The sequence below is a fragment of the Phodopus roborovskii genome, unplaced genomic scaffold, assembly GCF_943737965.1.
Source record: "Phodopus roborovskii unplaced genomic scaffold, PHOROB, whole genome shotgun sequence".
NCBI lineage: Eukaryota > Metazoa > Chordata > Mammalia > Rodentia > Cricetidae > Phodopus > Phodopus roborovskii.
The window spans coordinates 165,892-237,980 of NW_026126027.1; the positions used below are offsets into that span (position 1 = coordinate 165,892).

At 38.1% G+C, this 72,089-nt stretch overlaps 1 protein-coding gene and 1 long non-coding RNA gene across 2 annotated transcripts; both read left to right on the forward strand.

The window, feature by feature from the left end:
• Nucleotides 1–15,405: 15,405 nt before the first annotated feature.
• Nucleotides 15,406–19,090, forward strand: LOC127218309 (uncharacterized). The gene is made up of 3 exons (XR_007834179.1): nucleotides 15,406–15,528; nucleotides 15,660–16,299; nucleotides 18,976–19,090. It is a non-coding gene; the product is annotated as an uncharacterized LOC127218309 (long non-coding RNA).
• Klf8 (KLF transcription factor 8) lies at nucleotides 19,089–44,284 on the forward strand. Its single transcript, XM_051179348.1, has 6 exons — nucleotides 19,089–19,149; nucleotides 25,244–25,317; nucleotides 34,622–35,183; nucleotides 37,021–37,132; nucleotides 37,788–37,927; nucleotides 43,749–44,284. The coding sequence occupies exons 2-6, from the start codon at nucleotides 25,246–25,248 to the stop codon at nucleotides 43,928–43,930; spliced, it is 1,068 nt and encodes a 355-aa protein (XP_051035305.1). The 5' UTR covers nucleotides 19,089–19,149; nucleotides 25,244–25,245; the 3' UTR covers nucleotides 43,931–44,284.
• Nucleotides 44,285–72,089: the final 27,805 nt, after the last annotated feature.

A 72,089-nucleotide genomic window follows, 5' to 3' on the forward strand; every position in this document is an offset into this window, starting at 1 on the left:
AAGTAGACTTCAAAGCAAAAATTAATCAGAAGAGTTCAGGAAGAACACTATATACTCATCAAAGGATAAATCTAGCAAAAAAGGGCAATGCAATTCTTTACATCTGTACCACAACACAATGGCCCAAAATCTGTAAAAGAAACACTACTATAGCTTAAATCACATATTGACCCTCATACACTGGTAATGGGAGATAGCTTGCATAGGGCCTGCATGATCTGCACCAGGTCCTTTCTGTATATATTATGGTTTTCAGTTTAGTGTTTTCATGGGATTTCTAAGTGTGTAAACAAGTGGATCTCTGTTTTTTGTGTCTTCTCTTGGGCTCTTTTCTGTCTGTTGATTTGTTTTGTCCAATTCCAATGTGTTAAGATTTTGTTTTATTTTATTTTTGGCTGTGAGCCTAGCCTTTAATGGCTGAGCCATCTCGCTAGCCCTAGTTTTATAGTTTTATTTTTATTAGTATCTCTTAGAAGCCTGTTTGTTTTCTGACCAGAGACAAAAGGGAGTGGATCCATATCAGACAAGTGGTGGCAAGGAACTGGGAGGAGTGGTAGGGGTCAGAATCTGTGAGTAGGTTATATTATGTGAGGGTAAAAAAAATCTATTTTTAGTAAAAGGTTAAAAAAATGTAAGCAGGCCATGAGGAACAAGTCAGTAAACAGTGTTCATTCTGCTTCTCCTTTATTCTTGTGTCCAGGTTCTTGCCCTGTCTTCCTTTCCTGATGGAGTGTGACCTGAGAATTGTAAACCACAATAATACCCACCCCAAAAGATAATGTTGAGGGATTGCCATTTTAGATATTAAAATATATTACAGAGATATAATAAAAAAACACCATGGTACTGACAAAAAAAAACAGACATGTAGACCAATGGAACAAAATTGAAGATCCAAACACGAGTACACATAACTTCAGCCACTGAATATTTGACCAAATAAATAAATAACCTGGAAAAGAGAAAGCATCTTCAACAAATGGTTCTGGGAGAACTGTATGTCCACATGTATAAGAATAAAATTAGACCTGTATCTATCACTTTGCATAAAAACTAACACAAAATGAATCAAAGATCTAAGCTTAAAACCTGAAACACTCCAGAAGAAAGAACAGGCAGTCCTCTATGTGGTATGTATAGAGGAAGGACTAGCCTCCATAGCTTCGAATATTTGAATGTTTGGTCATCAAGAATGGCACTACTTATTGAGGTGGATGTGGCGTTAGAGGAAGTGTGTCAAGCAGGGTGGGCTTTGGGTTTTCAGAAGTCCAAGCCAGGCCCAGTGGCTCTCTTTCTTTCTGCTGCCTGCACGTCCAAATATAGAACTCTCAACTTCTCCAGCAGCATGAAGTCTGCCTGTGTGTCGCCATGTATCCCCCAAGACAATGGACTAAATCTCAGGAACTGTAAGCAATTCCCAATTAAATGCTTCCTTTTTATGAGTTGCTATAACCATGGTGTCTCTTCACAGCAATAGAACAGTGACTAAGACACTAGCTATTAAGGAAATGAAAATTAAAATAGCTCAGAGATTTCATCTTGTTCCAGTCACAATGGCAAAGATCAACAAAACAAGGCAGACAGTACATGCTGGAGGGAATGTGGAGAAAGGGGAAGCTTCCTTAACTGGTAGTAGGATTGCAGTCCATCTGTCTTCTCTGAAAAATCAGTGTATAGCATTCAAAAAACTAAACATAACAACTATATGACTACCATTACCCCTTGGCAATGCCCAAAGGATTTGACATCATACTCCACAGATACTTGTTCAACCATGTTCATTCCTGTAGCTAGGGAATGGAAACAACCTCAATGTCCTCTACTGAACAATGAAAAAAAGTGTTACATATTCACTATGGATTAGTATACAGCTATAAAGAAAGATAAAATCATGAACTTTGCAGGTAAATGAATGGAACTAGAAAAGATCATATTGAAGGAAGTAACCCAGGTACAGACAGATAACCATCTATCATATGAGGCTCCTCATTTCAAATTTTCAGATGTGTGTACATATGCTGGAATAATTGCAGAAATCAAGAAAGAGGTCTTGCTGGGGTAGGGGCATGGAGAAGCAATAGAGAGGGGAATTGTAAGGTACACGTGACCTAATGGTGAAAATGAAAAAAAAAGGAGGGGGATCTAATTAGGGAGAATAGAGAGAGATAAATACAGAAGGAAGGAGTAAGGTTAAAAAACAGAAAGGATATCTGAAAATGTCATACGGAACCATACTATTAACTACCTAAAAAATACACACACACGTAAATAAACCATACAATTGTAAATATATACTTTAAATGAAAGTTTCCTATCTGAGCTAACAATGTTCCCCCAACAGCTAAAAAAACATTTAACCAAAACCTCAACACCAGACCTTCTCTTGAGGGTCATACAAGTGACCCCAAAATATTACATGTTATTGCTATTTCCCTTCGTTGACCTTCAGAGGTAGAAGGTAAAAACACCATCCTCTTAAGACACAGAATCTACAAGACTCTAAACTGGAATAGAACCAAAAGCCTGCTCTCTGAGAACTAGTTTTTGTGGTACCAGAAAGTGCCATTCAGTATTCTAAAGGAGGGAAGCAACAGACAGTCCTACCTAGCTATAACACCTATGAACCACAATAAGGGTCATCGGGACAGAATAGCCCTAGGGGTGCAGTAGTGACATTCATACCAGTGGCAGAAAGTAACAAAAGGGAAATTGTATCTGATACTGGAAACTTAGCCAACTACCCAGGTCTAGTGATGGATCTTGGTGAAGAACCATCAACTGCCACTTTGCTAAAATAGTACAACCCCTAGCTTACCACATTCTAAGTATTTGTCCGTTTTTCCTGTCTTAGTTACTTTTCTATTGCTATGCTAATATACAATGACAAAGACAACTGGGAAGAAAGCATTTAGCAGGGCCTTACAGGTTCAGAGGGTGAGTCTATGAGACTTATGGCAGGGAGCATAGCAGCAGGCAGACAGGCATGGCATTGGAGCAGTACCTGAGATCATACACCTCACACAAGCATAAGGCAGAGAGAGCTAACTGGGAATGGCAAGGGCCTTTGAAACCTCAAAGCCCATCCCCAGTGACATACCTCCTCTCAACTACACTTTTATTCCTCCCCAAGTACCAGGAACTAAGCATTCAAATAGAAGATAAGGGACCATTTTCATTCAAAGTATCACATTCCAATCTCTGACCCCCCATAGGCTTGTGGCCAAATAGTGCAAAATGCCTTTAGAAGAACTTCCTTTACAGTTTAAAAATCCAAAGTCAAAAGTCTCTTAATTGTAACACCCTATGAAAAATTTTTAAAAAGCAGATACAACATACATTGGCACAGAATATGCACTACCATTTCAAAAGGGAGGAATGAAAATACAGTGAGGAAATACTGGACAAGAGCTTAATTAAAACCATAGCAGTACAAACTCCAAATCCTGTAACTCTTATGTCCGGTGTCAAAGGGCTTACTTAGATGGCTCTTCCCTTCTTGCTTTGCTGATGGCAACATACACTTCTCCTCTCTCGGGCTGCTTCCACTCTGCTTATGCAGCTCTCCTTTGCATATATCCCAGGTCTTTGGCATTTCCAACATCCTGGGTTCTCTAATGCAATCCAGGCTTCTCTTCTGTGATAGCCTACCTGGCCTCAGGGCTTTCCTTAATCTGGGAAGAAGATTCCAAAATATTTATATTCCTGTATCCTTCATGACTCTAAAGCCAGAGCCAGGTGGCTGATGCTGCCATGTTTTGCTGCATGCCTGAGATGGACTCCGGCCACCTCTTTGAACTCCATTTGCACAAGCTTTGATTTGTTGCTTTGTAGGAACAGATAATTCCTCAGACCTTTTGTTTTCCCAAATTGCAGGATTAGCTGGGTGGGGTCTCACCCTGAGGGCACCACTCCCTTTTTTTCCCATTTCTCTTATTTCAGCACAAACCTTGGCTTCAGCATTAAATTTCCTAGTGTCTTTTTTTTTCCTCCTCAAACTGTACATTTTTAAAATTTCTTTTTGGAAACGAAAGGATGTAAACTCTCAGCTACTCCTTCAGGGCTCATATATTTGAATGCTTACTCCCCAGTTGGTAGAACTGTTTGGGAAGAATAAGGAAGTGTGGCCTTGTAGAAGTTGGTGCGTCTGATGGGTGGGCTTTTGAGGTATCAAAAATTCATGCCATTCCCAGTTAGCTTTCTGCCTCGTGCTTGAGGATCAGATGTTAAGTCCTTGGCTACTGCTCCAGCACCATGCCTACTGCCATGATCCCAGCCATGATGGGATCTCTCTGAAACTGTGAGTCCCAACAAACTCTTCCTTCTAAGAGTTGCTCTGGTCATGGTGTCTGCACAGCAATAGAAAAATAAATTAAGACATACTCTCAGATAAGTGTAGTCTTCACCCCTCAATCAAGGAATCTTCTCTTTATAATAGAGGAAAACCATTTCAGAAAACTACAACCAGTCAAAATGCAGCCTCCTATTCCATGAGGTCCCTTGAGCTCTGAGGATGGATTTGATGAGCTATGTGTTCCAAAAAGGTGTGCCCACCCTCTCTCCCTTCCTTCCTCCTTCTCCCCCTCTCTGGGTCTCTGTATTTGTTCTCATTTGCTAAAAAGGACGCTTCTCTGATGGTGGCTGAGCCAGGCACTGATCTATGAGCATAGCAGAATATCATTAGGAGTGATTTTATTGATACTTTTTTTTAGAATAGTATTATTTGCTTTTTTACCTTAAATCTCTGGACTATCTAGTCTCTGGTTCTTGGTCACCCAAGCATTGTCAGGTGTGGGTTCCATATCGTGGAGTGGGCCTTAAGTCAAATCAGACATTCATTGGCTACAGACATTGATTGGCTACTCCCAAGCTACAAGCTATATGCCATCATTGCCCTAGGATAAACTGAAGGTCAAAGGAGTGGCTGGATTGGTGTTTATGCTTCTCTTTTGGTAGCCTGCAGAGTACCTTCCTAACCAAAGACACTTGAACACAGGGGTGGAAGGTGAAGACAGAGAGCTAGAATGTCCGTGTTCAATGACTTGTGTGGCTGTTGTCTTTAGCAGTGAGGCCGTGCAGTCAGTTTGTGGAGAGCAACTTTCTTTCAATTTAAACAAGTGCTTTTAATTTATTTGTTAACCCCTATATTTTAATTTTTAGGAATTATTATTATTTTAAGTGTGTGTGTGTGTTTGTGTGTGTGTATGTGTGTGTAGGTAGGTAGCTGTAGAGGCCAGAGGTGTCAGATCCCCCTGAGCTGGAGTTACAGTTACATAATGTGAATTCTGGAAGCCAAACTCAGGCACTGTGCAAGAACTCTATGTGCTCTTAAGCACAGAGTCATCTCTGTACTAGGTTACAGTTCAGATAGTTAGCCAAATAAGGAATCTGATTTTTGCTTTCCTTTTCAATGTACTGACTTGTATCTTTGGTGGAAATAATGTAAGTTAAATTCTATCTTTTTATTGTATGTATGCAATAAGCCGTATTGATTTTTTTTTTTTAATTCAGAAAAGCTCATGCTTTTCTGGCATGCTGAAATGGGAGTAGTAACCCTACATGGAATCACAGGGATTAGGTTTTAGGAAATCTATACATTCTGAATGTCCTGTAGTAAATTCCTTTTGGGTTGCCATGAGAAAGTACGTCTAGCTTTGTTTTTATTTTGTTCATTAATAGAGGAATCACCCTTATTCTGTTATTTCAGCACAGTACAAGCAATTACAGATATAGGCTTGCAGAAGCAATTGTCATTAGGAAACATTTATATAAAATTAAAAGTTTCTTATCTGTTATCAAGTGTCTATTTCTGAGGATCCTATGTTCATATTTCCTTAAATCTGAATATAATAAATTAAGACTGATAGGCAAGGTAGTCCATGCCTATAATGCCAACACTGGAGAGACTGAAGTAGAGTTGGAGACTAGCCTGGGGTACATAGTGATACCTATTTACAATAATCAAACAACACTTACAATCAGGACAATTGAAGGGGTAATTCTGATATGAGATCTGGGCCAGTTTACTTCTATTGGTCTCAGTTTTTACTCTATAGAGACTAACATGTTTACAGGGTTATTGCAGGGATTGTTTTGCTATATGTCAACCATTAAGAACACATAGCAAAGCACCCAATTCAAATTGGAACTACTACTACTACTACTACTACTACTACTACTACTACTACTACTATTATTATTATTATTATTATTATTATTATTATTATTATTACAGAGCTTTTTGACTGGTTTCTTCTGCAAGTTCTTTTTCTAGTTTTCATTTTGGGAAAGAAAAAAGTTTCTACAAACTACCTTATTCCTGTCAAAACATCATGCAGATATCATTGGGAAACTGTAGGTCAGAGAAGTTAAAGATGAATGTGGGACATGATGGCATATGCACTGGGAACAATAGTGAGTCTGAGATCAGACTGGGTCTCACAAAGAGACCCTTTCTCAAAACAAAATAGATGACCATGACATTTAAAAAAAATCAATGATTCAGTTATCCAGTCAGGGAAATTAACAAATATTTATTGAGCAATTACTTTCTTTCAAGAACTAAATTATATACTTGAGTAAATCTGACCTAGATTCTGCCTTCTTGCAATGAGGTCTAGTGGGAGAAACAGGCATCTAATAGATCATCACACAAATGCATAGTATACCTAATTAGAAATTGTGATTATTACTGCTAAGGAAAATTGATTTGCTAAACACATAAATGTGGAAGAACATTTTGCCAAAATTTGTGCACTTTGGCTTACAAATCAGTGTTTTTATCAGGTGGCAAATGCTGGTTGAAGAGATAAAACCATAGAAATAGAAAATCGTTTCTGAAGACCTTATAGCTCATTTTTAGTGGCATTAATTTTAATCTTGACATAGGCACTTTTGAGACAGTTCTGACTTGGAATTGGCAATTATAGCTGCAATTCAAGTGGGCAAATGTTGTTAGGAAAACCAATTAGGAGAGATTAAATTTTGTTTTACATCTATTTCTTATGTGTATGTGTACAGGGGAAAACACAAAACTTACCACAATCTGTGCTACCTACAATGTTAATTTATGTCCAACCAATATTTTCCAGTTATAAAATAATTCATGATCATTAAATAAAATATTTTAAACATGGCAAAGTTTTCAGATAATTCTATAGGCCATTCTTTTTTAATTATAAATGTATTTCTGTAACCAAAAATGTGTGTAGGCAAATTTAAATGACAATAACAGAATACTTTATGTAGCCATAGTGTATTGCAAAACCGAATTTGCTTTCCAATTTGTCTTTCCCTTCCTATTTTTTTTTCCCCAGTTCTGGGGGATTGAACCTAGAATTGACTTCTCAAAGTTAAGCAAGCCTATTCCCACAGAAGTATATCCCTGTTCTTATTTTTATTTTGAGATAAAAACTTGCTCTGTAGCCCATAGTGGACTCCAGTATGTGATTTTTCTGCTTCAGCCTCTCAAGTATCCATGATTATGGTCATGTGTCACTTTGCATAGCTAAAAACATAAATTCTGAATCCGTATATTATTATATCCTTTATGCTACTATAATAATATTACATAGTGGCTAATTTACAGTGAGAATTTATGTCTCATTGTTCTGAAACCTGGTATGTATAAGATCAAGGATCTTACAGATTAGTGTCTTATAAGGCCTTCCACAAGGTGTGAGTGTTGTCTTCACATGACAGAAGGAATGGAAGGGGGAAAGGGACAAAGTCTGTCCCTTAATCCTTTTATAAGAGTACTGATAGCTTTCTCAAGGGTTCTTCCTCTTATACCATCACCTTGGGAATCAAGGTTTCAATATGTGAGTTTTGGAGAGAGGACATATCAACTCTGACTAGCAGTATATTTGTTATGCGGGCATCCTGTAATTTAGCTTCCTAATATCTTATTGTTGAACACTCAGTCTCTCCTATTATATCTAAGTATGGAATGATCTTCCTTTGCATTTATTTCTGTTTTTCTGTTAATAGACTTACTCTTGCACTTAATCTTAGTTTCTGTGAGATGGCATCGCTGATTGAGGAATCTATAATTTGTTGTAACGAGCTGAGATAGCAGATAGCAAACAGTGTGGAAATGATGTTACAGAAGTGGATTGAGCCATTAGGAATGAGAAAGGAAAGAAGGTTAGGCATTTGAATGAACGTGAGTGGAAAAAAATAGTCTTTTTCTCCAGAGTTGAGTCTCAGGACCAATAAAGTATACTTGAGTTCAACACAAATGCAGGCTCTGAGTTCCTTATCCAAATGCTTGGGAACAGAAGTGTTTGAGATCCAAGTTCTCTCCTGAGAGTAATAGATCTTGAGTATGGATCTCATGCTTAAACATGAAATTTATTTTTATTTCAATATATGGAAATAGCTTGAAGGTAATTTTATATAATATTTAGTGAGAATGTATTTTTTGCATTTTTAGTTATTTAAGGTGTGAGTATGTACATGGATGTGTGAACACATGTGGAAGTGAGAGAGTACATTGCAAGAGTCAGTTTTGACTTTTCACCATGTATGTGAGTTCTGGGTATCAAACTCAGTCCATTGACTTTGCCAGCCAGCACCTCTCACCACTAGTGTAAATAAATGTATTTTAACTATAGTTCTATGAGGGCAAGTGAAGAACATTTCCACCTTTGCTGTCTAAGTACCCAAAAATGCTTAAAAATTTAGAGAATTTTAGATTTCTGGTTTAGAGATTCTCAATCTGCAAAATGTATTATTACTCACTCTGTACCAAGTACATGTATTGTTACCTTACCTTCTCAGTGTCATCTTTGGCAGCTTTTCCCTCATTCTCATCTTAACAAATAAGGAAACCAAGACCCAGGCAGTTTATGTCAGCTGTTTAATGTCACACAGCTATTAAGTTATCAATTAGTGGCAACATTAATGAAATAATGGCAGCATTAATATGCAGACATCTATCTCTAATTCTTCATTATTACATTATAACAACTTCCACTGGGTATTTGCCACTGTACAGGTGCTATACTTAGAGATGAAAACATGACAATAATTGAACTATGATGATCAAACTCCTGATATCAAGGAGCTAACAGTTAAATGGGTAAGATTGCAAATAAAAAGATAAATATAATAAAATGTGACAAGCCCAATGGGAGACGTATGTTACCATGCTGTAAAAGCCAAAAGAAAGTCTTTTAGTATAAAAGTGGGGTGGTTCAAGAAGTAGGGGAAGGTGGCTTTCTCTAGGTTCAGTGTTGAAATGCCATGCTCTATTATCAATTATGCCATGGTTACAGGAGAAACAGGCAAGTTTGATTTTTATTTGTAAGTTGGAGTATTAACACCCTCCTCTAAATCAAGGTCTCCAATAAATGAACTGTTGGATTGGGATAATTTGATTCATACTGGCTTGCTAAAGATCAATTATGTTTTGAGTTACTTTCATGATTTAGAATACATCTCTAGCACTATTTATTATTTTTTTAAATAAACTGACTTTAATAAAAATAAATTTCTACAAAAATAGCATGACTGAAAATGGAAAGCCAGTTTTATTTTCTGCAAATAGAAGGTAACCATAAAAATAAATACACAGTATGGGAAAATATTTATCTGTGTGCCACCCAAAATGATCCTTCATAGAACTATTGGCAAGGATGCCACATGTTGAAAACACTGAAATAACAGCTTTAGGCCTTTCCTACACCAACATTCTGTAACTGAGGTGATTTGTGTCTCCCACATTTTATGTTTAGTATATTTGTGCATATTTAATCCACTTGGCCACAATGTCCTGACCATTTCAATCATGTGTTTCTACCATGTAAATAGGTGTACCCCTTGGTATGCTAATTAGACTCTCATCCCTGATCAAACCATTTATCTCATCTTATGAAGTGAATTGCTAATCTGCCTGCCATACTCATTTAAATTCATTGCTGTACTGACTTGAGAGAGTAATGCCCTATCATTGTCAGACTGCTTTAACTATATTTGTGGTATTGAGGGATAAGAAGTACTACAATATAAGACTAGTTGGTGAGATGAAGAATGAAGGAAATCTAGTAGGTGTGTTAAGAAAGATTTTAAGAAAAACCATGGGCAGAACCACATTGAGAATTTTTTGTTTTACCTTCTGAGTGAAATGATGACCTGTTCTGGCCCCTAGGGTAAGCATCCCTTTCTCACTTGTTTGGGGGACCATAGGAACTAGACCATACCCTTCTTTAGGGACATGATAACTGCTTATTGTGCCTTTGGGGACCTAGCACTCCTGGATTAGCTTAGTGATAAAGAAGTTTCTTAAACATTTCCTTAGATACTCTCGTATGTTTATTTGTGTAATATGAAAGCAAGAATTCAAGTTTTATACTGACTCAGGAATATATATATATTATATTCATTCTAGGGACGAAGTTATTACACCTTTCCTTCAGGTGAGGCTGAGGCTCCCAGTTTTTCTGGTTTGACTTGGTTGCTGACTATGAAGTCTCTTCCTTCCTCCAATTTATGGGTGTGGTAACTTCTGTAGTACAAGTGGTGTGAAAATCCATGGGAGGCCAACTTCTTGTCCTAACACAACATCAATACCACCACTATGACCACCACCACCACTACCACAATTAATCAGACTTTTTATTCATAAAGTTAGTGGCCTAAGGCACAACTAAATTTATAGGAGTTTGTGAACCCGTTAGAGCTTGCCTGGGATGATATTATGCCAGGAGGATTTCAAATTCTGGCCATATGCTCCTGGCCTACTGGACAGTCCTAAAGTGAATTTAATTGTGCCTCTGGATGTCTTAGAGCAAGCAGTTTGGCTGTTATTTTTGTAAATTGGTAAGGATAGGATAGGGTAGGAATAAGGATAGGAAATAGAAAGAATATGGGTCATTGCTTCAAAGTCTTTGGCCAGAAAGTAGACTCAAAGTTCAGAGGTTCCATTGTTAAAAGTAACACTAGTTAAACTTTGAGAGCTTCCTTTGTGCCAAGCACTGTGCTTTGCAGGCGGTAATCTCATTGGGGATGAGGTAGGTTTTTCAGAGACTGATTGCTGATAGAATGAACTCTGGAAACTTTACCAAAAAAAAAAAAAAAAAGTTTGAGTCCTTCCCTTCTGGGAAAGGCGGCCCAAAGCTTCAGTTCGCTAGTCACTGCAAAGCCTGCTGTGTGTCTTACTTCATCTTTGTGACAGTTCTGTGAAGTCAGTGCTTACCATATCTCTGTAAAAGAAATCACTGTAAGAAACTGGTGTTTTAGAGATGTGAAAGGCTTTGCTCAACATTGCACAGCTTACAAACCAAGTCTTTTTCCAGGTCTTCTGTTCTCAGCTAAATAGACATCCTTCTTTCATCTGTCCTCATCCTTTGCTGCCAGTAACTTTCCTGATGTCCCTGAGCCATGGGAGGAACTCACCACTGCTTCATCACTAGCAGGGAGGCAAAAGGTCTCCTAGCTGAGCTTGCAGGGAGACTATCCCCTCTGGGGAACTGCAGAGCCAAAAAAAGTGGGTGAGGAGGGCAATTTTGTTCCTACTATGTCTGAGCTATTTACTGGTTTGGGCGATATTCTTGTTGTCCCAGAAACAACAGTATCATAATAGAGCAGAGTTTTCTGATCAAATGCTACTTCCTCCTTTTCTCCCAGGCGTCTGGCCCCCTTAAACCCCTCCTTTATCTTGTCTCCACCCTTCCTCATCATCCTTTTCTGCCCTTTTTTTTTCAGCCCCACCTTCTCCTTAGCCCTGGCTCTTCAAGCATTTAAAATTGTTGTTGTTGTTCTGCTGGGAGCAGGGAGGGTGGAGGCCTCTTCCTGAGGCTTTTCCTGCTCTTCTCCCTCCCTCTAGCCCTCATTCCAGGCTCCACCCTGGTAGTTTGTTGGCTGGCATTCTGGAGGAAGAAGAGAAGCAGGAGAATGAAGAGGAAGATGGACAGCAAAGAGTAGCATTTTGTGAGCCCTGGATGTCTGCAGGCTTCCCCGCCATCTTTTATAGTTCAGTCTGTAATTTAATTTCTCACCTTTCCTCCTTGGTTCCTTTTTTTTTTTTTGAGGGCTTCTTTGTCTAGCATTGTAGACCAGGCTGGCCTCAAACTTACAGAGATCTGCCTGCCTCTGCCTTCCAAGTACTGGGATTAAAGGTGGCACCCCTCTTGGTTCCTTAAGCACATAGAGGAGAGTTTAGGGTGCTGTTGCAAGCACTTAGTCTCCCTTATGCTTTGGGTGAAATGGAACAATGGAGCAAGTGGAAGATATTGTAGGTTGCTATTTTTTTTTTTTTTTTTTTTTTATCGCTTAGGCCACCTAAGAAAAGGGGAGCCTGTGATACTTCCTAGAAGGAAGAAACATTGCATCTTATTCTTCATGTCTGCTCCCTTTATTTCCATCTGACCTAAGTGTCATAGGCCATGCTGATTATTGGTGTGGCCAGTGACAAACAACAAGGGTGGGCGTAGCTCAGTGGGAAAGTGCGAGCCAAACATACACAGTGAGGGCACTGGGTTCAATCCACAGTATGGAAAAATAAAGAACAGAGACAAAGAATATCAGGGAAAACTCCATCTTTACCACCAACAGTGGACCTAGGGTACTTAGTTCCTTGTGAGTCAGTCACCTTGGAGTTCTCATTCAAGCATGACAGATATCATATCTAAAAACTTCAAAGGAAAATGTGACCCAAAAGATTGGGTATGATGATGAAGTCAAGGGCTCCTATACTGAAGTCCCTAGGAGAAAGAAAGAGGGTGGCTTTATTTTATTTCTCCCTCTAATGTTAAACGTGCTTATTATGGCATAGGTGCTCAGTATGTTTCAATGACCAAATGGATGGGAGAATGGATGGGGGAAACCTCAAGTTTAGGGCTTACTAGTTTGCTTGATTTTTGTTTTTGTTTTTTTTCAAAATCTGAATTTGTCAAACTGATACAATGTTTTCTATACAAATACAGTCAAGGCAGACAAAAATAAGGTATAAAGTAAATTCAATAACCAGAAACATTTTTTTTTAGCACGAGAAAAGATTATTTGACTGTCTTCAAATGGACACAACTTTTTAAGGAGCCTGTAGAGATTGAACAAAAAATTCACGATGACCAAAGGGTATACCTAGTATAGATAAAGAATTATAGTGGCTATTGACCTCAGAATTTATTGCCCATCTTCATTTTTCACTTCACAAAAGTGTATTAGTCTTTGAATTTAAACTGTCATTATTGAAGATAGCCTTGAACTAGTGAAAAATTATTTTTTAGTAATGCTCCCCAGATTTTATATATTAATAACTTAAGGATTCAAGGAATAAAATGACCCTTAAAAAAGAATATGTAGAGTTGTACATTGTATGGCTCTCACTTAGTAAGGGGTGGGTGTAGGCAGCAGTTCCACTGATGTAGAGACATAGTGAGGCATTTATAAAAGTCCCTCCTACAGGGACATTCTTTCATGTAGTAAGTGCTTATACATGCTGTTTAATCTGTGTTCCTTGTTTTCTACATGTGAAAGTGATAGTGATAATACCTACCTATACTACTGTCATAATGATTCAGTGAAGCTCAGAACAGACCTCAGCATATAGTTACTTCTCGATAACTATTTTTGGCAATAATGCCAAGCATCTACATTACAAACATAATTAACACCTGATGCCTAGCCTCCACGTCATTATAAAGTAGTAACAGGGATAAGCAGTTATATAACAACACACAGATACCTAGACATGCAGCAGGAAATGGTCAGTACTTCCTGAGTGAATTAAATAAGGAGAGGAGATAACCTTTAGATTGTCTTTTTTAAAAAGGTGGACAGAGAGTTTAAAGGACACTTCAGACAGAGAAGGTAGGGTGTCTCATGGCCCCGAGACTGGAAAAAGCCTGGGATTATCAAGGGTTCTGATCAAGGGTAAAATCTAGTAGAACAGCAAAAACCCTGCTGATTGAGCTATAGGCAGGCTCCAGATCATTAGGCAAGTGGAGGGATTCCAAGGTGTTACCTTGAATGTTTAGGTGGTGAGTGAACTATTGATGGAAGAACAGATTGTTTGGAGATGGGAAGAAAATGAGATGTCTAAAACACATATGAACAGAAATAGCAGTTAAGCAAATGGACATACTTGCTGGGCACATACTGAGCTGTTACCCTCAGTTTCCTTATTCTTCTTAAGAAGCTGGGTGTGATGCTACATGCCTGTAAACTCAGAACTAAGGATGTTGAGGCAGAAGACTGGTGAGTTTGAGGACAGCCTAGGCTATAACATTAGCCTGAGGTCCATTGTAAGGCTTCCTGTCTCAAACAAACAAATAACAAAAATGAGCTGGGAATACAGCTGAGTGGTAGAGTGTTTGCTTTTGAATACACTAGGTCCTGACTTCAATCTCCAGTACTCCCCGATGGGGCATAAAATTATAGTGCTACCTACTTTCCAGGTTTGTTACCAGGAATAAAGGTAAGTGGATGACTATAATGGTACCTGGTCCGGTGAGCTGCACATATGAGGTACTGAATACATGGAACCTATTATTATTTCTCTTGCTTGGCTTCTCCTTCCCTTACTCTCCTTGTTTCTTCTCTCTTTTGCCTCCCCTTTGAAGGAACTGTGGCAGGGAAGAGGCACTGGAAGGAGGCTGTGGTTGTCTGTGACTTCCTGGGTTTCCATTAAAATGAGCCAGAGAAGGATTTTAAGGCAAGGGCAAGGAAATGTGGGAAATATGGCTTCTAGTCTATGGATTCAGTTCATGAGGGATGTTAGCCAACGCTTGGCTGAGAGGCAGTCTCAGGGGGTTGAGAACTCTATTCTTAGAGAGCTGGTAGCTGGGAGACTCAGAAACCCTTTCTGAACTCTCCCAGCAAGGGCCACAGGGTGTTAGTAATTCATCTTCAACTCATTTCTCTCACCTTCTCCTTTACTCTCACCTTCTCTTATCTATTGCTAGAAAATGCACCCAGCTCCAATCTCCTTCCCTCTTAAGCATCATCCCTAAAAAGACACTGTGACCCCTCTGTCCTTGCTAGTGTCACACGTTGCCATGGAGAACTGGGAGGGTAAAATCCGCTTACAGTTAGCATCTTTCTGGTACTCCCCATTCCGAATCCCTTTCTTCCCAGACATCCCTTACTCAATCACCACACCCTTCTCACCCTCCCCTAGAGAGCTTAGATCCTGATGGATAGGTGACCATGTTGTGAGCCCGGAAACCCCTGTCAAGGACTGCGGATGTACTGAAACTGATTTTAGTTGTACCTGCTGCTGCAGGAGGCCAACAGAGACAGTGACACGGGCGAGGCCAGCTCCTAGCTCCTAGGTCTCGCCCCACCCCCTCCCCTGTCCCTCCGCCTTCTCTGCCCCACCCATCTCCACCCCCTCCTACTCCACTCCCCTCTAGCGGCCACTTGTCCCTTTTAAGGAACTCCACCCTAGGTGGAGTCCTCATGGTAGTCACACCTCTCTTCTGGGCCTAGTCTGCCAGAGAAAGAGCTAAGCACTCCACCTACTCAGGTTGCCCAGCGAGCGCGCCAGGCTCTGACCCTACGGGCGTGGTTTACCAGTGGGGCGGCCAGGTACCACCGGGAAGTCTCTCTGGCGTGGCCCAGCGGGAGTGCCTGCCACTCGCGTGGGAGCCCCTGCCCTGGGCCGGTGTTTTCCTAGTGTTTCGACCAATCGTCGGCGTCTTTTCCTCCTTTCTTTTTAGGAAGGCGCCGGGTGTGTAGCGCTAACCGCTGTGTGGAGGGGATCCTCTGGCGCTGTCTCCTTGTGGGTCTTCACTGACTCCTCCGTCTCAACTTTGCGTTCAAGTCGTGATCTGAGGTTTGGGTGCTTTGCCGGGACCCCGCCCCGTCTCTCTCGGGGAGGGAGTGAGGAGTTCTGAGGTGGGTGGAGAATGGGCTTGGCCGGAACTGAATCGGTTGAGGTAAAAGGGGAACGCAGGAGCTTTAGCGCTGGCCACTTCGCCCGGGAGAACCCGGAGAAGCCGCTGTATTTTTAGCACAGGGAAGGCTGCAGTGGGAGGATTCTTTTTAGGAAGTCTGCTCCGCCGCCCCGATTCGGGGCTTGGATGCTTGAAAGCTTTGTTTCCCTTGTTCTGAGGGTGGCCCAGTTGGGTCTGAATCGACTCCCTCCCTTTTTCGTTTCCCCCATCCTTTTCCAGTCAGGAGAAAACAGAGAGGTGGGGACCAAGGAAGAGGAGGCTAAAGCGTGTTGCCAGGCGCGCTGTCAGACATGGGCGGGTGCGAGGGGAACAGCTGTCTTGAGATCAGCTCAGTAGTATAAGTCTCAGGGAGGACTGCATGAGCTCCGGACACTTCAGGAGTCCTCAGCTAGAGACACAGGCGGTAAGTGACTCGGAAAAGAACCCACTCTCCTGTCCTCATAACTCCCCCCCTTCCCAGCGCGCCGCCGTAGCTGCCGCCGCCGCCGCCGCCGCCGCCGCCAACCGCACACACCCACTTGGCTTCGGGTTTTAGCAGTGAAGTGGGATGGGGGGCGTGTGAGCGGAAGGGGTAAGAACATTATGCGGAATCAAATTAAACTCAAGGGAATATGACTCCCTTAAGGATTGTGAAGAGAGACTTAGAGGAGGGGGTACTTCAGGGGCCTTGTGGAAGAATTGAAAGGGGTCAAGAATGGATAGGTTTGTCTAGTTCAGTGTGTCCTGTCTCCGTACTCAGAATGCTCCTTAAGTGGGTTGTTTTAACCCTATACATCCAAAGTCTCAGCAAGAGCAAAGAGGATTTGGAAGACCAGTGATCCCACTTACGTCACCCCCTCCCTTCCCCCCAAGCAGTAGCAGGTACCTAGAGATGCTTCTCAAAAGAGGGAGGAGGGGCAGTGAAGAGTTAATTTGGGAGCCTGGCCTCTTCGTACTGATGGCAAGACCCCTTCCAGGAACCTCTGAAGAGGAGCTGGTTAGGGCGTGCCAGCTCTTTAAGGAGGGACTGAGCTTGGTTTCTGGGGGAAGCCAAAGCATAGCCTGATCTAGGCTCCTTAAGATGTGGCCAAGAGCTTAGTTCGTGTAGGTGGATGATCAGCCGGAACTGTTGTGATTACTGGAGTGAAAGGACTTGCTTAGCCACAAGGTGAAGCTTTTTGTACTTTTTCGACCCTAAGAATTTTAAAGAATACAAATTACATCCTAACAGGTGGCCAGGGGAACAATACCATATTTTCTCTAATATTACTGTAATTGCGGCGCGGGAGTGGTGGGGGGGTGATAAAGTACTTGTATGCCACTTAGTATGTAATAGTAACGAAGAAAAGAGAATAGTATCTAAATTTGGATTTTAAGATGAAGATAGTTGGTTTGGGATCATAAAAAGATCTACTTTGAAACCCTCCTATCACCACTAACAGGTTGTATGAGGATGACTCTTGCTTCTCTCCTCTGTAGGAGATATTTATGACATGCTGCCACTACTTGCTGTGTTTTTCACTTTCTTTTCCTACTCTTTGTGGTTTTCTCTCTGGAGCACTGCTGGTCACATTAGTACTTTGGTGTCCTTAAAACACATTTCAGACGAAGGGAATGAAGACTTGTGCAGTTTAACTAGTTCGCACAAAGACAGGCTGGAATATATGTCTTACTTGTTTGAGATTTAACATTGTTCCTACTAGATTTTATCAGCTGCAAGAGAAAAGGCCACTAATCTGCCTATCTTCTGATTCTTTGGTCAGTTTAACCAAGATGATGTAACCAGCAAGACCTTTGGACAGAAAACCAGTGACTCACATATGACTTCATCCTCTTCTTCAAAGTTTGGGGGGTAACCATTAGGAGAGAGACATTAATCCTTGGAAACTGCTGATGAGACAGGCTAGGCACAGTGTATCTTCACATTAGCTTAGAGGGCAGCTAGGCAAAATCACAGGACGGGTAGAAATACCACTTCAAAAGTGTGACAAATGTAACTATGCAGTCTGTTCTCAAGACCAAATTGCATAAAGGCCTGCTCTACTTTCGAAGCGTTAGAATGCTGGAGAATCCTCTTGCATTCAGAGCTCACGGGAAAGAAAATTCGTGGGAAAAACATGATCACTACAACCACCCTTGATTTTCCTGGTCAATGCATTTCAGAGATGTGGCTCTTAATGGTTCGGCTGGATTTTTGTTTTGTTTTGTTTTGTTTGTTTGTTTCTTTTTAATTGCCAAGATACCAAAACTAGATATTATTAGTCATTACAGAATATTTTGTTTTTCATGTGAAGAGGTAGAGATCAACTACTCATGTTTTTGTACTCTGGCAGGGACTTATTAATGTTTGAGACATTGAGGTGCTTTATTTCTTTTCTTATTTATAATTTCCTTATATTTATTTATGTGCTTTTGTATGTATCTTGTTGAGGAAATTGCTGCCTTTATGAAGAGACCAGAATTACTAATGATTGTGAGCTGCCCAACATGGGTGCTAGGAATGAAACCTGGGTCCTCTGGAAGCACTCTTCACATGGAGCCATCATTCCAGCCCGGGACATTTATGTTTACCTTTGCTTTGAGTCAGTTGTCGTTTATGAACTCAATCTGTTGAATGAAGGAAGAACAGTTTGGAGATACATAATTCATCTAGCAAATTAACATACTAGATGTTAAGCACTGGGGGAATATGGTATTTTGTTTGTTTATTTCTTAGTATTATTGGGCATGGAAACCAGTATCTGGTATATCTGGCATTCCATTGGAATTTCTAAAAAGGTAACAGGGTTTTACTATGTAGCTAGACTGGCCTGGCTCTTAATCCTCCTGCCTCAGCCTCCTGAGTGCTGGAATTCTAGGCATGAATCATTGTAACCACTGAGAAGATTTTAAAGCTCATTTTGTTTTAGAACTCTGCTGTATTTTGGTTATTTGTATTCATAAGTAAGCCCACAGTCCCTTTGAGATCGTGAGCTACTTGATGACACTCAATAGTCTTCATAGTACTTTGCTAATTATCTTTCCCTTGTGAATACTTTACTTGGAACATATTTTGGAGGTTGTGATCTAAGGTCTTACTCTTTTTTTTTTTTTTTTTTAGTTTTTTGAGACAGGGTTTCTCTGTGTAACACTCCTGGCTGTCCTGGAACTTGCTCTGTAGATCGATCAGGCCGGCTTCACAGAGATCGTCTGCTTCTGCCGAGAGCTGGGATTGACGGCGTTCACCACCACCACCTCGGGGCCTAAGGTCTTATTCTAAACTGCCATATTTTTTGTAAGTGAAGAGAAAACTGATGGTGTGATTGACCTAAATGATCATCCAGTGTGGTTACAATTTAACTACTAAGTAGAGTATGAATTGATGAGTCTTATCTCTTTGTTCAAAGACAAACTGAGTCCGTGTTTGGTTTTCTTTCTGACTTACTAACTGATGTTATTTATTTAGATTTTATAAGTAGAAGTCGGATTTATGTTCTTTTTATTAACCCCAACTCAACTTTTTTATTAACCCTAACTCAATTTTATCATCTAGCCTCTTATTTCTAAAATGATATGATCCTTTATGGTTGTAAATAACATTCTTAAGAGAAGGGTCTCACCAATTTTACTCTGTTGTCTTACTTTAATGTTGTTAATGTCTATCTGAAGGGGAGACCTATAAATTTCTAAGCAAGAAGTTAATTGTAAATGTTCTGAACATGCTAGATGGTATATATAATATGCTAAAAGATGTTATCTGTATCTTTAGGTTTTTTTTTTTAAAGTGTGTTGTGAAGTTTTTGATTCTTTTTTTTTTTCTGTGCTAGGAACTGAACTTAAGGGTCTTGCTAACTAGGTGTTCTGCCACTGAACTGCATCCCTAGTCTGTGAGAGTTTGAAGGTTTAATAATGTAATGCTAGCACCTTGTGCGGCAGCACCTATTGCAGCTGTGGAGGTGGTGGCGGTGGCAGTAGCAGAGACGCACACCTTTAAACACTCCAGAGACAGGCAGGCAGATCACATAGTGTGAGGCCAGCCTGGTCTACAGAGTGAATTCCAGGACAGCCAGAGCTATTAGACAGAGAAACACTGTCTTGAAACCTCCCCTCCCCCACATACACACAAAGATATTTCAAACCACTAAAATTTTGGAATTTTTCTGTAACCACCACCTTACCATTTCTAAAATAGAGCCTATTTTCACTCTTAGAGTTATCCATTACTCATTCAAGACTTACCCTTTCACTTTCCCTGTTCTACAACTTTCCATTAACATAACCTTGGTGAAGTTATTTAAACTATGCGCTTGAATGTTCTCTTGTGTATTAGGGATCACAGTGGAGACTACCTGGGATTGAATGGCAGTGAGGAACATATTGCTCATTGTGAAATGCTTGTGAACATTAATTTTGTGAAAATGCTTTAAGAATTTATGGAAGTATAAAGTATAGACAGTGAGAAAATGTAGTTGTGTTTCTCATGTCTTTTGCACAAAAAACAAGCTTTGTCTTCTTTCCTAGTTTCCTTATCCATGTAGTTGGCAAAGTATTTTGTTGCCTGTCTTTGTTTTCTAACAACTTTTTTTTTTTAATCCAAAAGGTTCCACAATCTTAATTTAGACCAGAGGCTTAAATAATTAGCCTATATACCAATTGCAGCTCATGCAAATCATTTGTTTTCCTTGCAATTTTTAAGTTTCATTTAACAGATACTTATTTTTTCTTTATATGCAACATTCTATATGGCTCAAGACCCAACATAAAAAAAGGTTACACAGTGAAAACTCTTCCTCTTATTCTTGTCCATTAGCCACTTATTCTTCCTCACTGGAAGAAACTAAAGTTATTAATTTATTGTTATTCTTTGTAGAGATATGAAAGTATATCAAATAATGAATACACCCATGCACATTGTTCAACTTTTTTCCTTTTATAATGCTCTAATCTGATTCGTTTTTCTTTTATTTTTATTCATTTTAAATTAAAATACAATTATATCACTTTCCTTTTTTTCTGTGTCTGCATGTTACTATTTTTAACTTAATTTTGAGATTGTAACTTAACTATATTTTTCTCTTCCCTTTTATACACAAATAGTAACACATTCTGTATATTGTTCTACCATTTGCTTTTTCTACTTAAAAATATACTTTGGAGACATTTCCTTATAGGTTTAGAAGAATTCCTCATTGTTCTGTGTGACTGTACAGTTTTTTACTGTATGTTTAGATCGCAGTTTATTTAACCACTCTTGTATTGATCAATGTTCAGGATATTTCCAAAAGTCTTTAGTGTTTCTAATAGGGATGAAAACTCAGTAAGTATTATATATAGAACTGTTATATATAACAAAATTTCAGTAACTGGGTACTTTAAACAACAGGAATTGTATGTATCTAGTTCTAGAGGCTAGAATTCAGAGATTAGGGTCTCAGCATAGGCAGATGTGCAGGGCTCAGCATAGGTGGATGTGTCATGACAGCTGCTTTCCTAACTCCCAGTTGACTGCATTCTTTGCTGTATTCTCAATTTTTTCTTTGTTTAAGAGATAGAAATCTCTTAATTAGAGCATACACCTGTATGACCTCATTTACTTGTAATTATTTCTATAAAGGCCATATCTCTAAATAAGTCACCTCAGGATTAAGGGCTTTCACATATGAATGGGGGGCATCAAAAGTCACTTTGCCTAATCTCATGCTCTTAAAAATTGGCTGATTGCCAACATTTTAAAGTTGGATTCATTTAAAAATCTAGATTCCATTTTCTTTTAAGTAATTAGATGATAGGATAAGGTAAGATTTTATATGATATTTGAGTCTTTTCTACTGTGGCATTTTATTCTTTCTCAACTGGTACTTAAGTGCTGTGTGCCAATTGTGATTGCTGCATGTTTATGATTAATACTACAATTATTGAGTACCTTTACTCTCTTTGTCGTCAATAATAGAGCTTATTTTGAGGGTAAAGAAGTGCCCCATTATTGTTTTCAACTTTGCCAAACTATTCCAAAGTTTAGGGTTGTAGCAGTTGTCTTTTTCATTTAAAATTTTATTCTTTGAGAATTTTATACATATAGATGTATAAAATATATAATGAAACTGAATATATAATGAAATTGAACATATCCACTACTCATTTCACCCTTTCCAACTTTCCTTCATATGCCCCCCAACTTCATTTCTTCATCTTTTTTTTTAAAATAATTCAATAATTCACTAAGTCTACTCAGTGCTACCAATATGTGCAAGGATGTGGAGCCACCTACTGGAGGCAACCTACTAATAGCCACACTCCCAAAGAATGTTTCTCTGACTCAGCAACAATAGCATCTTACTTAGAGGTGGAACCTTGTGGGCTTCTCCATTCATTCTGGACTTTTATAGGTCTTGTGCAGGTAACCACAGCTACTGTGATTTCATGAGTGTAATAGCAATAGCCATATCATCTCAAGAAGAAAACGTTCAAGTATTTTTTAGGTAGAAAAAGAGCTTTTGTATTGAGCATCATACCTCATTAGTTCAATCATTTCCATCTTGCATTGCTAAATTGCTCTGGTCCTGTATTTCCTTGTGTGTATATAGCATCAACAGTGCTGTCTGTTTTATGCTGTATAAGAGAAAAAATGTGGCTTAACAATCATCATCTGAGGAGAGGACAAATGGATAAAATATTATTTTAACAGAATAACAGTGCCATAGCTGGGGTACTCAGTGGTAGAGTACTTGCCTAACATGTGGAAGGACCTGAGTTCTACACCATTTACTGCAGCACTCTCAAAAAGTAAAGAAGCAAAGAAAAAGAAGCAAAACCAAAAGCAGTAGCCTTGTCCCTTTATCATCACTTCATGAACACCATGCTATAGTTAAATATTGAACGTGAATGATATCCTAAACCACTTTTCCAGCACTAACTCGACCCTGTGTTCTTACAAGATATATAATAAAATGATGTGGAAAATGTACATGTGCTACTTAAAAAAAAATGGAATCTCAAAATTCTAGAACATTGCGTGCCTGCCTCCCTCCCTCCCTTTCTTCCTTCCTTCCTTTGTTTTTTGAGACAGGGTTTCTCTGTGTAGCCTTGGCTATCCTGTAACTCATTCTGAAGACCAGGCTATCCTCAAACTCAGATCCACCATCCCTGCCTCCTGAGTGCTGGTATTAAAGGTGTGCACCACCACTGCCAGGCTCACTTACACACATATTTACATAAGAAGTCCTACAATAATCTATGTGTTGGTGCTATTAATATTGTCACAAACAGCTCAGAATCCCTTGCCCAATTTGTTATTATCACAAAGTTTGTTATTGCACAATTTTGAGCTTGTAATGTTTATAATTTTATAATTCAAGTACTTCAGCAACCAAGGCAGGGGAGGAGGTTGTTGTGAGTTTCAGGCTAGCCTAGGTTACAACATAGTGAAAGATACCCCCAGCCCCCAGCCCCACCCCTATACCCCCATCTAGAAAGAATGAATAGATGCAGTAGGAAGAGGGATATTTGCATATTTGGAGCCTATAAAAACATGAAGAAGTAAACAATGAACTTAAAAAATCAATTATTTCATATGTTGAATGTCAGGAAATGAGGAAATTATTCTTAGTTGAAAAGCAGTAACATACAAGGAAACCTCCTTGGGAAATAAAAGAAAGACTTGTATCTCCAATTTCATTTGAAAATTCAGAAGCTATACGAGGCCTACTACTACCAGTTTGTACTCAGGATGAGTTAAGCATATGGGCACAAAGAACATGTAGCCTATGGATCATAATTTCTGACTTGCAAATGTGTTTTTCTTTGTAAAACTTGATTTGTCAATCTAGAATGGCAGAATTTCACATGTTCATTTGCAGAGCACTGATAGTTCTATAGTGCCTCTCAGGATTAAAGTAGTGGGGGAAATGTATAGTCAGGAATAAGCAATTCAGGCCAGAACTCAGAAAACTTTGACTTTTAACAGCATTTGAGCTCTTTCCACATGCCCCTGGGTGTATTCTCAGGACCAAAGACATTGTCTAAAAAACTGTGATATATGTTCAACATATTTCTGAAGGCTTTTTATCATGACAGTGACAAAAAGAAGGAGCAAGGAGTCAGGCATGATATTTTATGCTTGTAATCTCAGCTTATGGGAGGGTAAGGCAGGAGGATTTGCTTGTGTTTGAGATGAGGGTGAGCTACACAGCAGTGAGTCCCAGGCCATTCTGTCTATAGTGTAAAACCCTGCCTCACTCTCACTGAAAGAAAAGGGGAGGGAGGGAGGGGCTTTCTATTAAGAACAAGAGTTGGGAAAATGTAGGAAACAATGAAATAAAATTGAGGAGGTTACATTGAAACAAGTGGTGCCATTAACATGATATGAGAGTTGTTAAAAGGAATAGCTAAGCATTTTCTAGTTCTGAAGTTGGAAAAAAGTGTGGTGGTAGAAAAACACGATAATTCTCTTATAATCCAGAGGGGGGCACTCAATAGCTGGAAGAGCTTGATTGGTTGCTGCCAGAAAAGCCTAGAGGAGTGTTACAGAATTTGTTTTTTCCTTTGCATTCATAGCATCCTTGACTAGTTGCTATATCTAGCTAGGACTAATTACAAGTCATCTACTGTCTGACCTTCTTAAGAAGGCACAAATGTTACCTGAAATTGACTGGCTAATTTGTAGGTAAGCTGTAGGTTTTGCTTTGTTTCCTTAGCTTCTTTTTTTCTCTCTGGTGAAATTGGACTGTGGATAAAGCAAACAAAAGCTGTTACAGTGGAAAACATAGGTGCTTTTTTATGGGATGACTGGTTCAAGGTATTTGATGGAAGCCATTAACACCATCTCTTCATAAGAAGAACAGCTATGTATAGAGAAAGATGAAAACCGCTGTTAGATGTATAGACAAAAATGGCATGTTGGTTTGTCTTTGTTCATATATTACTTCAGTAAATACTTATATAGTAGTTTGTTTAACTACTTAAAAAATTGGAATCTCAAAATTCTAGAACATTGCGTGCCTGCCTCCTTCCCACCTACCCTCCCTCCCTCCCTCCCTTTCTTCCTTCGTTTGTTTTAAAGTCCTTAATGAAAACAAGAACTGGACCAGGATCAGAAATTTTTTGAAGCTATAGAAGTATGCTGATAATCACCAAAATAGAACAGGTTGGAAAGGCTGAAAGAAATGGGTTCACTTACATGAAGGAAGGGAAGTACTTATAAGAAGTAGGCAGCTAGTGTCAGGGACAAATGATGTTCTTTTCCATGAGTACATTAACTTTTAGTAACTTTAGTATAAATTTAGTCAGAAAAACTGTTTATATAGGTGAAACCAAGTGTACATATCATACTCTATGTGTATAATGGGGTCAGTGTTGTTCTATAAACTATTTCCCCCTTGTATCTTTTCTAGATATGGATCAACTCATAAACAGCTTGGAGGTCGAACTTAATTCAGAAAGCGTTTCAATGCAGGTATACAAACAGGTGAGCTTTAAGTTGAATATCTCTTAAGCATTGTAGAATTGAAGCCCCATTTTCAAATGAAATGTATAGAAAATGAGAAGGGATAAAAGAAGGTAGCTTTTTTCCCAGAATTAATGTCTAGGTGTGAATTTCAACTGTATGACCTCAAAGAAACAGGTTCATATTGTCTCTGTAGTCTTTGGTGAACTAGGATCATTTATTTCACACTATCCCTAATTTCAGATATGGTGAAGATTGTGTTCTTTGTTTAATTTCTTCAGTAACCATGTTGAACAGTATATTAGAGTTTTCTAGGAGGCATCCTGTTGACTCTATTTCCCTATTAACTATTTCCCTAGAGAACCCTGGCTAACACTTTGGGAGAAAGAGAGAGAGTAGAAAAAAGGACACACACACACACACATTTTAAGGAAGCTGGCTCCTGTGATTATAAATGTATGGCAAGTTCAAAATCTTATGGACTGGCTAGATCCGCAAACTATAGAGTTAGAAATAGTAGGCACTTCCAGGTACCAAATGTGGTGGCACAAGTCTATAATCTTTGTACTCAGGAGGTTGAACCAGGAAGATGGTGAGTTCTAGCCCAAGGAGATCCTGTCCAAAAAGAAAAGCAATTCTTTCTTTCACTGTGAAAAATCAGTCTCAGTGTCCTAGTTTACTTCTGTTATGATAAACACCGTGACCAAAAAATAAAAAAAAAAAAATAAATAAAAAATAAAAAATAAAAAAAATAAAAAAAAAGAAGAAGAAAAAAAAAGCAACATGGGGAGGGAGAGGGTTAATTTATATTATCATTCACAATCAAGGAAATCAAGGCACGAATTTAAAAGCAGGAATCTGGAAGCAGAGACCACTGAGAAACACTACTTGCTTCTCCTCCTTTGCTTTGCTTGTAACCCAGGCCTCACCTGCCCAGTGATATCCCCTCCCAAGTCAGTCATTAAGAAACCCCCTACTAACTGCTCACAGGCCAATTTGATGGAGAAAATTTCTCAATTGAAGGTTCATCTTCCTAAGTATGTCTATGATACTTAGACTTTGTTTTATTTTATTTTTTTTAAAGATTTATTTATTATGTATACATTATTCTGCCTGCGTGTGTCCTGCATGCCAGAAGAGGGCACCAAATCTTACAAATGGTTGTGAGCCACCATATCATTGCTGGAATTGAACTCAAGACTTCTGGAAGAGTAGCCAGCGCTCTTACCTCTGAGCCATCTCTCCAGTCCAGTCTTTCTTTTATTTAGGGATTTAATAATTTATTAAAGCCTATTCACTTCATGGAAATGGTTTCTTCCAAGTCCAGTGATTTAAATATTTCTTCCATTGGGAAAAAAGAAGCAGTTGCGGTAGTCCACATCTTTAATTCTCTATTCAGGAGGTAGAGGTAATCACATCTCTGAGTTCAAGGTCAGCCTGGTCTACATAGTAGTACTAAAAGAAAGATTTCTAATTTAGAACACACATGCTGCTTTTCATTTTCTGGATTTCTATATATTTGTACCATACACAGGAGCACTTGGCTGTCATCCATCTTTTGTTTCTAGTTTATGGTTGTTTTCTTGAAGTGCCTTATCATATACGTGCCTCTTCCCATGTACGTCCTGTGACTGTTACCATTTTATGAACGTTTTGTTTCTCTCTCTCTCTCTCTCACACACACACACACACTCACACACACTCACACACACACTTTTCTTTTCTACTTTAAAAGGTAAGCTGCATCAAGAAACTTAACCCCTCAGTAGTTGTACTCACCTGCAAATAATCACACTCTCATATAAAACTCATCAGAACAGCCACATCCCCCAAATGAACAGTTTTCCATAATAGTATTTAATGGAAATATATATGCATTTCCGAGAGATTTTCAATGGCTTATTTTATTAAACTTACATTTGTCCACCAAGACTGTGGCTGAGTCAATCCAATCCTTACCACATTTAGGAGCCCAAATTTCAATTCTATCTCTTCTATAAAATTTTCCCTGACAGACTAATACCGATAAATCTCTTGTGCTCTCATACTCTCAGAATATTAATAACTATCAATCACCCACGTAGTTCCAATCATTTATTGTCCCGTATTGTCAGCTGTAATATGGAAATATCTCACATTTACTTTCGATGGTTTTCATGTCCTAATGAACATTTCTTGCTTGCTTCCCCCCCCCCTTTTTAAAGACTTATTGTTTTAGTTGCATGTTTTATGTGGCTGTGTGCATATGAGTTCAGGTACTCTGGAGGCCATAGTCATTAGATCCCTTTGAAGCTAGATTTACAGGTAGTTGTGATCTGCCCACAATGGTAATAACAAATCCATTCTCACAGAATCCTAGAAGCAGAAGTCTGAAAGCAAGTTGTTACCACTGCTCTGGACTATCAAATCATATCCGTTGTCACAGAGAAAAGGTTTCTTGACGTTTCACACACCTGGTAGATACAGGCATTCCGTCTTGTGGCCCTATCACTCTGGTATCTACTTGTGTGTTCACATCTCCTTATTTTGTATATCCTATAAAGAACTGAATTTCACCCCCTAGGTAATCCTGAGTGGTTGCTTTAAGATCCATAATTCTATTTGCAATTATTCCTTTCCAAAATAGGTGATTTTCATTGATTCTGGGTACTGAGGTATAGATAGATCTTTTCTGGGTGATTATCTTTCTGCTTGGTATAATATGTTACAACACATATAGTTGTTAAAATAATTTTGATGATGTATCACTAAGAGCAATCACACATTACAAAGAAATTATTTCCCTTTTTTGGTTTTAAGCTAGGCACTAATATTTCCATGCTGTATAATAAGTAAATAAATAGAATGCACTTATGAATATATATGTATTGTATGTACATATGTATAGTCTGTGGTTTTATCTCTTTGGTCTTTTTAAAATTTTTTTGTTTGTGTTTTGTTTTTTGAAAGGCTCTTGTCATGTATTCTAGGCTGACCTGGAACTTAACATCCTTCAGCCTCATTCCCCTGAGTTCTGGGATTACAGATGTGTGCATTTTTTATCTTGGTTCCCCCTCCCCAGGTGTTTTTGTTAGCATCCTACTCTCTTAAAATTGTCACGTTCATTAGTTTGTATAAAGAGGGATTGTCCAATAGTGCTTTATTCTCTAATATTGTTGAGGTAGTGGAGATATAAGATTCAGAATTCCTCTAGGTTTATATTAAATTTAGCTTTTTAATAGTATTCATCTTCATCCATTTTTTTTCTAATACTGAAACATATCATGGCATTATTGGAGAAGGATTGGAATTTCAGAGGGTTAAACTGGCTTTTCCACCAAAATAATGAATGTGCATAATATATGTGTACGCACACACAAGTGCACCCAGGCATGAAAATGATTAGTCTAAACCCAGAGCGAAGCTAGAAGAGACCTGTGTACAAAAACAGCTTTTATCTTTCTCTTGGGGAGGAGCCTGGGTTTTATCTTGTTACCATGACAACACTCCTTCCTCTCCTTTCTACTTACTGCGCTGCCTGCAGTATTTTGTTCTTTCATTTTCTTTCTTGTCTTGCCTTCCTACTTTAAAGCTCCACATCAGAGCTATTTCAGATAAATGAGAAGTAACATTTTAGTTTTCCTCAGTTGATTTCCACTAGTTTCCTAAAGTCAAGGCTGTCTCATCACATGTTTAAGACATGTTTAAGAGTTTAAATATTTATAAAAGTGACCACTTTTTTGGGGGGGTGGATTTCTTTGTAGAATTGCCTTTCTCCATGATCTCTGCTGATTTGTCAATAATGAATTTAAGAAAAATGCCAATTCAACTACTCTTTAAAAGAAATAAAAAAAAAAGCATGACTAGGATCCTGGGCATGTAAGGAGGACTATGGGAAGTAAAACATCTTTAAAACGACTCCCAAATTTTTGGACTGTCCATACACAGCTTTATTCACAGAATCAGAAAGCCTGGAAAACTGTAGCTTCAGGGTTTAAAATAGCAAATGGGGAAAGTAGCCATTCTCTTTCTTTGAAGAGTGGTTAATTATTCACTAGAGAACACTCAAAACCTGAAACTGCCCTACAGTATTGAAGAAGGGAAAAAGATGAGTTAATGAGAAAAATTTCATGGCAGAGCTTTGCATCAGTTTCCATATGAGCTTTCAAACCTGTAGTTTTTATTTTCATTGAAGAGTAGAATATGGAGCTACTCATTAGGCAGTCACCATAATCCTGGGCTGTAAACTCATTCCTTATGTCATTCTTCTTTAGAATCTCCAAGTGCAACATTCTGTGTAGTATGAGAAGAGAAAGTGGGTAGTGCTTGTTTATTGTTGTTTGTTATTTGTTTTTTCCTTTTTTACCATAGTGATTGTTTTATACAAAATACAGGATAAAAAATACTACATATCAGGATTCTTAGTAAAACTATTTTGATCAAATTTAAAAGGTAATCACTGGTACGCGTAAGCAAAATCATTGCTTATACTAGTGGAATATGGAACAATTGTCTTTAAGTCACAAAAGCAAGAGGATCCTTGATGGATGCTTTCAACTGCAGTACAGTTTCTTAATCACTAACACCCAGGACACACTTGCTATAGGCCAGATTCATGTCGATATAACAGGTACATGTGAAATCAGTGTGTCCAGATGGAAAATATCATGATATTTTTTACAGAAGTTACTAGAACACTAGGATCTCAACAACCACCTTCTAACATTTGTCTCAAAGCCATGTGATAATATCAAGAGAGAGCAATGTCCAGCACCATGGCAGTTTTAATGAAAAAGTGAAACTCTACAAGCAGGCTTGGGCTGTACAATGTCAACCCAGGATAGACAGTTTGAGCATGGCCCATTATGGAAGCAATAAGTGAATATTCATTTCTATACTTTATTTGTTCTGTTTTCATTCTGGATATTCCTGACTAATGTTCAGGAGTAGCTGTAGCTCTAGGACCAGCTCAGCACAAACCCTTGTGCTGATAGTATTTTTGTGGGCATCACACTTGGTCTTAGAAATGGTCTCCACTTTATATTTAAGACTAACTTAAATTTTGGTGATTTTAGAATTTCAGGCCTAATGCATGCTAACCTATTAAAATTATTAACTAGGTAATTCCTTTTTGTATCTACTTATACATCAGTCCTAATGATCTTATTATAGAAAATATTATATGTAGGGCTGAGGAGATGCCTCAGTGGTTAGTAGTGTATACTGCTGTTGCAGAGAGAGATTCTGAATTCAATTGCCAGCATCCAAATTAGGCAGCTCACAACCACATGTAACTACAGGCCCAGGGAATTCAGTTTCTCCATGCTTCTTCATATGCTTTCTTCCGTCATTTCAGAAGCATCTCAGTGGGCTCAATAAAATCCCGATAGCAGGAGCAGGTTTGGCACCAAGTAAAGATTAGAGGATGAAGTTACTAACAACTGCTTCACTGTGATAAAGAGATGGCTTGGGGTTAAGAGTGCTTGGTGCCATTGTACAGGGCTTAAGGTTCAGTTCTCAGCACCTGTCCTCCACAGAAAAGTAGGCACAATGTGCACATACATACCCACATGTACACACATATACAGGCTTACATAATTCACAATAAAAGTAAGTCTTTGGAGGGGGGTTGAAGCAGGGTCTCTCTGTGTAGCCCCGGCTGTCCTAGAACCCACTCTGTAGACCAAGATGGCCTTGAACTCAGAGATCTGCCTGTCTCTGCCTCCCAAGTGCTGGGATTAAAGGTGTGGGCCACCAGTGCCCATCGATAAAAGTAAATCTTAAAAAGAAAGAAAAAATATGACATCTAACAACAACTTTTATTGTTGCTCCTTCCTCAGTTTCATCAGAAACCATGGTTAAAAAAATATAGGGAAATAGATGGCCTTCCTGCTCTGCTTACAGATTCTTTTGATTGTACTTCTGTTACCAGTGAACAAAGCTACTCAGGCAGAGGCAAATGGGGATGGGTGTGTGTGTGTGTGTGTGTGTGTGTGTGTGTGTGTGTGTGTGTGTGTGTGTGTGTGTGTGGTGGGGCAGCTTAAATTGATTTGAGAGAGCTGGGTGTTGTTGGTGCACACCTTTAGTCCCAGCACTTGGGAGGCAGAGGCAGGTATAGCTCTGTGAGTTCAGTGCCAGCCTGGTCTACAGATCTAGTTCCAGGACAAGGCTCCAAAGCAATAGAGAGAAACCCTGCCTCGAAAAACAAAACAAAACAAAACAAAACAAAACAAAACAAAAAAATATTTGGGAGATTCAGAGGTCAGTAAAGGGTGATTAGTAAAATGGTTACTTTTTAAATTTTATTTTTATGTGTATTTGTGTGTATGCCTGTGTGTGAACACCATGTGTGTGCATGTGTCAACAGAGGCCAGCAGAGGACATTGGGTCCCTTTGAACTGGAGTTCCAAGTAGTTGTGAACCACCTGATGTGGGTTCTGGGAACCCAGAGCCTTCTCCTTAGCCCTCTAATCTTCCTGGTGCCACACCTTCTCCTTCTAGAGGAATTTTACTGAGCCTGTTTCTTTCACAAAGGGGTTAATCCCTGCGTAATTAGTGGTTGCATAAGATGCTTCTGGAATGATGCAAGAAAGCATATGAAGAAGTACAATTTTTTTTTTTAAAAATTAACACAAGGCCTGAGTTCAGATGGGGGCTTGCAAGTCAAGAAAACAATGTCTCAACAAGCAGAAGAAGCCTATAGAAGCTTGGCTAAGTTCTGGAGATTGAGTATAGATTCTTTTTCTGTGCCCACAGTCATTCCCAGAATGCTTTTGGTGGGTGGTGGTCTGTGAGTGAAGTCACAGCAAGAGGACACAACCTCTCCATATTTCTCTTCCCTTGCAGGGTTCAGCTCCTTATTTTCTCTCATCATTTTTTAAAAAAAGTAGTTACTACTGTGGTGCCACTATCATACCTTATAATTAACAAAACTCTTCAGTCAAGTTTCTCCACTTGTCTTACCAAAATAGTTCTGTTTGTTTCTTTTCTTTAAATGTAATATTATTCATCTCTCACTGTTCTCTAGTCATTGAGCACAAATTGAAATAGTTTTGCTCATGTCATTCTACTCCTCTATTACCCAACCATTTTTTCAAACCCTCTTTTCCCCTTCTTTCCAAATATAACTGTAGACTAGCTCAATTTCATATAAAGTAAGTATTTTGAACATCTCTCATGGTTTAAAACTTCCATAAGTCCTATGTGTTGTCAGAGAACAAAGGCTTGCTCTGATTATTGGCTGAAGTGGTACTGCCATCTCCAAGGCCATTTTCATGATCTATATTTCTTGGCTATTGTATACATAGTACACAACATCCTTGACATCTGATTTGATCACATTTTTAGAGATATTTTAAATAGGTTAGAACTTTCATGTTTATATTGCCCATTCAATGACCACTTTAGCATTTTTTAATGTATTTTAGTTGCTGAATTAAAAACAAAGTTCATATACTTTAATGTGGTGCCACATCATGTTTGGATATGTGTACACGTTGAATAATGTGCAGCTTATGTTAAACCTAGTCATTTACTCAAACATTTTTTTAAACATTTATTTATGTATGAACGTTCTGTCTGCATGTACACATTTATGCCAGAAGAGGGCACCAGATCCCACTATAGGTAGGTGGTTGTGTTAAACCATGTGGTTGCTGGAAATTGAACTCAAGATCTTTGGAAGAGCAGCTAGTGCTCTTAACTGCTGACCTGTCTCTCCAGCCCTGCATTTATTATTCTATAATGAAATTGGCAATAATTTCTGTTTTTTTTAATTTTTACTTATTTTTATGTATGTGAGCCTGCATGAGTACATGTGCCTGCAGTGTTTTATAGGCAGAAGAGGATGTTAGGTCCCGATGAAACTGAAATTACAGGTGGCTTGTGAGCTGCTATGTGGATGTTGGGAACTGAAACTAGGTCATATGCAAGAACAGTAAGCATTCTTAATGGCTGAGCCATCTCTCCAGGCCAGTGTTATGTGAATTCCTGGGTTCTTTGCTTCATCAAACCATAGCTTAGCTCTCATTGATCATTCTTTACCCATCCTCCTTCCATTGTTTCTAAGCTCTGGTAGTGAGTTTTTCTGCTCCCAACTTGTACAAATTGAGCTGGGATTTTTTTTGTTGTTGTTTTGTTTTAAAGATCCCACACATGAGTAGGATCATATGGTACTTCTCTCTCTGTGCCTCCGTTTCTTCCCTTAAAATAAAGATCTTCAATTCCATCCATATTGAACTAATAACAGAATTGTATTCTTTTATGTATCATGTTTTCTTTATCTTTTATCAATTGGTAGACAGATTCCATCCATGTCTTGGCTGTTGTGAATAGAGCTGTAGTGAACATGAGAGTACAAGTGTTTTGGTCTGTGTCTCTGTTTCTGTTTCTCTGTATCTTTTAACTCTCTCTGTGTGTATAGACCAAGTCTTTCTGTGTACCCCAAGCTGGTCTCAAACTCATGATCCTCTCACCTCAGCCTCCTCTGCCTCAGCCTCCCCATTGATGGCATTATAGATGTGCATTTATTTTTAAAATATTCTACAATTTAGAATGTACAAATTTTAATATTGCATGTATCATATTCCCTGTGCATATTATCTGCTAGCATACCATTGCAAATTGAAGTGTTATTCTTACCTCTTTTCTTTCCTTAAGAAAGCCTATTAATTCTCTTACTCATCTGAAATGTCACCAACTCCTTAAAGCCTTCCCTATCTAGATAGAACAAATTACCTAACCTTCCCCCCCACCCCCACCCAACAAACCTTTTTTATGTTGGAAATGGTACCTGTGGCTTGGATTTTGTTAGGCAAGTTATGTACCGCTGTGTTACATGTAATTCCTTGTTTGTTTCTCTGGAGCTTCTTGTTCATATGTCACATCACTTAATTCAGTATGATTTGCAAACTACTCATACTAATATTTTAATTAGTATATATTTAGCTGTGCTTACTCATAACTGATATCATTTATCACAGTGCGTTTGCAGGAAGATTGTGTAAATGGTTTCTGCTTTCTTTTTTTTTTATTGAAGAGCTATTTTCTAAATGAATATCCTTTTATTGGATTTTTCAAGTTAAAATTGAATTTTATTTCAGATCTATGATTGTGAAAATTTAAGTAAGGGACTTTTATCAATTGTGTGATATAGCAGTACCAACACTTAACACTGGTGCTTGGAAACATTTTTTCCTCTTTCTATTCTTTAGTATATTACAGTCTCATTTCTTTCAGTATGATGTATCGTTTCCATGAGTATAGTAGAAGTTTCTTTCTTTCATTGTTCTTATGTCTCTTTAGAGTACTAATGGTGGTTGTCTTACCTCATAATTGTTTATTTTAGGTCACTGGCCCTGTTCAGATCAGAAATCGCCCTGTGACAGCAGACAGAAGTAATATGACTTCTCCACCACTCCTGGATGCCAGCTCAATGGAGAACCCAGCCCTATTTAATGATATCAAGATTGAGCCGCCAGAAGAACTCCTGGCTAGTGATTTCAACATGCCCCAGGTGGAACCAGTTGATCTCTCCTTTCACAAGCCGAAGGCTCCTCTTCAGCCTGCTAGCATGCTACAAGCTCCAATACGACCTCCCAAGCCACCGTCTGCAGCCCAAGCCATTGTGGTGTCTACTTCATCTGACACAGGCACCTCACCAACCATCCCTACTGTTCTCACTCCAGGCTCTATCCTAGCCTCCTCTCAGGGGACCGGGGGCCAGCCGATTTTACATGTGATTCACACTATTCCCTCAGTCAGTTTGCCAAATAAGATGGGCGGACTAAAGACAATCCCACTGGTGGTTCAGTCTTTGCCTATGGTCTATACCAGTTTGCCTGCAGATGGAAGCCCTGCAGCTATTACTGTCCCACTCATTGGAGGAGATGGCAAAAATGCTGGATCAGGTGAGTAGGATATACAGCTTCTTACAGTCACTTGTCTTCTTTTCTGAGCCATTCTATAGTGTCTCTTTTCATCTCTTCCAATTTTGAGGGAACACTGTTTTCAAAGGGGACTTGTTTTAATTATCATTTTTTAAAAAAGTGGTTTTAAAATCATTTCTATGTAATGTTTAAGAATCTGTATGAGCCATGTGTTTTGGCACATACCTGTAATCTTGGTACTTGAGAGGCTGGGGCAAGAATGATTGTATTGCAAGTTCTAGGCCACACCTTGGTCTAGGTTACCTAGGGAGACCTTGTCATGAAAGAACCTATAATTGATCTCCTTTAGACCATGTTCTCAAACCGGGATGCATATTCTTGGCTGAAATATTATGCATCTTCCTAGAATCTTCATATGCTATTATTTGATAATAAAGAATTGAAAGCATCATATTTAAAACATTGCTGTTGTAAAGCAAAATTTGAACACAGTTAAATTACAAACTCAAAAAAAATAGTTTACACTTGCTAAGACACTGTCCATCTCTGTGACTTCCTAGGTTATTGTACTTTTTTTTCTGTGCCATTAGGAGTACTTTGTTAGCAAATTCAATATTCCTAACACTACCAAAACTTGGCCAAGTTTAGCTCTCACCTCTCACCACACCTTCCCTATTCTCTATAGAAAAGTCTCTGCAATATAGCCACATTTCCTGGGCAGCCCTTTATTTGACATCTGTGACCTTCCTTTTAAGATTTTATTGCTTTTAAGAGTTTATTTGATTTCAAGAGTATGAGGCCATTTTTCCTAACTGGGTTGGCAATTCTCAAGAACATTCTTACGCTGTGACTGCACCTCTCCAGAGACACCCACCACAGGGCTCTCTAGTAGTTGTTTAACTACAGATCATTTGTTGAACAAATAAGGCTGAAAATTTGCTCAGAATAGTTTCATATGCTATCATCTATTCATTTATTTATGTTTTGTGATACTGCTCATTTAATTGAGGGTCTCACACATGGCAAACAAGTACTCTACTACTGATACAGTTTCATGTCTTTGAACATATTACCCAAGCAGATGTTGACCTTAATGATTATTCTGCATCAGCTGGGGTTTCAGGTGTGTGTCACCAGTCCTATATTATTTACCTTTTGAAGTGAGCTCAGAATTCAAAAGGTATAAATTAAGCCCCATCTTTCATTGTCCTCAACAATAGTTCTCTTTCCAGAATTGCATTTATTTTAGTTCATAATCTGTTGCTTCTGACATGGTTTGAAATATTACAGTTAGCTTTTTTTTTTTTTTAAAGACATGGTTTCTCTTCTTTGTAGCCCTGACTGTCCTGGAACTAGCTCTGTAGACCTGGCTGGCCTTGAACTTAAAATTAGCCTTGAGTGTTGTAATTATTGGGATAATTCTAGAAATTCTCTCAAGACAGTCAAGGGGACTGTTCAGAGACTTCAGTGTCCCCAAAATACATTGAACCCATCTTTTCATACTGTTCAGAGATTTCAGTGTCCCCAAAATACGTTGAACCCACCTTTTCTGCACAATCTATCCAAGGAGCTGGAGATAGAGGGATGGATACATCACACTTAGATTGTGTCCTAGAGAAATTCACATCCTGGTGATGCAAGAACAGTCTTGATACCCTGTCCCTTCTTCTGTCCCTTCTTATGCTACAGAAATTGTTCACTGTTACTGTCTTCCTCCTCTTTCTTTTTTTAAAATAATTTTGTGTCTTCCACTTCTTAATATGGGCCAAACTGGAAGTCCTGAAAGTAATTGTTGAGTTGAAAAAATTGTAGAGGTGCACACATCCTGATCTACAGTGCTCCTTTTCTTTGCTTTTAGTCAAAGTTGACCCCACCTCCATGTCTCCACTGGAGTTTCCAAGTGATAGTGAGGAGAGTGCCATTGAGAGTGGATCTTCAGCCTTACAGGGACTGCATGGATTTCAGCAAGAGTAAGTACTAGTGTGTGTGTGTGTGTGTGTGTGTGTGTGTGTGTGTGTGTGTGTGCGCGCGCGCACGTGTGCACATATGCGCGTGCATGCATATAGAGTTAAAATTAAACAGAACACAACATTAAAAGTTTGAGGAAAATAAAATGCAAACTAACTGCTTTCCCCAAGAACTATGTAATTGTGTGGACATACATGTGTATGTTCATGCATGTTATAATAGAATTACATTCTAATTGTATATCATGAATTCTATCCTTGAGAAAAATCTTTCAATTTCCCAAAAATTTTACTTTTGTGGTGTTTTTCTCTACAAGTTTAAAATAGCCTGGTTTTCTAATCTTGAAATGTATCGGAAGCAATTAGCTTGCATTGAGCAAACATGTTATATGAAAAAATGCATTTTGTTAAGCACAAGAATAGCACTTGTTGAAGTGAAATGTTCACACTGTTTGACAACATATTTATTCAAGGAAAAATCACCACTCCTATGCTTTCTCAGGGAGCTGCATTTCCTAAGTAGACTGGCCTAGTTGAAAAAATTGCTTACATTTCTCCTATTTCTTCTCTTAGGGAGCTAGCATTAAATTTGCATAAATGATAAGATGGTATGAAGTACCACCATTGTAATTGGTGTTATCTTACTTTCTTTGCTCAGACCAGCAACAATGGCCCAAATGCAGGGAGAAGACTCTCTTGACTTAAAGAGAAGACGGATTCACCAGTGTGACTTTGCAGGATGCAGCAAAGTGTACACCAAAAGCTCTCACCTGAAAGCTCACCGCAGGATCCATACAGGTCTGCCCCTCGTGTCCCCCCCGCCCCCCCTCCCGCGTTCCAGCTTCAGCGCACACTTGCATACACATATACTATGACAGAGGAGGCTGGGGGAGAGAGAAAAGCTACAAGGAAGAAAAGATCACTTATGGGTTTTGGCCATATTGTTCTTATCCTAAAACCACAGTCTAGCAAAACAAAAAGCCTATTACCTTTCAAGTAAGTGTGCTTTTGTGCCTAGTTTTGCAGTGCTAGGTATTAAATAAAACCAAAGTATCATTCATGATATTCAAGTACTCTATCAACTTAGTTATATTACCAGCTCCTTTTGTTTTGTTTTGTTATTTTGACATTGGATCTCATGTAGCCAACCTCTGACCTCAAACTTTCTATGTAGCTGGGCTGACTTTGAATTTCTGATGCTTTTGCCTTCATATCCCAAGTCCTGGGATTATAAACATCATATTTTTGAGTTTTGTTTAAGGAATCTCCATACTGTTCTCTATGAACTAGTTTACTTTCCTACCAGCAGTACATCAGGAATCTTTCTCCATATTCTTCTCAGCGTATTGTGTTATATTTGTTTGTTTGTTATACTAGCCATTCTGACAAGGCTAAAGTAGAATATAATTTCTCTTGTGCATCTGTAGTGGCTGGACACTGAGCATTTTCCATGTATTTGCTGAAGCACTTGTTATTTTTGTCTTCTCAGTAGTGTGTGTTCACATTTTTTTCCCATTTAGTGACTAAATTACTCATTTGCTGTTAACTTTTTTGAATTCTGTGTATATTTTGGATGTGAATCCTCTCTCATATGCATAACTAGCAGAGGTTTATCTCTCATTCTATCAATTGTCAGTGTCTTATGTTGATTGTTTCTTTATACTGCAGATGTATTTCTTATCACCCCATGTGTCACATTTTGATTTTATTTCCTGAGCTATTGGGGTCATTGAAGTATTTTACATATTTTCCTCTAAGAGTTTCAGAATTATGGTTCTAACATTAGTTTCTGTAGCATTTTGAGTTGAGTTTTGTTTAGTGAGAACCAGGGATATATTTTCAATATTTTCCTGGCACCATTTATTGCCAAGGATGATCTTTCCCCAGTATATATATGGATTAGCTATTTCTCATCATTTGAACTAAATATTTGAGCAAATCAACTTGAAAGAGGGGAGATTTATTTTGGTTTCTGGTTTCAGATGTTTTAGGCTATGGCTACCTCTCTGTTGCTTCAGGGAAGAGCATGTCAGGGAATGGGGTGGCTCACCATATGGTGGCATATAAGAGACACAGGGATAAACAAAGACAGGCCATGGACAAGATATGCCTTCTGAGTATGTACCTTCATACTGCAACTGATCTACTTCCTCTATGCAGGCCCTGACTCGTGTTTTACATTATTTACGAATAATGTAAAGTTTTAAGAGAATGAATGGATTTAATATTGAGTATAATCCTCAAAATCCAGTCACTTCTAGCATTACCAACTAGGGACAAGCCATCAATACATAATCCATATAACCTTTTGGGGTTATTTTACACTGAAACATACTGTTTTGTTTTGTTTTTGTCAAGAATCAGATGACTACAGATGTGTGGATTTATTTCTAGGTTCTTTATTCTATTCCATTGACCTGTGTGTCTGATTTTTATACCAGTACTGTTGTTTTGTTGTTGTTACTATTGCTCTGTAGAATTCTGGAATACCTTCAGTATTACTTTCCTAAGCATTTTGTTTAAGATTGCTTTGGCTATTTAGGTCATTTGTGCATCCATATAAATTGCAAGTTTGCCTGGCAGTAGTGTCACATGCCTTTAATTCCAGCACTCAGGAGGCAGAGGCAGAGGGATCTCTGTGAGTTCTAGGCCAGCCTGGTCTACAAATTAGTTCCAGGAGAGCCAGAATTGTCACAGAGACAGAGAAAGCATGTCTTGAAAAACCAAAAAAAAAAAAAAAAAATTAAAAGACTACAGTACACATACCTTTTCCACATTGCTTTATATATATTTATAAGAACATAGAGTTATGATAATGCTGGAAAGGGGGTTTAGGAAACCATTCAGATTCATTGTTTATGGCATGGTGTTAATGAAATGATACAAGGGAAACAGAACAATCATTTTATTTGTGTTTCCTTTTAAATATCATCTATATTTTTATTACAAGAAAAAGAAAACTCAGGTTGTCAGGCTTGGCAGCAAGCACCATTACCAAGTAAAGAAGACCATTTCAGTGTGCTCGTTCTCTCCTCCACCCCCCCCCCCGTGTGTGTGTGTGTGTGTGTGTGTGTGTGTGTGTGTGTCTGTCTGTCTGTCTGTCTGCCTGCCTGTCCGTCTTTCTGCCATCTCTTGTCTTGCTATATTGCTCTGGATAAAATTTCAAACACTGTATTTAGAAGGAGTATGGATGGTAGACATCTTTGTCTTGTTTTTTTATTGTACAAGAAATGCTCCTAAATTCTCCTCATTCAGTATTACGCTGGCTATAGATTTGCTGTATATAGCCTTTATCATGTTGGATGTGACCCTCTTGTTCCTTATTCCTTCAAGGTTTATATTATGAATATATGTTGAACTATATCAGAGTCCTGGCTTGCATTAATTGAGATTATCATTTATCTTTGATCCTGTTTATGTACTGTGTTACATTTATTTATTTGTGCACATTGACCTATCTTGGCACACTAGAATGAAATCAAGTTAACCATGGATTATTATTTTTGATATGCTGTTTTATTCAGTTTGAAAATAATTTATTGAGGATTTTTATATGTTTATCAAGGCTGTTGGCCTGTACCTTGCTTGCTTGCTTGCTTTTTTTTTTTTTTTTTCATTATGTCCTCATCAGGTTTTGGTATCTAGATAACAGTGATTTTAACTTGAACAAAAGATTATTTAACCATAATAAAAGGCAAAGGTCTTGAAGTAGAAAGACACACTTCTTCCTGAAGTATTTTTGAATCTGAGTGCTCTAGCAGTGAGCTCAGATTGCCACATGGTGGCACTCCTTTAACAAGACAGTTATTATTCATTCGGGTGTAGTGAAAGTAGAACTTCCTTGAGTAATTACAATAAAGTCTATACATAGCAAAACTGTTGTAAAGTGTAGAGATGGGATACTATCATTTTGAATAAAAGTGAAAAAATCTCATTTGCATTTCCTACATTCTCTGAAATTCTTTTCTCCTTTCTAGATGTTAATGATCATGTGTAACCTTCCAGTCTTTTGTTTGGCGAGAGATAGACAAGATAGCCCTGACTAGTACTCACTCTGTAGACCAGGCTTGCATTGAACTCAAAGATCTTCCTGTCTCTTCCTTGTGTGTCTGGGATTAAAGGTGTGTACCACTATACCAAGGTTATCTTTAGTCTTAGTACATTCGGCTGGCTGTGTGTCAGTCTTCTTTGAGGTTAATGCAGCAGTTGAAATGATCACCAACCAAATAGTTTCCTGGTAATACTTCAAACCTGTGAGCTAGACTGGACTCCATTCTGTTGTCTGTTATCTAACAGTTAAACAGTTAATTAGTTAACACTTGATAGGGTTAGTAGGTGGCAAGCAGCAAGTTAAAAGATGCAAATCTGATTGCCACTAGAATTTAAAACAGCAAAAAGTAAATGCCTCAGAAATTTTATAATGGGGAAAGGAGGGATATAATAACAAAGACTGTTGGAATCCTAATACACTTTGTGTCTGCATTATTGCTTGTCTCTGATTATAAAATAATACATACTCATTATAGTGGATGAGAAACAGAAGCATATTAAGGAAAAACAAATATTGCTATGATTTGTGACCTACATTTAACCACAGTTATTCATATAGCATATTTGCTTTAATTAAAAAATCATGGCTGGGCCATGGTGATGCGTGCTTATAATCCCAGGCAGAGGCAGGCATATCTCTAAATTCAAGGCCAGTCTGACCTTCAGAGTGAATTCCAGGATAGCCAGGCTACACAGAGAAACCATCTCAAAAATAATAGGTTTATTTATTTTTACTTTATGTGTAGGGGTGTTCTTCCTGTGTGTATGTCTGTATACCATAAATGTGCCTGGTGCCACAGAGGCTAGAAGAAGGCATCAGATCCCTTGGATATGGAATTACTGGTGGTGGTGATGTACCATGTGGTTGCTGGGAATTGAGCCTGGGTCCTCTGGAAGAGCAGCCAATGCTTAGAAACATTGAGACATACATCCGGCTCCAATTAATTAACTTTTGCAACATAATCTCACTTAGGAACCCAGTCTAGCCTCAAACTCTTGGACCTCCGGTTTACTTGTGTTTACTACCACTCCTGGCTTAATTTTTTGTTGTATATTATACCTATCATATATTATATGTCTGTATCATGATTTTAAACTATTCAAACAGTACAAAAAGTTATTTTAAAAAGGCCTCCTACCATCCTTCACCTTGACTTTTCTCATTGTTGGTACTTTTTCTATAATTTTTATTTCAGTGTGTTGATGTTTACTTTGTCTTGAGTGTACAAATGTATGGTGTGCATATAATGAGGTTGTGCTGTGGTAATTCTCTCTATACTAAGTTTTTCCATTTTTCTTTCTCTCTTGGACTTGACAGCTCTCCCCATCCCTTTCCTTGTATGAGTTTCCTAGCTTACACAGAAGCAAGCACACTTTAGCTCAGTGCTCTTTTCATTGAGTCACATGTTTTTATTGTAGATGGATTTATTTCAGATTGTTCATTAGGAAGTATCCTATGAGAGAATATGGTTAGAACAGTGTAGTATCATGGAGAGTGACAGCCACCTGGATTTGTGTTAAAATTTGCATGTCAAATTCCGCCTACAGGCTGGTGTGTTTGAAAACTTGGTCCCCAGCTGCTTGTGCTGTTTGGGGGAGGTTGTGGAATTTTTGGCAGTTGGTGTTGGATGTAGGAAGTGAATCTCCAGGAGGTAGGCTTATAGCCCAGTCCCACTTTGTCCTTTTCTGTTTCCTGATCTACAGAGATGTGAGTACATGCTGAACCAAGCTCCTGACCAAATGGAGCCTCCTGTCACCATGGCTACTTTGCCTTAATAGACTGGATGCCCTTAAACCACATGATCTGGAATAAGTCTTTTCTTCTATAACTTACTTCTTGCCAGTATTTGGTCACAGATAGGAGAAATGTAATGAATACAGTTTGTATTTCAGTTGCAGTGCTCCCTAGCAATCTGATTTTTTTTCTTTCCTCTTTTGATCTGCTACTTCACTATATAGCCTTGTATAGCCTGAAACTCACTATGTAGATTTGCCTGCCTCTCACTTTTGAGTGCTAGGGTTTTAGGCATGTTTTCCTATGTGTGCCTCCACTGTCTGTTTACCTTTTAAAATGTTTTGAACAACCTTGTGAGATATTTTTGCCTCTGTTTAAATTTGAGAAAATAGACTTGGCCAGGGGAAAGCTACTGTTTATATGTGGTTAGCTTGGTAGAAGCAGGACTCAAAGAGTCTTTGAGAGTCCATATTCTCTCCACTTTACTACCTCAGCCTAAGTTTAGACCTTCTGCAAACAACAGTGTGCAGTCAAGTAGACTTTTAGGTATTATCATCACTACAAAACCCAATAACTATGTGAAGTAATACATATACTAACCAGTTAGATTTAACCAGTCCACAGTGTATGCATATTTTGCAACTTGTAGAAGACAAGCAATATGATGTTTATTTGTCAAACTAATTAAATAAAGGTGAATGAGAGTGTCCCTCCAAGGTGATTGTCATACTTTGGGACTAAAGCTTTGATATAAATACAAATTATGTATTCTGCTATCTTTCTGGTAGCCAGTTATTTCCTGATTACTTCCATTTTGCCATGTTCTCCCTGCAGGAGAGAAGCCTTACAAGTGCACCTGGGATGGCTGCTCCTGGAAATTTGCTCGCTCGGATGAGCTCACTCGCCATTTCCGTAAGCACACAGGCATCAAGCCCTTCAGGTGCACAGACTGCAACCGCAGTTTTTCGCGATCTGACCACTTGTCCCTACACCGCCGCCGCCATGACACCATGTGAATATCCCGGGCCACAGTGGATGTGCTGCACTGGTCTCCAGAGTGTGTGCTGAGGTTGAGACTATGTTTCCCTCTTTGACTACAACTTATCCCAGTGATTGGGGTTTGAACAGCCTACTGAGCCAGGTTGATGAGACTGGAGAAAAAGTTAGCTGGTCTCCCATGTGGCTCTTCATATTCCTCTTTCACCTCTCCACTATCCAGACTTCAGTTTTCTCAACCTCTTCCTGGGTTGAATTCTAGTGCGGCGCCCATGGTTGCCCTCCCTGACCCCTCATGCTATATCATAGACATTTTTCCTACAATAACAAAACAGGAATCAACTCAAGGCTGTGAACAAACATCCGCTGCTCCCCCCCCCCCCACTTTTCTCTTGTTTTGTGAAGTTACTTAACGATGTCCTAAAATGAGAGGGATTTTTTTTTTTCCTCAGTCATAGGTACAAGGGGCATAACAGTGGAGTTGATTGGTCAGATTTATAGAGAATTGAATCTGAAATAGCGTCTCATTCTTACCCCGAAGGTTTTGTAGATCCAGTTTCACTTGTTCTTACCAGTTTGGTTTACAGGCAGTACCAGCCCTCCTTTTTGAAGTCCATCAAAGAATGAAGGGATTTTCTTGACCTCCTCTTCCTCTTCATGCTCCTTTATAATTAAAGGTTTTATGGCACAATTACATTCTTTTTAGCTTAAGTTTGGACAAATATTCAAAGCACAGAAGACTGATCAGTAGGGAGAAGTATTCTAGGAAAATATGTTGGGTAGTGACAGGAAAACGTAGACCTGGGAGGACCCTGTGAGCAATTATTTGGATAAGGTGTTAGAACTGCTGTTAATCCCAAACCTCATTCAAAGGGCAGCCTGTTTAAATGACGCTTTTGATGGGCTACACTGTACTGTTTATTCTTTTGTTTACATAAAGCAACCGTTCATCGTATTACCTGAGAGAAATTGCACACTGAGCACGTTATACAGAGGTGTAAGGGGTTGGTTGCACTAGAGGAATCTTGTTTACTTCATGCCATTTTGGGGCACTCATTCTTCTGTTTTTAATGGGATAGAAGAGATTGTTTTTCTGACACTGACATATAAAAAGCATTTTTAATGTTTTACAACTGCTATCAACACCCAAGCCATTTACTTTAGACATAACAGCAGGATGCATAATATGCATTAGGTTGCCCAGTCAGACTGTTCCTAATATTCTCTGGGGCGTAAAACCCTCTGTTCCTGGCCCTGGACCTCAGATCTACCTCCATGTGGCATATTTCCTCTCCTGGGGAAAAAGGAGAGGGACTTTGTATCAGTGTAGGATTGAATGCAGCCTCTTGCCTAAAGGTTGTCTTAGTACTAAAACCTTTTTTCTTGGCAGATATTCCAAAAGTTCTAGCTTGAACACTTTAGGTTACTACCTCCTGTGGCTGTCCTTTCTAGCTAAATCCTAGAACTCTACCATCTAGAAGGGGTCCTGTCTACTTCTACCCATTCCTCACATCTTACACATGAGGCAAATACGGGTTAGAGTCTTTTTCCAGATATTTCCTTGAGGCCTTATAGACCTGTATACTCCTTCTCCCAGGGATCACACTAGTAAACCAAATTAAAGAAAAAAATTATGTGATTGGTTGCAATATTTGTCCAATATTATATGCTATACTTCAGAAAACTTTAAATCACTCAAAATTCATAAATATTTGATGGCAAAGTTAATTGATTGTCATTACCAGTTAACATCACACACACAGTGTTTCTATTCTCATATTTTGTTATTTCTAGTTCTTTACTTAAGCTTGTTTCAAGTTTCAGTGTCTTTCCAGACCATAAGTTCTCCTTAAGTTAAGGCCTATTTTTACTTTTCAAGATGATGTGTAGGTTTTACTATTATCACTATGTCCATATAGGATTTTTCCTGACTTGGGGTATACAAGTTCCAAGTTGTATATTAATTACTAAAGCACTAATATCTCGGGCCAGCCTATTAATGGGGACCACATTGTATGACAGATTGATAAATGTATATTACTACCATGCATGGGCTTGAGCTTATAATTGAGTAGTTGGTACAATATTATAGGGCAGAGTCCAAAGGATTACCCACTTTTTTTTCCACTTTGGATCCCAAGATTCCTTTTCTAGAATTCAGAATTGGCATGTGCCCTTTAGACTTGAGACATATAGTTACAATATTTACGTTGAGACATATATTTACAAGTGAGCACTGTCAAATTATAGTACTCATAAGGGTGATCAAATTAGGATCCTAGTTATTGATGTTCCTAGCATCTCTGAGCCTTTATTCAAATATATTTCTGCAGAGTGATAATAGACTGTGCAAATGCTTGGTTCATTATCTTCAGTCAAGAAACAATTCTAGCCCCTTTCTCACTGTTTTTTTTTCCCCAAAAATGGTAAAATTTTTCCAATTACAAACATATTCTTTAAGAATGTGTCACAAGTAAGAAAATTTCCCAGAGTGAGTAGATTCAAACCCAGTACCGTGAAGAGTTCCCACACCAAAAGCACATGCAGTTTTGCTAGATAGTGGTGTAGAAAGGAAAGGAAATGCATCTCAGTTTTAAATGAAGTTTTAACTAAGTTTAATGGGCTTACCACAGCAAAACACTGTTGTATGGCATTTGCTTATGATATGAAAATCTCATAGGGATGGAGACTATTCAGGAATTTATTACAGTTAAACTCCTTTTGTAGACATTTGGCAGCTGAATATCACTGTTGATAATTGCCATTGTAAAATATAGGAAATGTAAATTGGTTTAATAGATTAATGGAGTTCCTTATGTGCAGAACAAAATGTTTGCACAAAGAATTTTATGTTAAATAAAATTTCCATGTTGGAACTCAATGTGAAGGTAGAACAGAGCTCCTGTTACTCCACATCTTACATTAGTATGCTACACTTACTACAACTAGTGAAATAATATTGATACCTTCATGTTAACTACAGTCAGTTCTTTATACAGACTACCTTAGTTTTTATCTGCTGTCCTTTTTTTGCTTTAATATCTCCTTCAAAATACTAATTTTGTATTAACAGTCACAACTCCTTTGGTTGTGACAGTGTCTCTCAAGCACCTTGGGAGTTGGGATTTATTTGCTCTTTTTTTGTCATGAAAAGACTAGGTTAATGGTTTTAGAACTGAACAACAACCCAAGTGAGTTACTGTTTTCATGACATCATATTTCTGTGACTTATCATTCTTCATGTTGGGATAGTATATATGAGATTTCTCCCATTAACTCCTTTTCCTCTCATCATCCAATACTGTTGGGAAGGAAGTTATTATATGAAGCCCACACATATAGAAATGGTGAGTTGTGCACTATGTTTTTCAGAGCAAGTACTTACATACATTCTTTGGAATTCTTCTGCATAGGAGCTTTGCCTCCTCACCATTTATTTATTTACACAGTTGTTTATTTATGCCAACTTGGACTCATTGATATTTATTTTATAGTTTATTTTATAATCCATTGCTACTTTTATTTTGTTGTTCAAAGTGTAGCTTTGACTATTAGGAGCTCTTTTGAATTGACCCTTAAGTCTATTTTTTTTTTAACCTAACCCATCAGGTTTTTGTCAGCACGTGCTTAATTTGTAGTATTTCAAGATGTCCACGTTCATCTTGCTTTTGTTTTGTGGAGGGCACTTTCATAATCAGGCATTTCTTCAGTGAGCTCTAATCCCTTTTACTGAAGAATTGTATCAGAAACCAAGGTCGGTGCACTATGTATGTTTTCTATTTTGGGGATATTATTTCTTCAAGGCCTTCTCATCTAATAGAACAAAGAAATATATGCATATATATTAAGATATATATATATATATGCACATGTCTATAAACATTTCCATACGTAATACTCTTTATTAGCTGTATCTGAGTTCATATCATTGTCCTCAAGCCTTAGTTATCTGCATATCTTTCCATGCTAATGGTGAGAACCATGGCTCCACTTTCTTCCATTTATGAATTGTTGAAATCCAGTTTATATACATATTAACAGTGTCTTAAGTGTTATCCTGTATACTCATGAGAAAAATCAATCAACTAGAACCTGGTGCTTATGTACATGATAGTAACGTTTTTTTTAGAACTTCAACAACTCTTTGAAACAGAATGGTCTACAAGACCCTTAAATTAGAAGCATCTGTATTCTCAATTCTATCCTAGCCACTAAAAATGCTTTCTCATACATGAAGCAAACCATTGGTGATTGACCTAACCTTGAATAAGTCAAGGAAACTTGTTGATCTTCCATTGTATGTTAATTACTATATAAGGGGCAAATGGGAAAGCAACTACATGGGCCTAGTTTAAAGAAACACTTAGCACTGTCTTTTTCTCTACTTTATATGGATCTCTAACAACTGGGTGGTACCCTGATTTGCCTTTCTTCTGTATTTTCCCCAGTTTTTAGGCAAGTCACATCACCTCTCTGTGCCTCTATTAACCCATCTAAAAATGGGGATCCACATATCTACCTCACAGGAGTGTTGTGAGGCTTCTTCTTAATAGATGTTTAAAAAATGATGCGTGATCTCTAAATGAGCAAGAAAGTATTATAATCATTACTATGATGCTAATTAGAGTACCCTATATTTATCCTATGGAAAGGAAATTAGCCCTTATCAGTAAACCACTAAATTTAAGTCAATGAGAAAGATCAATGAAGAGTGGCCACTGGAAGCAATATTGTTTGTTCTGTTACCCTCATTTCCCCTACATTCTCTGACAATAGGATTATCACCTGTTAACACTCTCGAAACATATTAGAACCTAAAATAATAAGAGGCAAAATACATAGTTTTGAAATTATATTTTTCTCCCCCTTTCTTACTCTGGTTGGATTGCATTACATATAACTTTTTCAGAAGCACAAAGACAATTTCTCAAAGCTTTTCAGTCTTTGGTCACTTCCGTTTCATCAGTTAAAATTTCTCTTTCTGCGTGTACTGTACATTAAACAGTAAAGGTAGGAGGGGAGTGGGGTGGGATGGTTGGGCTGGGAGTGGACTGGAAGAGAATGGAAATTACACAGGTGTTTTTCAAACACTGAGTATCGCTTTCCATTTCTTTTTTCTTTTTCTTTCTTTCTTTTTTTTTTTTCTGGTGGTGGGTTGGGGTCAAGGGAAGAGATAACTATTTTGTTCACAAATTCTCCTTCCCTTCCAGTAGATGTTCCCTAGGGTCAGTACAAATAGCTGTGTTGGACGTTACTTTTATAACTATGTTGTATACAGTGCTGTTTTCGTTGTATTCCTGAATGAAAAGGGAAGACAGTCCTTAGTGATGTTCATCCCTGTTTTTGACAGGAGGTCACAGCAGGAGAGCAGTACCAGAAACTGACTTTTTTGTGATGGGGAAAGGAGCCTGCAGTGAAGGGATTTATTGGAGTTTTGTCATTATTTAAAGAAATTATAAAACAGTATATTATGCATTAGTGTCTATAACTCTTCTGTTTGTGCCTCCTTGTTTTAGTGCTTTAGAGCAGCACCTCTTTTCACTCCATTTTATACTTGTTCCTGTTCAGAGGTGTGATGTTGAGCACTCCCTCCTATCCAAGTTTGTTGTGTACCTGAAGATTCTCGAGAATTGCCTCAGTAAGCATGGCCACCCAGAGGTTCCTCTGTTGTAGCTCAGTGGGCACTCCTGCTGCAGCTTCCAGGAAGGGTGTGTGCTTGAGTACTAAGCAATCTTGTTCTGTCTGATTACTGTACTTTTTTAATAATAAAAATATTTTAAACCAGAAACCATTGGTTTGGTGTTCAGTTTATCTTCTCATTGTATTTCTTCATTGTGGAGCAAATAGCTCATTTTCTTTTGGAAACTCTGACTAAAAGAGTTGTGAGAGAAGGTACTATGTAGTATTTGGGTAGCAACAGAGGAAACCATGCTGTCTCAAACAATGGTTTTCTCTGTTTAAGTAAATGACGCCCTCCTAATTCTTGCTGATATATTCAGACATACCCATGAACAGGGCTTGATGAAGACTATATATGCTGTTTTTGTATTTCCTATGTAGGATACCTTAAGAGTTTTGGGGGTACAGGTACAATTGCCTACATTTTCCTGTCCAGGTCTGTTCTCTTTCCCATTTTAGTTTTCTTTGGAAGGAATTAACCAGATAAAGGAGGGTATTTGAACAACTTGACAGTCCAAAGATACCTCAATACATTGGTAGTCCTGAGTAGTCTCTTAGGAAGAAGTCACATCTGAAAGTTCTGTATTCCAGAGAAGCATTAGAAGAAAAGTAAAAGGGAGAAAATTTTGTGAAGGAGATGGAAGCCAGAGGTTGGAAGAACATTTTTTAAAAAGTGGCTGTTCCCAAGGCTGTCAGGATGAGATTTTCACTACAGGTCCTAAAATTAACAGTTTACAGTTTTCCCTGCAGTATTTATTTTATTTGAAAGTACCACTAAAAAGAACTTATGAGCCCAGCAGTGGTGGCACACACCTTTAATCCCAACAGGCAGAGGCAGGTGGATCTCTGTGAGTTTGAGGCTAGCCTGGTCTACAGAGTGAGTTTCAGGACAGGCAGGGCTGTTATACAGAGAAACCCTGTCTTGAAAACCAGAGAGAGGTAGAGATAAAGAGTCAGAGACAGAGACAAAATAGAGAGAGTTGGGCAGTCTTTAAGGAAGCAGGACTTTTAAGCTTTGATTCCCCCTCCCCTAATCACAAGCACATAATAAATAGTTATCAGACAATTTCCTTATCTTCAAGTTCATTCTGTGTATATAGTCTATTTCTGTCATCTAATAGTCATGTAGCCTATTTCTTAACCTCCAACAGCTCCCACCAATATAAACACATCATTTTCCCATCTTCAGAACACAGATTCAGAGTTATTGAACAGATAGGAACCTGTAATGCCTCAGATGAGGATTTTCACTTTAGCAGTTCCTGTGTTTAGATTGACTGTCATTACATTGTCAAGAGTAGATTAGAGATGACTCATCTCTACCTCCTGTGCTGCCACCAGCACCTACAGGGACCCTTTTGTATTCTACCATCTCCCTGGTACTTTTCAGGTGTAAAGACAAGACCTTTTCATTTCTCAGCCTCCTATTTTCTTAAGGTTTCAAGTCTTTGTAAGTGCCTTTTGTTGCTGGCTGCCTAGTAGGGAAATGGCCAATTTAGGTGTCTAGAAGAAACATTTTCCATCTAGATAAGTCATCAGAACTTTGGGCAAGAATGAATAAAGTTGATATCTGTAGTTAAATGAATATAGTCAAGTCATATATAGCCTTTTACTCCTCAGATTGAAAATAAGACATTCATTGCTCAGACCTTCTGAAGCCACCACACATGCTCACCACCACATTTTGGTTCCCTGCCTGAGAAGTGGCCTCTATCATGTTTCAATGCTAATCATATAATTCTATTCATTTTAAATTATTTTTCATTTTTTTGAATTTATAATCACATCATTTCCCCCTTTGCTTTTCTCCTTCCAAACCCTCCCATGTATTTCTTCTTGCTCACTTTCAAATTCATGGCCACATTTTTTTGTTAACTATTATTGTAGGCATACATATTCTTAAATATATAAATACAATCTGTCCAGTCCATATAATGTTACTTACATGTATATGTTCTCAGGACTGACCGTTTGGTATTGGATAACTGATTAATATACTGTTCCCTGACAAAGACTGTTTCTCCTGCTCCCAGCATTCTTTTGTTGCCTTTAGCTCTTTGTCTAGGGTTGAGGCTTCATAGACTTAACCCGCCCTCCACACTAGCATGCTTATTACTTGTTTAACTCTTGTTCAGACTTTATGGGTGTAAGTTCTGACATTTCTAGAAGATACAGTTTCACAGCAAATGTCCTATTGCCTATCTCTTATTATCTCCTCCCTCCCATTCCTCAGTGTGACCTGAGCCTTAGGTGTAGGATATATCTGTTGGGACTGTTGCAAAGAGCATTGTCCTTGATGAGCGGTGAGGACTGCATTTATCTGTGAGTATAAGGATAAATCTATAGAATATATTTAGGGAATGTACAGGTTTAGTAAAGTAACAGTTGTAGATTCTTCTCCAAGATCCATGACTTCACTTGCCCAGGGTAGTTGGCTGGGTTTCCAGGATCAGGCACAATTTCCCTATTGTTGAACAGGGCTTAAATCCAGTTAAAGAGCTGCTAGTTATTACCAAGGTATGAGTGCCACTACTGAGTGTTAGTGTTATGGTGCCATGCTGGCATTGTGATTCTTAAGCATTATAGCTGGGTAGGACTGTTGGTTGCTGTAACACAAATAATAAAAACCCAGAGACAGATATTTGGGTTCAAGCTGAAGGTAAGAAAAGTAAAGCAGCCATCCACACTAGCTCTTACCTCTACCTCAGACTGAATCTGATTACATCTGTCTCCACCAAACCTCAGACTGCACTTAGACTGCACCACACTTCTGCCTTATATTCCTCCCTAGTGCTGGGATTAAAGGCTTGTCATCCTAAATTCTGTGATTAAATATGTGAGCTCTGTTTCTCTTTTAGATTGACTCACTCTCATATAACCGCTGGTGAACTTGAACTCACAGGGATCCATCTGCCTCTGTCTCTGAAGTGTTGGGATTAAATAAAGGTGTGGCCACCACTGCCTGTCCTTTGTGGTTAGCTAGTGGCATTAGCTCTTAACTATGTGTGTGGCTGACTAGTGTGGCCATCTCTGTACTCTGATCTTCAAGCAAGCTTTATTTGTTAGATCAGAAACAAAATATCCTTACAGGTTGTTTTCCTTTGGGAACTCCCATGGGTCCTTTCCTGGTGAGAGCTAGTCCTCATGGAGGAGGCTTTCAGTCAGTTCCAGCTCAGGCTCCATCCTACTAACAATAATCATATCATTTCTCCATTTTGAAAAATACCTTTGTTATCAAAGTGTACAAATGCAACTATTTGTCTTTTCTTGGTTTTGAACCTGAAGTGGGTGTCCTTTTATACCTTGATTTCTTAGAATCCTGTTTGTGAGCTCCATCCACAATGGTATGTGTAACTCAAGTACTTTTCTTTTTATTGCTGTAAGATATTTCATCATACAAATATCTACTCCAAATATACTATCCCTTTTGTGGTAGGGTGTTCCCCTTATTCTATTTCAAGTTTAAATTAGAAAATACTTAGAGAAACACAACTTTGGTGAATGGTCTCTTAAAGAGCTTTGATGTCTATTTGTAAGAATTGTCTCTAAGGAAAATAACTAGGGAAGGGAATCCTGGTACATAGGAAGTATTTTAAAAAATATTTTTTTAATTTGATTTTTATTTGCATTGGTGATTTACCTGTGTGTATATCTGTGTGAGGGTGTTGGAACCCCTGGAACTTGAGTGACAGCAGTTGTGAGCTGCCATGTGGGTGCTGAGAATTGAATTCAGATCCCTTGGAAGAGCAGCAATTGCCATTAACCATCTCTAGCTCAGACATTTGCTTTTTTTTTAAGCTTAGCTCAGCAGTGTAAGTTATTTTTCAATGCAATTGCATCAATTTATATTTCCAGTCATAATGTGAAGTTTTTTTAATCACAGCTTTGATAATATGTCATACTTGGCTTTGGTTTTTTTAAGGGTCAAATCCAAGCAAATCCAAGGTACTATTGCTGGGGACAGAAGATCATAAGGACTAGTTTAGATGATAGACAGACAGACAGATAACATGGTATTATATGGAGATCTGGTATGAATCAGCTAAAACACAACTGACACTGGACATATTAGGGGCTATGAGTCACTATCAGTTGCTGACGCTGAATGTTCATGGATCCCCAAAGTAAACAGTTATATAATCTGTTGGCTGAGTTCCACTTTTGGTGATCCTGTATAAATATGTCTTTGAGGTCAGACATATGAGACTTTTTTGCCTTTGCACCTAGCTTCATGTGGCCTGTGTGCTAGCCGTGTGTGTGTCCATGCCCACATGTGTACAGCCTGTGTGTACCTGGGTGCCTGCTGGTGTTTGCCTGCCTAATGAATATATCTTACCACTCTATGACTCATCAAATTCTCCTCAATATCCTGACCTCTCATGACCCTCCTAATAATAAACTTGTCCTTAATTTTTCTTTGAAGTATGTTTTAAATATTTTTATTGTTATTCATGAGACTAAGCACCTACAAAAGAGATCCTGTGTCCCTGATAACAATGCATGCTAGGTAAAATCTGAAACCTAGCAAAATGAATTTCTTGTGTGTGTGTGTGTGTGTGTGTGTTTTTTTTTTTTTTTGCCAACTTCATGGTATGAAAAATATGCCACTGACTTCCACTAATATTTCCTTGATTCCCAATGAGAATTTTTTCCAATGATATCCCATTTGATATCTTCTATTAAAGTATCTGTTGAAGACTGCTCCAAATACCTGCTCCCAAGCTAGAAGTACTTAGTCTCAAGTTACATACTGGGTATGTAAGTAGGAGACACATGTGATACCAAATGTTTTGGCTGCATATATAATACACAATCTAGAGTCACCCGAGAGTCTAAATTGAGTTTTCAAGATCAGGTTAGCCTGTGTGCGTGTCTATTGGAGATTGTCTTGATTGTTAATTGACCCAGCCCACTATGGTCTGCACTCTTCCCTGGCTGGGTCCTGGAGTGTATAAAAGTGAAGAAAGCTAGAAAGCACATATACTGATTCCCCTCTGATCTCGATTGCAGATGTGCTATAACGTGCTACCTGAGTTTGTGCCTTGACTTCCCCTGGAAGTCTATAACATGGAACTGTGAAGTGAATATACTCTTGCTTCTCCTATGATGTTTTTGGTCAGAGTATTTGTCACAGCAACAGAATGAAACTAGAACAATACATCTCAGTGGATTCCTTTCCAAAGCATGCTCATCTTACAGTTAGCTTGTAGCCAATGGCTGATGCATGCAGCTATGAAAAATGGCACTCTTTCCCCATTTGGAGACAATTTTAGATAGTTATTGGAGCTTCAGAACTTGCTTTTGGATTTGTCTGGATCCTTTATTGTGATTATATTGAAGTTCTACATTGCCTTATATGCTGTTTTCTCTACTTTCCTATAGATTTTCATTCTGTCGCAATTTTTATATTATTTTCCTAAAATAGCTATGTATTTTTTTCAAATTTAAACACAGATTCCACCTGGAACTAATTATAACATATGATAGGATGTAAGGATTGTTATCATTCTACATAGATAAACATTTATCATTTTCCCACTGAGAATGTCATTTCTCTGATATTAAGTAATGCGAGTCTCTATGCCAGGAGCTCCATTTCTGTTCTGATAATGCATGTGGTAGTATTAATAATAGCTGTATAATAAAGGTTGCTGCCTGGTGGGGGAACTCTCATTGTATGTTTTTATTCTTTAACTCTTGGTTTGGTCATTCGTATTTTCAATGTTCTAGTATCAAGCTAATTTTTCTTTGTAGGATGAACTTACCTTGACTGCAGTTTATAATAAACATTATTATACATCCTGTAGTTTTCCACTTTGGTCTTCATTGAATTTTTGTCTTTTATTCTTTTCTTTTTTAAAGACTCTTTGCAGAGTGGTGAGCACAGTTAGCAGTAGCTAATTCCAAAACTCTAAGAATAAATTCCAGATGTTCTTAGCATAAAAATGATTTGAGGTGGTGCATATGTAAATAAACTTTATTGAATTATTTTAAGTTACATTTGTAAATCATAATATGACTTTGTGCCTTATGCATACGGTCTTACTCTATAGTACAGGCTAGTCTCACATTTTCAGTCCTTCTTCAGCATCTGCACTACTAGGACTGCATGGCTGCATCACATTGCTCTCTCCAGCTTCCCCTCCCCCTCTTCCTCTCTCTTCTCTATGTGTGCAAAATCATTGCCTCACTCTGTAACTCTGGCTGACCTCCAGTACTATCCTCATGTGTATTGTAGTTACAGTCATGTACCACCACACCCAGCTTTTTTTTTTTAAATTGAAACATGTTCATACATCTTTATGGAATATATTATGGTAATCCAATAAATGTACACAATGTGCAAGGGTTAGGAAGACTATTCTACACACACACACACATACATGTGCGTGCATGCATGCGTGTGCACTCATACAACACATACACACCCCAACCCCAAGACAGTAAGACTTTTTATGTTACATATGTTGTAGACTCTGAGCCCCCTTATTCTAGACATTCTGAGATACATTATATATTTTATTCTATAGTTACACTACTTTGTTAGAGAAGTAGTTCCTTTACTTCAGTTATGCTTTGGTACCCGGCACTGAACTTCTTTCCACACATTCTGCCTTCCTAGTCTCAACTAACCACTATTCCACTCCAGCCTTCTATAAGATTGGCTTATTAGATTTCAAAAATTATTAACAATAAAAATAAGTAGTATTTTTACTGTTGTCTGGCTGTTTTTCACTTAGCATAAAGATTCTAAGTTTCACCCATGCTACTAAAAAGAACAGACTTTCATTCTTTGTAGTCTGGATTTACTGAAAAATATGTGGGAAAATTCTATATTTTAGATATTAAAAATGGCACTGCATTAAAACTGGAATGCATGCATCATTGATAACTTCATCTCCTTCATACCCAGCTGTGGAATTGTTGGATTTTATGGTGTTTCTACTTGCAGCTTTATGAGGAATCTCCATACTGGTTTGTTTGTTTGTTGTTTTTGTTTTTCTGTATAATAGCCCTTGTTGTCCTGGAACCTCCTCTGTAAACTAGGCTTGCCTCAAACCCACAGAAATCCACCTGTCTTTCTCTGCCTTCCTCCAAGTGCTGGAATGAAAGGCATGGGGCACCACTGCCTTGCTTATACTGTTTTCCATAAAGTCTAAATTTCAATCAGTATATGAAAGGTCTTTTTTCTCTGCATGCTTGCTAGCAGTTATTATTTTTTTATATTTTAACCGAACTGATATGATATCTCATTATGTTTTCATTTTGAGTTCCTTATTCAATTCTAGATATCAATCCCTGGTCTAGTGAATAATCATAACTGTATCTTCTATTTTATATATTTTATCTTTTTGAAAAAAAACTAGACAGTTCTTAGGTCATTTAAAACAACAATTTTATGAAGAACAATGTTTTCTTTTTAACTTTACCTCTACTTCATGGGGTTTTGTTTTTTATCTAAAACATGTATATAAAATGTATTTTGATCATATTTTTCTCCCCACCAACTCCTTGTAGATCCTCCCCACTCAGTTTCATGTTCTCATTTTCTTCCTCTATCTCCCTTCCCTGCTGAAAGTAAAATAATTAAAAAAAAAAAAAAAAACAGAGGCAGAAACAAATAGGACAAGAATGAGAAACTTTGTAGCACTCAGCTCTAATGAGATAATCATTATTGAATGCCTCCTCTCAAGGCTCAGGGGTCTATTGGATGAGGACAGGATTATTAGAGTCAGACGTGGTAGATGACTCCAGGGAAACAGTGTCCTCCAGACACAACATGGCTGACACACATGAACTCCCAGAGAGTGACAGCATGCATAGTCAGCACAAGTTCAAACCAGACCAACATCCTAGCATAGAGAAAGGGAAGTAGACACAAAAGCCTATCCTGAACCAAGAAGCTTTTTGGAATTGATGCCTTCTGGGAAAGGGAAAATCTGTTTTCTCCAATGGTGTCACTAGATACTATCAACCATACTCCAGGGCAGGTCCATATCCAGAGTAGTTGGCCAACACAAAATGGACTCCATGTTTTCTTGCAGTGTGCTTTTTGTTTTGTAGGTTATATCTTATTTTTAGTGGCTGCTTAGTTTTCTGTGAAGAAGCAGCTTCATTTTTATAATTCCATTTGTCTATTTTATTTCATTGCCTTGGGGGTCCTATCTAAAAAATTGCCATCCAGTACCAATATCTTCAAGTATTTAGCTTGTGTTTTCTTGCTTGAAATGGACATCTCTATGTAGCTAGCCTAGAACTGCTACATACCTTATACTGACATTAAGCACACAATCTACCTCCCTTACCTTCTGATAACTTGTGCTAGGATAAGTGGTGTGTACCACATTGCATAACTCTGTAGTCTAATATATATGCACATACACTTGTAAATTTAGGATTTTCATCAGGTGGTAGTGTCACATGCCTTTAATCCCAGCACTCAGGAGGCCGAGGCAGGTGGATCTCTGTGAGTTCAAGGCCAACCTGGTCTACATAGTGAGTTCCAGGACAGGCTCCAAAGCTACACAGAGAAAACCTTGTCTCAAAAACACCAAATAATAGTAATTAGTAATAATAAATAAATAAATTCAGGATTTTCATGAGAGAAAATATGCACTATGTGTTGTTCTGAGCTTAGCTTCTTTTGCTTAACATGATTTCCATTTCCATCTATTTTCTGAACTATCATTCTGTATAGTCAAATAATATCCCTTTGTGTATATGTACCACAGTTTCATTCCACCCATTTATTGATGAAGATCCTGGTTGGTTGCATTTCTCAGATATTTTAAATAGTGTATTAATAAACATGAATGCGCTATTCTGTGGTTTTTGACTTCTAGTCCTTCATGTATACAACAAATAGCATTTTAGCTGGACCATATGGTGGTTATAACTTTAAATATTTTTAAGCTAATTGATTTTATTAATTAAACTTGTTCATAGAAAGTTGTGCATATAGACCATCTTGGCAGGTTTCTGGGTTGTATAAGAAAGCAAGTTGATAGTTAGGCAGTTATGGCCCACACCTTTATCCCAGCACTTGGGAATCAGAGGCAGGCAGATTTCAGTGAGTTTGAGGCCAGCCTGGTATACAAAGCAAGTTCTAGAATAGTCAGACTGTTACAGAGAGAAATTCTGTTGCAAAAACAAAACAAAATGAAATGAAGGAAGGAAAGCAAAAAGAAAGGAAGAAAGAAAAGCAAGAAAGGAAGGAAGAAGAAAAGAACAAAGAAAGTTGAGCAAGACATGAAGAGCAAGCTAGCATGCAGTGTTTCCCCATTGTCCCTGCATCAGTTCCTGACTTCAGGTTTCTGCCTGGAGTTCCTGCCCTAGCTTCCCTCAGTGATGGACTATGAATTGTAAGCTGGATTAAACTAATCCACAAGTGGAAATATACTGCTTTCTCTATCAATTCATTTCCAGCAGTGTTTTATCACAGCAGTAGAAGGCAAAGTAGGTGGAGGAAGTTTCCAGCTTGGTTCCAGCTTGCTTTCTCCATATCTTACAACCAAGGTATATGATGTCTTCTGTAGTATGACCTTATCAGCTAGTTCTTGGGAGTTGCCAACAGGATTAACAAAAGTGTTCTTTAGTGGACATTGGGTACCTCCCTGATTCACTTCTGTGGAGTATTTCATACCTGGTACTAGAAACTGTGATTTAATAACCCATTGCTTCTTAGAGCAGTCTCATCCAGCCAATCATGGTAACACCTTTCAATCTGTCTTCCATACATTCTATTTGAGTTATGAGACAGCAGTTTTAATATTGTTTCTTTTTCCTCCTTTAGTCAAGGTTAATCTCCCCAAGCATTCTCATTTCCCCAGTCCTCCCACATCCCTTGCTGTTTAAACCTTTCCACTCATAATATTTTCCCTCTTTATTTTCCTTTTACCTATATTTTATGATCCCCCCCCTCATCTAAGGCAGTGCCCCACTTGTTCTGTGGACCAGGCTGACCTTCAATCCACAGCGCTCTACCTGCCTCTGCTAAATGCTGGGATTAAAGGTGTGTGCCACCACTACCCAGCCATGTTCCCTTTGTTTCCTGGATTTTACTCTTAACATACTCTGGTTAAGAAAAGAGAAAACATAACTAAAGAGTTGAAAGTAGGATCCACATATAAGAGAAAAAACATGGCACTTGCCTTTTAGGGGCCAAGTTTCAATTCCATCCATTTTCCAGAAACTTTCAGTTTTCTTTACAGCTGAGAAATTCTTTGTGTACATTTTCATTATCTATTCATCAGTTGATGACCAACAAAGCTGGTTCCATTTCCTAGCTATTATGAACAGGACAGCAATGACATGGTTATTTAAGTATTCCTATTATAGAGTATAGCATTCTGTGAGTATCTGTCCAGGAATAGTTAGGTCATATAATAGTTTTATCTTTAGAATTTCTAAATTTAATTTTACTTATTTATGTATCTGAGCAGTTTGCCTGTATGTATGCCTGTTCATCACATCCGTGCCTGGTACCCATAGGGCATCAGATCCCTTAGGACTGTAGTTTTAGACAGTTATAAGCCACCATGTTTGTGTTAAGAATCAATCGTGGGTTCTCTGGAAAAAAAAATGTCCAGTTCTTCTAACCACTGAGCCATCTCTTTAGCCCTGATTTTTATTTTTTTAAGGAAGCTCCAGACTGATTTCCAATGTGGCTGTGTTAGTTGACATTACTACCAACAGTGTATTAGGGTTTCTCTTTTGCCATATCCAAGGCAGCATTTACTGTTATTGATATTTTTTTGGTATTCTTTTTACACAAAAATTTTTACTAATTTTCAGAATACCATACATGCAAATAATGTATTTTGATCATATCTACCGCTACACTCCTGTCCTTAACATCCCACAAGATCCATAACTCTCTCTACCCCCTTCCAACTTCATGCCTCTTTTTTTTTTTTTTTTTTTTTTTTTTGGTGGTGGTTGTTGTTGTTCAGTTTTAAGCCTCTTCTTTTTTATAATCTCCTGGAGTCCAAATTGTACAGCTCATAAACTTATGGTCAACATAGACCCATCCACTGTGACATGGCCAACCTACCAGGAGCCATAACCTTAGAGGAAACAGACTCTCTTTCTTCCAGAAGCTATCAACTATCCACAAATGCCCCAGTCATGGATGGGAGCCAATGAGCTCCTACCCCTTCATACTTTAATAGAAAAGACTTGGAAGCATTCCTTCCTCTTCTAGTCAGTGGAATAATTGAACATACAGGATTCTGCAGTGAACCAATCTGGCCATGAGTAATTTTTAGTGAAGCCTTTTTTTTTTTTTTTTTTTAACTACTACTCCAGTCTCTTCCTGGTCATAGAGCTTATTTATTTTATCTTGTTTTAGTTGCGGTAGGTCATATGCACACATCCATTTCTTTTAGATTTTCCAATTTAGTGAATAGAGCTTTTCAAAGAATACCCTTATGATTTTCATCTGTTAAAGTGTCTCCCTTTTCATCTTGAATTTTTTTAATTTGGGTTTCTCTGGTTAATTGGGTTTGGAGTTTATCAATCTTGTTTATCTTTTCAAAGAACTGACCTTTTTTTCATTTCTATTTCATTAATTTTTGCTCTGATCTTAATTATTTCCTCCTGTCTGGTTGTTTGGAGGTATGTTTTGTTCTTGTTTTTCTAAGGAACAAATTAAGCTCTTTTTTTTGAGAGAACTTACTTTTTTTTAATGTAAGCATTTAGGTGTTTAAACTTATCTCTTAGGACTGCCTTCATTGTACCACATAGTTGAGGGTATGTTGTGTGTTTTCATTGAGTTCTTGAATCCAGTTTACAAGAATTTTACTGAGTTTTTTTTTTTTAATCTGAGTTCATAGGGACTGTGATATGTGGTTTCATTTGTTGTTATGTCTTTATCTGGTTTTAGTATCAGGGTAACACTTGCCTTGTTTGGTGGTTTGGTGGTTTTCCTCTGTCTTCTATTTTATAAAAGTTTAAGGAGCATTGATGTTATCTCCCTTTTAAGACTTGGAAGAATTTGGCAGTGCATCCATCTGGTCCTGAGCTTTTCTTAAAACTATATATACATATATGTGTATATATATTATTATTATAATTACATAATTCCCCCTTCCCTTTCCTCTCCCTCATGTCTGTGCCCCCTCCAAATTCATGGCCTCTTTTTTCTTTAGTTGTTACATATATGAGCATGTGTGTATATACTGGAAGATATTTTTATAAATGATTCAAAAACCATTGATCTCTTTAAATTGAATATATAATACTTACTTAAAATTGGCAGTTTGGCCCGGAGAAGTGGCTCAGCCGTTAAAGACTAGGCTCACAACCAAAAATATAAAATTGGCAGTTAATAATTATCCAGGAAATTATCTATTTTGTATGGATTATCCAGTTTTTTAGAACATAAGTTTTTAAAGTATTTCCTAATGAATGTCTGATTATCATAATATTTTTATAATCTCTCCTTTATAATCATATATATGTGTATATGTACATGTATGTATGTATGTATGCATGTATGTATGTGTGTATATATGTATTTTTTGAGACAGAGTTTAGCTGTCCAGGCTATCCTGGAACTCTGTGTAAATCCGGCTGCCTCTGCCTCCTGAGTGCTGGGAATAAAGGCATGCACCACTACACCTGGCCTTTACCTCAAATTTTATTAGTTTGTTTTTTCTTTTTGTTAGTTGACTAAGGGTTTGTCAGTCTTCCTTATTTTTTAAAACCACCAACTCTTTGATTCTATGCATTGTCCTTTTAGATTCCATTTAATACATTTCTGCACTGGTATCTATTATTTTTTTAAGGCTTGGGTTGTTTTCTAAGACTTTGAGGTACATCATTATTTCATCTGAGATCATTCTGACTTTTCAGTGTAATCACTCATACTTATAATCTGCCGTTACCACAAAGATTCTAGTAAACTGTGCAATCATTTTTATTTAGTTCTAAACATTTTAAAATTTCTTCCTTTCTTCAATGACTCACTGGTCATTCAAGTGTGTATTGACACTCTTCACCCATTTGTCTAGTTTTATAGGATTTAAATTTTTGTTTTATTTCTAGCTTTATTGCACTGTTATATGGAAAGACACACAAAATTATTTATTTTATATCTATTTTGTCTTGTTTCCCCACCCCCCTGGGAGCTGAGGACTGAACCCAGGGCCTTGTGCTTGCTAGGCAAGTGCTCTACCACTGAGATAAATCCCCAACCCCTATTTTATATCTAGTAAAACTTCCTTCCTAAGTGGTAAATATTAAAAGAACATAAATAGGATCAATAAAATTTATATACTTGCCTGAAAAACCTTGGATTCAAAGGTGAAAATAGATTGTCAAATATTTACATAAAGGTAAAATGTGGAAAAAACAAAAACCAAGGAGAGCTTATTCTAGCTCTATCAAAATGGTAGACAGTTAAAGAGTCACATTGTAAGAGATATCACAGAGGCAAAAAAAAAAAAAAAAAAAAAAAAAAAAAACAAACAAACAAAAAAAACACCATTGCTTATTTGACCTCCATTTTTCCTTTTGGTTCCCCCCTGTGGTTTTTCAGTCTTTGCATTATTATAAATTGAGGAGCCTCTTTATCTCTAAATTTTTGTTTGTGAGTTAAGAAAAAAACACCTAGGAAATAATTTGGTAAGTATCTATGTGTCTTTCAAACGTATATGAGAATGACTAGCAAATTGAACATGTGTAAACATAAATGTATTTGGGTGAGTAGTTTGATGGTATATGAAGAGTGTGATACCTTAAAGTAGAATCCCTGAGAAGAAAACTATTTTCAGGAGAAGAAAGGCACAGCAGAGTTAACTTTGTAAAGAACTGAAGTTTTCTCAAGAAGCCACATCTGTGTGGAAGATCCTGAAAACTGATTAACTTACTAGAACTTCATGATTTGTGGAGAGATGGAATGTTACAGATCAGGAGCCAAATCATCTTGGGCTATATTCGGTCCACATAATGGCCATTTTTCCCAGCCCCTATATCTGATTTTACTTTGTGGCTGTTAGGTAAAACTTCTGGAATGCATTGTCAAACTTATCAGACCACTGGTTTCCAACAACCCTAAAGCTAAGACGGTTATAAGATTACATCTGAAACCCACAGCAGAGACCTTTCTGCTCTGTCATAACCCACATACCTGATGCCTCCACCAGTGGGTTTGGTAAATTCAGTGATTTATGCTTTTCTTTTGTTCTAGTATCTCAGAGATTCATGTAACTTCTTCTGCAATGGATGCCATTCAGCATGTTCTAACTTTGTTCCCTGACCATTGTCAGAGTGGGTGTTGGATCCACTGGAGCTGGATATCCAGAATCTTTTCTGAGGCTTAAGACAGGACAGTGGAGGTGCTAGAATAAATTGACCATGTAAACAGTGGCAGAAACAGAAGAGTCAAAGGATGGAAAGGGGCATTCCAAGCAAATAGAAGTAGAAATGGCTGGGGTCACTGATCTATTGTCATATATCAAAAATATATTTCAAAACAAAATTAGTCAGAAAATGGGTCTGGAGAGATGACGCAGACATAAAGAATGATTACTGCTCTTTAGAGGACTGGAGTTCAGTTCCCAGGACCCATGTCCAATGCCTCTGCTCACAACCACCTGGAACTCCAGGTTCAGCAGATCTAACACCTTCTGGCCAACATGGTAAATGCACTCACATACACATACTTATATGCAGACACATACATTTACACATAATTCAAAACTATTAATCTCTTAAAAATTTGTCCAAAAAATACAGAGAAAACAATCCCTCAAATGAGAGTAGAAATTTAAAACACATACACATCGAATGTCAGTGTTTCCAACTTCATAAAACAAAAAATACTGGATGTAAAGATGCACAGTAACCTAGACAATCGAGTAGGTGTACCCTGGCCCAGAAGTGATGGTGCACACCTTTAATCCCCACACCCAGGAGACTGATCTCTGTGCATTCGAGGCTAGCCTGGTCTACAGAGGGAGTTCTAGGACAGCCAGGGTTACACAGTGAAACCCTGTCTTGAAAGACAACAAAAAAGAGGGTGTACCCCCTCTCAATAGTAAACAGATTTTTTTTTAAAGTTAGGGATTCTGTTGCTATTTTAAAACACCAAGGCCAAAGCAACTTGGAAAGGAAAGGTTATTTTTTATTTCAGTTTACAGAGTCCATCGCTGAGGGAATTCAGGGCAGCAACTCAAGACAGACACCTGGAGGTCAAAACTGAAATCAAAGCCACAGAGGAGTGCTGTTTACTGGCTTGGTCTTTATGGTTTATACAGCCTGTTTCTTTGTAACATCCTGAACAACCAGCTCAGTGATAGCACCACCCACAGCGAGTTGGGAATTAAGATTACCTTTCCCCAAATGACTCTAGCTGGCATCAAAGTGACATAAAACTGTCTTTCTGCACACACAATTCATTCTTGAAGAAAAAAAAATGAGAGAAACATTTGTGTTAAATAATTGTAGATGAAACAGACCAAAAAACATCAAACACTGCAGAGTCCAGTCTTCTCAGTGGCCCTGGAACCTTCTCTAAAAGTAGATCACATAATGGAACACAAAGCACGTTTTAACCAATGGAGGAAAATTAAAATAATTTTTTGTATTCTGTCCGAGTACAGTGTCATAAAACTAAAAGTCCACTGTAAGAGAAACTTCAGAGCATGCACAAGCTTGTGGAAGGTGAATAAAACAGAAGTGACAAAGCAGGAGAGAATTGAAAACCTTGTTAGCATCAAACGAAATGGAAAACACAAACTACAAAAGCCTGTGGAACATGGTGCAAGTACTCAAAAAGACAAGTTTATCCCTACAAGTGCCTGCATTGTTGTGTGTGTGTGTGTGTGTGTGTGTGTATGCATGTGTGTGTAATGAAGGAGAGAGAGAGAAAGAGAGAGGGGGGTCTTAGAGAGATCTTAGATAAAGAACCTAACAGTGAAACTTGCAGTCTTAGAAAAACAAGAGAAAGGAAACTTAAAATCACCTCATCAAAATAATTAAGATTAGGGCAAAAATGAACCAAATGAAAACAATAGGAAAAAAAATCAATGAATCAAAGAATTCAAAGCAGCAAAATGAAAGAGAGGGGACCCAAATTAATAGAATTAGAGATGAAAGTGGTGACATTACAATAGAAACTAGGGAAATGAAAACTTGCCTCAAAAATCCTATATTCCAATAAAATTTAAGACCTAAAAAATTAATGAACTTTCAGTTGCAAAATTAAACCTAGATGAGATAAACAATTGAAAGTGATGCATAAGAACCCACCGTCTCAATTACAAAGTGTCTACCTAATTGGAAATTCCACTAGAGCTTTAAAGAATTGCTAACACCAATGTTTCTCAATCCATTTCAAAATACCAGGGAAGGAACGGTTACCAGATTCTTTTAACAAAGCCATTATTATGCTAACACCAAAACCAGATAAAGCTGCAAAAAATAAAGTAGGTCATAGATATCTATCAACAGACAGATACATAATGTAAATGTGATTCATATGTACAGGGGATTTTATTCCATCATAAAGAAAAATGAAATTTGGAAAACATTATATTGTGGTAACCCAGGCTCAGACAGACAGGTATGATATGCATTTTCTTACATGTACCTCCTAGCCTATGACTGTCAAATACGTGAATGCCTCTAGGAATAGATTTGGGGAGCGGCCAGGAAACTAGAAAAAAAGAGCCTTATGATTGAAAATAGGGGGTCTACAGGGAAAGAGAAGGCACTTGGACAAAGTGAAATGGTGGAGCAGAGAAAAGAGGCAGGGAGATTTGAAGAATCAGCCAAAATGAAGACTCATTTTAAAAACAGAAAAAGAAAATTATAAGCTAGTGTCTCTGATGAAACTCTCAATCAAGTACTTGACAACTGAATTCAAGAGTACCTCAAAAATATCAAATCACATAGTCATCTTCATAGATGTGGAAAAGGATTTTGACAAATTCCAGCATGTTTTTTTTTTTTAATGATAAAAGCCTGGGAGAAACTAGGAATAGATGGATAGAAGGAACTTTCTCAAAGGCTGTGTGTGAGTAACCTATATATAATTAACTGAACAGGAAATTTCAAAGCATCTCTGCTACAATAAAGAATATGACAAGGATATCCATTATTTCCACTCCCATTCAATAACACAAAAAGGGGGAAACAAATGGGAAAGGAATAAGTCCAAGAACCCTTATTCATAGATGATATGATTCTATATGTAGGAGACTCGAAAGACTTCACCAGGAAATTCCTGGAACTGGTTGAAACTTTTAACAAAATGGCAGACTATAAAATTGTAAAACACAATCAGCTTTCTTATATAACAAGCATACTGCAAAGAAAATCAGGGCAACTGTCCCATTCAGAATAGCCTCAAAAAGAAATCTTGAAATAAACAAGTGAAAAACCTTGGCACACACAGGCTAGTGTAAGTTCTACGGAATATTAAAAATCTCTAAGTTTTATAGGAACAAAGCAGAAAATGTAGTCAGTGTTAGCTATAGCCACCATTTTGAAAAGTTCTGGCAGTTTTCCCTAAATCACAGTGATCAGGAGTCCAGGACTAAAGTAACTCATTTCCCTAGATTCCTGCCACTATTTCCCTGCAGGCTCCTTCATCATGCCTGGCCATAGAGATTTTATCAATCACCTGACATTCTTTCTGTCACGACTCACCATTCTTTATCATCCTTAGCAAACAAAGGCCCATTTGGGGCTGAAAGTTACTCTTCAACCTCCTTCCCTGTCCCTGTCCCTTCACCTTTTTCTCGCTTGTCTTTTGGTTGTACGTGGATGGCTAGCTCTGTTTCTCAGAGAACCCCCTCTGCAGTTATTTTTTTCTCCAAATAAAAGCCTGTAATCTTTTACAAATTGATTTTTATTTCAGAGTCTTTTCATACAGTATATTTTGATCATAGTCTTTCCTTTCTTCAACTCCACTCAGATTCTCTCTACCCACCCAACATTTTCCCCCTCCCTCTCTTTTTCTTCAATAACAGCAAAAACCTTACAAAAGTCTGCAGTCAAGAGAAATGAAGGAATTCCTTCAAAGCAAGTAAAACTGCCCTGGCAGGAATAAAGATATTTTAAAGAGACATTTGTGCCCTTTCCTTTGGTTGTTGAACTATTGAAACAGGGAACTCCAAGAAATTGAAATTTTCCCATGAGTCTTCTGGGAGAATAAAATGCCTGGGAGCCTGGTGCTAGGCAGAGGAGGAGCTTATCTGAATAAAAAAGATTTCACACAGTGCTGATTTGCCAAGTCAATTTCCATAAGGATTGGAACTCAGACAGTGGTGATAGGTGGGTAGGCTAGACCTCCATAGGAACTCTCATGCATGCTCTGGCCTTCTTTTTAAACTTAAACCTCATGTTAACACCCTAAAGATAAGCTTGTCATGGGGAAACCACTGGACCTTTTTGTTCTTCCCAAACTGGCTTCATGAATGTCTCCTTTTTCTGCTTTACAGCACCCCATGTATCTTTAACAGTACTATAACCTGCTTATGATGGGCGTGGTCAGCCCAAGCTCCAACCCTACCTCTGCCAATACAATGAATAGTAAAGCCCATGTGTTGACTTCCTTTAGAGAGACAGGCACTACATAGATTGAGCACATTTTTGCCTTCAAATACAACTATGATAAATCTTTCAGTTGTTAAAAATAAAATATCATCGGCTTTTTGGTCTTTGGGATAAAATTATAGAAGATATAATGAAATAACAATATTCATATATATAAATACATAAGATATTATATAAAATGTAATGAAATAGACGTGAATATGTGGACATGTGTATGTGGAAACTTGGAAGAATTTTAACTGTTGATTCAGAAATGTTAAATAGTCTTTAGGTCAGACAGAAAACATTTGGAGTTCAGAAGCCACTGTGACAAAATATAGGGAAGCATAGGAGTTGGAAAATAGGTGTCAGGAAACAAGCCATAAGGTTCACAAGAAAAGCTACCTTTCTATCACAGTTTTGCCTAAGGAGATTCCCACTTAGACAACATGTTTTGCATATGTGTGCACATGTGTATATGTCATATAAAGACTGAAATACTTGTCTACTTTTAATAAATTTGCAAGGTTACTGCCATTTCTTCCTATAGGAATCAGTGCTCTGTCTGGGTACTTGTATCATGTTTAAGGCTTAGAATTATGACTTTGGTTTAAAGATAATGAAACACAGCTTTAAATTTTTTCCTTGAGAACTTCATGCATGTATGCCATGAAATATGGTTATATCCATCTCCCAATTCCTCCTCTCATGCTCCCCACTGATACCTCATGCACATCTACTTCCCAATTTCATTATTTCCTCTTCCTCTTCCTCCTCTGCTTCCTCTTCTTTTTCTTCTTCCTCCTCCTCTTTCTCTTCCCCCTCTTCTTCTTGTCTGTAATCCAGCAAGCACCATTAGTGTTTCTTATAAATGCACAGGTATGGGGCCATCCATCCACTGGTGTAAGGGCAACTGTATAGTGTCTAAATCCCCAAAGAAGAGTTAAGGAGCTGTTCCCCATCAGTATGGGAGTTTGGCTAACTTATTCTTGTGCTGTGAGTTGATGAGTTCAACAGCTATACCACATCCAGAAGACAACATTTCACAGCACTCCTCCCCATTTCTGACTCCTCTGTTGTTTCTTTTAAGGTGTTCTCCAACCTTTGGTGGCAGGGGGCTTGATAGGCACAACCATGTATTCTCAGCATCAGTTATCCGCATTGACTGCTGTCCACTACAGAAAAGGAAACTCTCTGTCCAGGCTTGAGAGTAGCCCTGTCTATGGGATGACCATAAATATTTAGAAGGTAGTCTGACAACATGACCATTTGGCAAGAAACAAGAACTGGTTCCACCCTTGTGCCTATGTATGACCTCCCAGCCATGGACTTTCAACCACATTTATAGCATCAGGCATGAAGATGAAATTCTCTCCTGTGGAGCAGGCCTAAAAGCCAATGAGAAAACAGTTGGATACCATATCATAGTCATGCTACTATTTCACCACTGGGAACATGTCACTTAACAGGTCAGTATTGTACAGCAGTATGGTACAGCAGTAAGTAAGATCACCAATGTCTCTCCTGGCAACCTGCATAACACCTTTAGTTTCTACAATGAATAAGTGAGAACCACAGTTTTCAACTTACTTGGGGAAGAAATACCTTGAGCAAAATAACAATGGGAAGAGCATCTCAACTTTTCTAAATTTATTTTGATCTGTTCTTGTCTCAAAAATGGCATGAATCAACACCACCCCAACACTCCATGGGAAAAAGAAAACCCCATGGAGGGGTTCAAACTGCTGGAGGCTAGAGAGTATGTAGTAATGCATAGAATTCAAGACTTTTTTCCATCTCTTTTCTCTATATTGAGCTCAGAGATTACACTCTGTCTTTATGTGAATACAGACAGTTGTCATTTATCAACATGTAACTTTCTACATTCTCTTGTATAATATAAAAGGGAAAGAATATAAAAAATGAGGTACAAGAGGTCAACAAAAGAATAGGTTTGAAATATTTGGATGGGTTAAATGGGCTTTTGACAACATGGCTTCTCTTTTGGCATGTTTAATTGTGATGTTTAATGGACATCCTTGAAGTTCAAGATGACACTTTTAAGATAAAATTATCTCCTAATGATGACCTGAGTCCCACCACTCTAGGAGAATCGGCAAAACCTAGAGTATTTTATTTGGAACTGATACTCTCTAAATTTTGGTGGGGGGCAGTGGTTACTGGAAAGGAAAGAAAAGATTCTCAATTTTAAACTCACAGTTACACCCATGGAGTCTCACCAGCATGACTACTCAAACATGAGTTGAACAAGGATGATACCAACCAATGTGCCAAAGTGGACAACATGAAAGCCCATGAAGCTTTGTTACAGTGACACTAAATGTATACACAAAGGATTTGATGCTACTCTGTCAAAATAAATAGTTAATTATGACTTTCCCAGTTTGATTTGTATGATGCCATCATGTCAAACTTTGCTTAGCTTTGTATTTTTATGCATATTACTGCAAATTGCATAAAGGAATTTGAATCATGTCTTAATGTCTGTATAGCTGAGTCATATGGGTACAATTTGTTGCCATGGCCTTGTAAACCCTTGATTTTTATCTGAATTTGGCATTTTGTAAACAGGTCTTTAGTTACCTGAGTATTATGACAGCAGTGCCTATTTCTGCCACCCATAATGGCACATACCTGTTACTCAAAAGCCAGCAGTATGTGAGACAGCTGCTGATGTGTCTTCATTGGTAGTGTGACCTGTCAGAGGAAGAAGTCTGTGAGGTAGTCAGGAATTCTCTGTCTCCTAAATCCTAGGTATGGAGCAAAAGCTCTCAGATGTGGCTCTGTGGATCTAGGTGGATGAAGAGCTCTGTCTACTCAGCACCATTGTACGGAGAATAGTATTTGGAGATGGTTTTAATGCTGGAAAACAGAGCTAAAATCAAATGGGATTTTTTTTCTTCCTCCTTTTAAATGAGACTTTTTTTCAGAGATGATTAATGGATAGCCTGGTCAAATTCAAAAGCTTTTTGATATATAAAACATGATAAATGGAACTACTCTATTAATAGGCAAAGTGTATTAGATGTGTCTAGATGGATAGTATATAATTTCCACACAGAACTGTGTTTAATAAATAATCATTGTGTGTGTATATATATATGTGTGTGTGTGTGTGTGTGTGTGTGTGTGTGTTTATATATATATATATAAAAGGAAACATACTCCAACAAAAGAATGTAAAAACTCTTTAATAGGAAGAATTCACATGAGACAGTGAAGTACAGAAGATTGGCAGAGTTTACTTCAGAGTGGAAGATAGCATATTCTCAGAGGGTAAAAGTTAATGAACAATGGCCAAAGAGACCATTGTGCTCATCCACATTTTACACAGGCTTCATGTTATTTCTATGTTCTCAAGTACAAGCAGTTTTTGAAGATTCATTTTCCTTTCTGAGTGAATAATGGACTCATTTAATTAGACTCTTACAGAAAGAGACAGTGGTTTATCCATATTCTTTACCAGAATGCCTCCTGCTGGAAAAAAAAATTTACGAGGTTTTGGACTCCTGGAAGCAGAGTCAAATAGTTATCATTTAGTGACCATAGAGCAATCCAAGATATCGTGATTCCTCTGGAGTCCAGAGATAAGACTCAGATGCCAGCCTTCTAACCAGTAATTAGCACCCTATAGTTTTAGTCCTTGGCTTAAGATACTGTTGATTGTGAAGTCGGGTCCAGCCCTAATATCCACTTATCCTGAAAATACTTAACTAGCAACCAAAGAGTGTTAGATATTTTCTTTGAGTTTCTAAGGGATGCCAGGCTTATCAAAGCAAAACAAAGAACATCTGCCAGCACCTATCATTGAGAATTGCTTTAGTAAAGAACACCATTGACAGAACCGGCAATTTTCTCAAGGACGACAAAATTGCCCTAAAGCTGGACTTTAAATGGTTTAATGATGGCTGTGGGACAGAAAAGGATCTTCTCTCA

Excerpts from the sequence above, each read along its gene's own strand:
- Klf8 (XM_051179348.1), top strand. The coding sequence starts at position 25,246 with ATGGATCAACTCATAAACAGCTTGGAGGTCGAACTTAATTCAGAAAGC. Across the intron at positions 25,318-34,621 it reads CAATGCAGGTATACAAACAG|GTCACTGGCCCTGTTCAGAT; the intron begins GTGAGCTTTAAG and ends TGTTTATTTTAG. Across the intron at positions 35,184-37,020 it reads TGGCAAAAATGCTGGATCAG|TCAAAGTTGACCCCACCTCC; the intron begins GTGAGTAGGATA and ends CTTTGCTTTTAG.